This window comes from Cupressus sempervirens, chromosome 11, assembly GCF_028749045.1.
Source record: "Cupressus sempervirens isolate cs-2001-9-10 chromosome 11, ASM2874904v1, whole genome shotgun sequence".
Classification (NCBI taxonomy): domain Eukaryota; kingdom Viridiplantae; phylum Streptophyta; class Pinopsida; order Cupressales; family Cupressaceae; genus Cupressus; species Cupressus sempervirens.
The window spans coordinates 603,564,318-603,636,406 of NC_143128.1; the positions used below are offsets into that span (position 1 = coordinate 603,564,318).

The 72,089-nt window shown below is 34.9% G+C and overlaps 1 protein-coding gene across 1 annotated transcript; it reads left to right on the top strand.

The window, feature by feature from the left end:
• Positions 1 to 14,150: 14,150 nt before the first annotated feature.
• RPN10 (regulatory particle non-ATPase 10) lies at positions 14,151 to 35,774 on the top strand. The gene is made up of 10 exons (XM_089810298.1): positions 14,151 to 14,296; positions 14,403 to 14,516; positions 14,626 to 14,731; positions 23,408 to 23,522; positions 23,608 to 23,817; positions 23,927 to 24,263; positions 24,780 to 24,915; positions 27,335 to 27,438; positions 27,558 to 27,623; positions 35,434 to 35,774. Exons 1-10 carry the CDS (start codon positions 14,285 to 14,287, stop codon positions 35,473 to 35,475), a joined length of 1,242 nt encoding a protein of 413 aa, XP_089666424.1. The 5' UTR covers positions 14,151 to 14,284; the 3' UTR covers positions 35,476 to 35,774.
• The last annotated feature ends 36,315 nt before the right edge of the window (positions 35,775 to 72,089 follow it).

Sequence of the window (72,089 nt, forward strand, 5' to 3'; positions counted from 1 at the left end):
GTATTTTGGCACCTAGATGAAGATGAGGCCAAAATTTTAGAACAAGAAGAATGATTTGCTTTGAGAGTATGTAAAGGAGCTAGTTAGTCCATTGGACCCTAACCATCCTTAGTTCACATTAGCGACTACCCTCGACAAATGAGCTCCAACTATGGCAAAAGGGGATTCATTTTTGGACATATGCCAAATGTGGCATCATATTTTTGAGGATAAAGGCATCAATATAATTGAAGGTAATTTGAACATTCTACATAGCATCCAAAAGAATACTGACAAGTTGGTCACAATAGTACACCAAGATTTTGGGCTAATTCATGAAGTACATACCTAGACAAATGATCTGGAAGCATTCAAGACCATCAAAGGTTAGAGGTATCAGTTGATAATGGATGTATATAATAAAAAAGAATTAGATAAAATAGATGATTGGATTGAGAAGGTATCAATCAACAATAAATTCAAGATAGGATTATATGGAGAGATCCATGATATGAAGAATAAGGCTCGAGAACATTTTTTGGAGGCAAATAAGTATTATAGTGCTTCCAGCTTAGAGATTTTTTGCAGACAACTCAAGAACACATCTATGTCCATTTGAAAAAGCTGTACATAAATTTAGATATTTGTTCAAGATAGTGTCCTACGAAGATGATGTTAGAAGAATATTCAAACCTAAGGAGGCACTGACTAAGTTGGACTCCAAGCTAGAAGATTTTTTGGAAACCAAAATAGAGATCAACAACTACCGACAAATGGTGCATGCTAAGTATGAATCCTTTGACATGTCAAGAATTAAAGAAATTACCACCATCATCCAAAATTTCAAAGTGGCACATCTAGACATCATTTTGGTACAAGAGTCATAGAACCCAAATGTTGGAAATTAAGATTTTGGCACTTAGAAAATTCTACCAATTTTGGTCCCATCATCTTGAGGCACACTAGTGTAAAGGTGTACAAAACCCTAAGGTGCACTTTTCATAAGGTGTGAAAAATAAAAAGGTGTGTTTTTCACCAAGGTGCACTAAACACAAGGTGCACCAACAATTTTGATTAGTAATGGTGGTGCTAATAGCCAACTGCAAGTTATTATTTTTGAGCATTCAATGCACCGAAAATGCATTTTGGTGATAGTTTAACTCCTAGAGTGCATAGAGAAGGTTGAGCTTGCATTTTTAGAAGTCTCAGTGACTCCTAGATCATCTCATGGCTTCTCTCTTCTTAGCTTCTTCATCTTTATTATTTTTGTTCGACAGTGAAGTGGAAGCACTTTAATAAGATGCAGGTCTTCACTTTACAAGGCACCAAACCATTCAAATATGCGTGTGTGAGGGAAAGAGGGGGATTTTAAAGTATGATTCCACTTATAATCTAAATTATATTAGCTAGGACCCAGCGAAAGAAGGGTTCTAATACTAAATCTGGGTTATAAAGAGGATTGCAATACAAAGAAATATGCTCTCTTAGGCCTTAAATAAGATAATATGAATGTGAACTTGAACTAATTTCTTAGGAAATGTGAATCTAGATGCTATGTGAGTAAAATTAGCCCAATTAAGATGCAAATCTAGGGTAAAGATATGAAATTAAATGAAACGTAAAAGGCTCATCCTAAAATGCATAGAGGAAGATGTATTTTTGCTCAATAAATTTTGAATATAAATCTTTTTTGAACTTCCATCCACAGATCTTGGAATGAAATGATGAAAGAACCAAAACCTAGAAATCTCCCCAGAATATGAGACTGAAGGACTAGGTTGACATGGAAGGACATCCTACAACTAGGTTCATGTGGTCTACGAATCCAAAACTAATGACTTTAGAAAGCTTGCAAACTATAGGTTCTAGATCTACAATTCTTTTTGCTCCCAACCTATAAATCACCATAGAAAAGAAAGGATTGGGGGTTGGGATTTGATGAGGGCTTTCCTTGGTTAAGACCTAGATTAAGGAATTAAACATAAATGAGAAATATAAATGTAAAGGACTGTAAAGAACAAGATAAATGTTAGGAACCACCTTGCTCATGTGTATGTAATGTAGATCTTGAATTAGGGATGTAGGATATTGCCACAATATTCAATGGATCTATCATAACTCTTTCATGGTGTCATGGATATGGATATGCATAAATGAAGAGGATGAATGCTTCAATCAAGATCTCCTCACTTGATAGCCAACAATAAGCTAGATCTTGAAGTGGAGATGCTCACAAAGGATTCTCCAATGCTAGATAAAATCTACTTGCTTGAATGCTTGAATACTTGAACTCCTTGAATACAAAAGGCTGAAAATATTCACTAGAGAGAAAAGCTTGAGTGCATGAACAATGATTGAGATGAGATATGAATGATATATGAAAAAAAATCCTCAAAGTCTCCTTGTATATGAGTTTTTGAGCAGGAAAACAATACAGGCTAACTGGATAATGATCATAAACTAATTAAACCCCTAAGGACTTTTGGGCCCCAAGATCAAAACCTATCGGGGACTAGGTTGACTTGGGTCAACCCATATTAGGACTATGTCAACCTAGGAGGACAAGGTCAACCTAGTCTAGGAGGACATGTCCTGGGTGCCACAGAAAGCCAAGGCAAATACTAAAGAGATAAGGTGGAAAGATGGAAAAGAGAAGAGGAAAAAAGAGTGAACATGAGCATATCCATGATCCAAAGAGAGAATCATGAAGAGGAGTGAGCTCAATGGTTTTAAAAGGAAAGTGTGTCTATTTGAAGATGGTACATTAAGCCCCAACTTTAGTGGGAGTATGAGTTTCCTCAAATTTGCAGTAAAGTAGTTTCCTCAAATTTGCAGTAAAGTAGATCAAGAGAAAATAATAAAATCATATTATGACTAAAGAGGAAATAAATTATCAAGCCCCAAATAGACTTGAGTCTTATCACATCCAGAGTCAAAATAAGAGATATAAGTTCTATAAAAAAAAGCTATGTAGTTACTTTCCCAATAAGGTTTGTGTGCCTTATTGTGAACCACACAAGAAAAAGGAACAAGGAAAGAACTAGGGGAAAAGGTCTCTACAAGAGGAGATGATGTTTAATAGTTTAGCAAGTGTGTGTGGCATGATAGTCAACCCATCAGAGATGAACCAAATGGTCTAGCAAGTGTGTCTAGCATGCTAGTTAGTCCATCAAGGGATTTAACTTCAAGGGAACTCCATGCCCCAAAAAGAAGAATCAAAAGACAATCCAAGCATAAGGATGTGTGTGTCCTTATGGGATCAAGACCAGGCTTACCAGACTATTAGTAGTCAAAAGAAGGGTTGAAAATATGGACCATGCCTCCCAAATTGTCAGAGTTTAGAGAGAGATCCAAAAAAAAAGACCAAGCCTCCAGTAACTATCCACAGTTCCTGGAAAATAAAAAAGCAAAAATAAAAAAGAGAGAGGATAAAAAGGCATGAAATAAAAATTCATAGATTTGGGTATACCTCAGAAATTAAACCAAGTACTAAGGCTGAAGTACTCCAAGATATAAATAGAATCTGTATTTGTATTCCATGGAAAAAGGATGAGCAGAGCATATGCCCCCACATTAAAGTGATTGTAGTATCTTTAACGAAAGCATACATGCATCCACAAAATAACATTTCCATTACAATATGCCCCAAAGATGAGAAACATATCAAGGGAAATGAGCTCAATCAAAAGATAAGGCACAAAAGGTATCTACTAACTAAGGCGTCAACAAAATCATATGATAATATGTAATATTATATCAAGTATGAAAATAGAATCATTCTCCAAGGGAAGTAGAACTATGACAAAAGAGTGACACAAAGAAGAGTGTTTTTGGGCCAATAACATGGAGACCAAAAAGAATCTGCGCTATCATATCATAAGAAACCAAGAAGACTAAACAAGACCAATGGTACAAACAAGAGCACATACACAACATAAAATAGAATGACATATACAAGAAGAGAGATACAAATAGAAGAATGTAGATGAAAGAGAAATCACCTCATCCCCTTGCACTTAACAATGCAATAAGAATCCTCTAAAGTAATAAAAAAAGAAACAAAAACACAACATGGGAGAAACACAACACAAGAACACTAAAAAGTACCATTATGGATGGAGTTCACATTCTCTGCCCCCCCCCCCCCACACAATCTCAGTCCAAAATTCTAGGGGAAGGACGGCGAATCATGAGAGGAAGTGAAATAATAGGAATCACAGTGATCTCTAAGAAATAACTTTGAGAGTCACTATGCTCTTTACTAGGAGTGATTGTAAGTTGCTTATAAAACATGTTAGGTAAATCACTATCTACAATAATTAAATCATCTTCACTACTATCATATAAAGTATCTTTCATATCTAGATTAATATAATCTAAAATATGAATAAAATCATCATGTTTATCCAAATGCATAGTGTTACCTTGTTGAACCTCCTCCAAAGACACATGTAGGGTGTGATCAAATAAAGGTAAAGGTTGAGATGAAGATGTAGGTTGAGAAATAAGAGAACAAGGTTGAGCCTTAGCTCTATCTTGACAGTTCTTGTGACATTGACAAGGATGTTGATTACAAACAACTTTATGAGGAATAGAAGAAGGATTAGGATCAACTACCATAGGGATCATAGAAGGAACATCAATGGGTTGAGATTAAATAGTAGAAGGAAAAGGTACATAAGGTGTAGATGAAGTGGGAAAGATAGGAAGAAGAAAACAAAAGACTAAGCTCTATAGTCTTAGCTACTTTATATTGTTAATAGTTTCTATAAAGATAAGCAAGACGAGTAGGTGGTTTTTCAAGATGAGATGGCCAATAAACATCAATCTTAGTACAATATCTAGGATGTGATGGTTTATAAAGAGAATGATTAACAATAATAATGACTCCATCACAAGGAATTTGAAGACATTTATTATTAGGAGAATCAATAGCTTGCATGGCATAAATCCATGGAATAACAGGCTTAACTTGAAATTTATCAAAAGTAGGAATAACTACAAAGGTAGTAAAAATTGTTTTCTTTAAAACAATAATAGATAAAGTGATAGAACCTTGAGGTCGGTAAAGAAAACCATTACAAATTTGAATCCATTTATGAGTTGAATCATAAGTATCTCTATGCAACCCTTTTATTAAAAAGATGTTCTTCAGTGATAACATTCATAGCAAAGGAAGGATCAACCAAAGTACCATGAGAAGGAATCTGATCCACTCTAGTAGTGATGTAAAGAGGACCATTAGGTGCCTTAAATATATCAGACTAACTAAAGGTAATAATAGGTGGTGTTTGTTGAGGATCGGGTGGAGAGAAAATTAGAAGTTGAGACTCTAACTCAACATGATTAACCACATGATTTTCTTCTTCTATCTTCTCATCATAAGAAATGTGGAAATGAAAATAAGAAGGTTGATTAATGACATTCACTAGGTGTGAAGGTAAGGGTTTAGTCTAAATATGCAAATTTTCATTAGGCAGCACAATCAACTTACTCATATGATTAACTTGAGTATCAATATAAGTAGTCTTAGAATCAATAAGGTCTTAAATATCATTGTTGAAACCATAAGACTTTTAAGTATCATGGCCTGGTTGATGGTGATATTGATAGAAAGCTTTAGAATCAAAAGACATAGGTAGAGGTTTACTAGGATCAATATGATGAATAGGAGGAAGATTAAGAACACGAGCGTGAATCAACTTAGTCATCACCTCAGACAAAGGCTTAAATAAGTTAGTATATTGATGACAAGGATGAAATATAGAGGAAAATGTAATCATACCTCAAGATTTAGTAGCCACTTGATCACCATATGTATGTGGAGATTTGATTTTGATGAAGTTGTTAAATTTAGAGGACTTGTTTGAATTTCTAGCGGCATCACTCTTATCACTAGAAATAGGAGCCATCGAAGTAGAGCTCTTAAGTTGACTCACTTGTAATTGGTAACAGTGAAGTACTACACATAAGTGTGAAAAGGAGGTATACTTAACAAAGAGAATCTTATCCCTAATGTCTTTTTGTAAATTAGAAAGAAAAATGCGTTGAATATCACAATCATGCACAAGATAAGAAATATGAGCATACAAATGTTTAAATCTACCAATAAAATCAGTAACTTTCTCTTTAACATTCCACTTTATATAATGCAATAAATTAGTTAAAGAAACTTATCGAACCAAATATTATTCTAAAACTATTAAATGAAAGCATTAGTAAGAGTTTGAAAAAAATCTATAGAATAAGGAGGTGGAGAGCAATACCATTGCTAGGCTCTATCCCTTAAGGTGCGTGGAAACAACTTAGCCATAAACCTATAGTCATGAAGAAAATCACTACATATAGTTTGGAAAGTTTTAACATGAATCACAAGATCTCCCTTACCATTATAAGTCTTAATATGAGGTATCTCAAAATGTTGTGTAATAAAAGCACAAAGAATATCTAAGGAAAGGGAATTCACCACATCACATGTAGGAATATTGTAGTTAGATTGGGTTAAATGAGCAAGTTGTTGTTGTAAAGAAGAGATGATTCGAATCAAGGTACTAACAGTAGAATTAGAAGACATGCTAGTAGCCATAGGTGTACTAGAGGGATTAGGAAAGGTATTAGAAGCGAAAGGAACAAGTAAGGATGTCGGCAAAGAATAGGAAGGAATAGGTAAAGGGTTCAAATAAATAAAAGGAACCACATTATATGAAGGCAATGAAGAAGGAATGGAAGTAGGAGGAACAGTCATGGGAAGTGAAAGACTAGTAAGACAAACTCTTAAAGGAGTGGAAACTTCTGTAGAAGTAGTCATAAGAGGTGGAGCATATGTAGGTAAGATGGATAGAGTGGTAGAAATTGGGATAGAATGTTGAACAGCGGTGGAAGAAGGAGTATATCCTAACTCTTCAACACATTTTATCAAAGACTTAGCATGAGTATTAATAAGGCGGGATATACCATGCAACATAGAAATGTTGTTGTCATCATTATTGACAAGCTTTTAAAGAGCTTCAATAGTAGCAACACTATTGGGATTCTGATTTTCTTGAGCAAGACAAGTTTCCAGTTTATCAAATTCACTAGAAAGCTTATCAACTTATGAAGGAAGAAATCTTAAAGCATCAACCTCATCATGAGATGAGTGAGAAGAGTGATGATTCATTAAAGGACTAAGATTGGGAAAAAAAATGTGAGAATTATCAAACAAACCCATGAGTCTAAGGCTTCACCTAATGGGAATGCTATACGTAGGGCTTCAAGTAATTAAGCTCATAAAAAGAGAATATCACAAAAGGAAAACCTATTGAGATCTAACCAAGTAAAGAATACCCAATATAAGAGGAAAATATATGCAAAATAATCCAACACCAAAAAGACAGGGGGTTCACATCTAGTTCACCAAAATGTTTAGTGGTGAAATGGAAGCACCTGAATAAGATGTAGGCCTCCACTTTACAAGGCACCGATCCATTCAAATATGTGTGTGTAAGGGAAAGAGGGGATTTCCAAGTATGATTCCACTTATGATCCAAATTAGATTAGCCAGGACCCAAAGCAAGAAGGGTGCTAATACTAAATCTGGGTTGTAAAGAGGAATGCAATACAAAGAAATATGCTCTCGTAGGCCTTTAATAAGATAATGTGAATGTGAAATTGAAATATCTAGATGCTATGTGAGTATAATTAGCCCAATTAAGATGCAAATATAGGGTAAATATATTAATTTAAATGTAAAAGACTCACCTTGAAATGCATAGAGGAAGATGTATTTTCACTTAATAACTTTCAAATTTGAATCTTTTTTGAATTTCTGCCTATGATTCTTGAAATGAAACAACGAAGGGAACAAAGCCTAGAAATCTCCTCAGAATTTGAAACCGAAGGACTAGGTTGATATGGAATGATGCCCTATAACCAAGTTGACATAATTCATAGCTCTAAAACTAACGACTTTAGAAAGATTAATTGATGACTTCAAAAACATTATGAACTATAGGTTCGAGATCTATAATTATTTTTGCTCCCAACTTGAAATTGCCATAGAAAAGAAATGTTTGGGGGTTGGGGTTTGATGAGGGCTTGCCTTGGTCAAGCCCTAGGTTAAGGAATTAATTGTAAATGTAAAAGACTGTAAAGAATAAGATAAATGTTAGCATTTTCCTTGCCTACGTGTATGTAATGTAGATCTTGAATTAGGGATGTAGGATATCTCCACACTTTGCAATGAATCTATTATAACTCTGACATGGTGTCATGGATGTGGATATGCATCGATGCAGAGGATAAATGCTTCAATGTGGATCTCCTTCCTTGATAACCAACAATATGCTAGATCTTGAAGAAGAAATGCTCACAAAGGATTCTCCAATGCTAGATAAAATCTCCTTGCTTGAATGCTTAAATACTTGAACTCCTTGAATGCAAAAGACCAAAAATATTCACTAGAGAGCAAAGATTGAGTGCATGAATAATGATTGAGATGAGATATGAATAAGATATGAAAATGAAGCCAAATCTCATTGTATATGAATTTTTAAGTGGGAAAACAATACAGACTGACTAGATATTGATCATAAACTGATTAAATCTCCAAGGACTTTTGGGCCCTGAGATCAAAAACTATCGAGGAGTAGGTTGACTTGGGTTGACCTAGTCGAGGTCTATGTCAACCTAGGAGGACAAGGTTAACCTAGGTCATCTTAGACCAAACTAGGTCAACCTAAGTTGACTTGGTCCAAGAGGATAGGTCTTGGGTACCACAAAAAGCTAGGGCAGATATTACAGAGAATAAGGTGTAAAGATGGAAGAGAGAAGAGGAAAAGAGAGTGAGCATGAGCATATCCATGGTCTGAAGAGGGAATCATGAAGAGGAGGGATCTCAATAGTCTTAAAAGGCAAGTGTATCCATTTTAAGACGATATTGTTTCAAGTCATGTAAAGGCTCATGCACCCATTAATTAATATAAACAAGGGTGGAGACCTACTTAGCACAATTTAGAGACTCAATTTGTATATAACTAGCTTTATTTTATTAGGTCTTAGCATATTGTTTGCATTAGATGAGCTCTCACTCCTAACACAAAAGAAGGAAAGAGTTTCTTATAAATACATGGATGTAATATGTACTCTAGGACGATATTTAAATGCAATAATAAATGTTATTGGTGTTCTCATTCTGAGAATACTAAATATTGTCAGAGTGTATTATTTTTGTGAATTCATGTTCACGAATAGTAATGGAGCCAATGCTTTTATTGTGTTGTGATAATTGTGCAATCTTTTAAATTTGATGTTTGCCTTATGTTAACAAAATACTTTATTGTGATGAATTGGAGAAAGGATCACTATTGTTCTTGCTTTGCTTTTTGTCTCATGTGTGTGCACTTTTTGTGGCTACATGATTTGATGAATTGTGAAACATCTATTGGTTTTCATTAAAGTTCCCATCGATAATTGCATCAGTGGAGTTAAGGAAGCATTGCTCCTAATTTCATTGGTTTCCTACCTGGTTTTTTTGATAATTTATTTCATAGACCTATTTTTCCTTTGACTTATGTCCATCAGGAATTTTCTTTTCAATAATTTTTTTTGATCTCTCATTACTCTATCTTCATTATTTTCTTTTCAAACACATGGTTAAAATAGGTATTCATATAGTTGCATTGATTAGAAATTTCATTCATCATTAAAAAAAATACAAAAATACATTGGTTTTGTGGTTACATTTCATTAAAATTGTGTAGAATCAATAAATATCACCAAAGGCCTCCTTGTGAACATTCATATTTACCTTCAATTGAGCTATGTAGTAGGTTGAAAAATAGCCATTTGGAACCTTGGAGTTCATCATTGATCATCTTTTCAATAGAGATATTTGAAAGAATTTATGTCATTAGTATCATGCCAAACAACTTCTCAACATAGGTTGGCGCTAGAAGGAGGGCCTTAAAACTGTTCTACCCATAAAACTAAATTGTTGTTTGATAGTTATGCAATTTTTATAGTTCTATTTTTTCTTAGTCTTTTCACAATCACAAGGTGCACTTTTCACAAAGGTGCACTTTTCATAAGGAGCACTTTTCATCAAGCTGCTCAAACTAGAAGATCTTGACCCACTATCTCCATTTCAGTGAGAATTGAAGTCTTCACCCAACATACAAGAGTTCTTACAACTTGGTCATTTTTTAAAGCCTTGCAACAACAAAGGGATACTCAGGATCTTGCCACTCACATTACAAATTCAATCATCTTCATCTATTCAACATTCTACTTTACCCACCTATCATTCCACTGAATCTTATGGAATTCTTTGCAAACACAATAGATTCACCAATCAACCTACGGGGTCTACTCCATGATCTTCCCAAGAACCTTGAGATTTTTTTCCCCAAGGTTCATCTATAGAGAGACATGGACAATGAAATATCAAATCAAGGTTTTCATAAAAATATGAAATCAAAAAAGAATTCAATAAGAAAACGTGGTCCTTCGTGTGTTCTCATACACCTTAGGAGAGGTTGCAATCAACCGGTACATAAATTTTCTACCAGAATCCATTCTAAACTAAGAAGATTTTGAGAACTTATTCTTGGATCAAATTCAAAACATTCATCAATTTAGTCATTTTACACCACCAGTTCATATCTAGCAAGAGGGATCCAACAAAAACTATCTCACGCTTTAATCATCATTTTCACATGGCATACCACAAGTTGGAAACCCCTTATACCATACCAATGGAGGGTGTGATTCAAATCTATTTGAACTCTATGGATCACCTCACTACTATCTTCTTAACGAGACTTCCTATTGCATACGTTGATACTCTAGAAAAGGTTTTCGAAGAAGCAATCAACTTTACCAAACATGCTAACCCTAATGGAGGAGACATGATGATGTTGGACACATCATTATAGGAAATCATGCCAAAAGAAACAACATGCCTCACAAGATGAAACAAGGACCAGAAAGAATGACACAAAACTAGAGGAATATGACACTTTAGCCTTTGTACTCTTGGGATAAGGATCTAAAATAGGTCCACAACATGATGTCAATGATGCACAATTGCAAACCAAAAGTAGCAATAATTACTTCATGAATTATTGGAAATATAAGAGGAGTAAATGAGAGGGGAGGGTGGATTAGTTACCATAAAAATAAATCCCAGATCCCTTAAATGTCAATACAAATCAAAACTCAGTGAAAACAAAACTCTGTTGTAACTCAAAAATTACATAGGCACTCGATTTATACTAACAAATGTTGAAGCTCAGTAAACACTGAAACAACAAAGCAAACACTTATCATAAAAAAACTTAAAATATTATCTGTGATTGATGTTACTTTAACTTAGTTGCAAACACATAAAGGAAATAACATGAACATGATTGACACCAAGATTTTAACGTGGAAACCCAATTTGGGAAAAACCACCAATTGCAACTAGTTACTAATTTTCACTCTCCTGAAGTGAGCCCTATTAGGAGCCAACCCTATTAAAGGTTACAAAACACACTGTTAGGTTTGACCCTATTAGAGGATTTAATCACCCTGTTAGGAGTGGCCTTGTTAGAGGTCTTTAGACAATTCAATGTAAATTTCACCTTGTTAGAGGATTTGCAAATAACTGTTAAGCCAACTCTGTTAAGAGATTTAGATCATTGCTACAATGGTTAGAGAGTAACAATGAGATGACTTGATTTCTAATGCAATTGAATTGCTGATTACAAATATCAATTCTAGCTTGTATACTTGATCCTTCTTGATCAAATGTATCTTTGCATCTCAACAAGGATATTCTACTTATCCGTCTAATTTGCTTCCTCTAAGCATCATCAAATCCTCTATTATGTTTCATACATTCAATCCTCAGCTTGACCTTATATTTATATCTTACACATTGTCAAGTCGGCTTGAATATAACTTAGAATAATTAATATTCATCTTCTTAGTTGGCTAGAACCAACAAACAAAACTATTTAACTCAATATGCCAAAACAAGAAAATCCTTGGTTAGCCGACCCTGCTCAGAAGATACTAACTCAAAGCAATTTTCTTGTGTTAACCAAGTGAACTCAGTTAACATTGCATATTCATAAAGTTCCTTTGGTAATTGAGCGAACTTGGTTAACACTAGTTCCATCCAACATTTCCTTCATTAACTGAGTGAGCTTAGTTAACACTCAATTTCTGCAAACTTTACTTTGTCACCCGAGTGAACTTAGTAGACACTGTCTTCTGAACTAGGAAAACTTTAGAATGTGTGATAGACAAAGGAAACTATGTTCAATACTCGAGTGAGCTCGACATACACTGACTGGCAATGATATGACATTTTGTGTAACATCAAAGACAATACACAATTAATCAATTGTTTCCAACAACATACTTGTACAAAAATAAAGCAATATTTTTGGTCGATGCAAGATTTCTCAAAGACCCAAGATGCTCCTACATCAAGTACATGAAATTTAATAACAAAATTGGGCATCTAAACAAAATCTCAAAATTTCAAAAATTGGATGACATGTGTTTGAATGATGTACTGTACTGGTGAATTACCACCCTTCCCTTTCCCTGTGGCAACCTTGATGTCCTCGTCCATGAACACCACATACCTTTAACAAAATTGGGCACCTAAACAAAAACTTAACATTTTAAAAATTAGATGAAACCTATTTAAATGATGTACTATAATGGTGAATTAGAACCCTTCCCTCCCCCTGTGGTGACCTCCATGTCCTTGTCCATGAACACAATATACCTTGCTAACAATCACCTATAAAATATTTATCTAATAATCAATAAACTATAATTTCAATTCAAAGTTTCCATCTTCTCCTTTGACACTCCCACCTCCTAGTCACATACATAATCCAAAATAGATGCATATGTTTTGTTTGCCTCACCCCTCCTCAAATTCTGCTCTTCCAATGCATGTCATAAAATAAAAGGATGAAAACATCCATGAACTAACTTTGTTAGACCCAAAATTGCCTCTAACGCTTGCCTCCATTGAAGTCTTACATCCTCATCCATAACACACTTTACATATTCCTTACTACTAGATTCTAAACTCCATGCGCAAAACATTGATGCAATGTTTGTGTTGGTCCTAAATTTGACATTTGTAAGCATGAAATCATCACCTAAATTTGATCAAACCAATAGGAAAAAGAATGGGTCGTCTTTCATGAAAATATTTTTAAAAAACTTCTAAAACCTTACCTTAGAAAGCCATATGTTTTTCAGATGCTTTTAAACTAAATTCACTTCCATCCTCTCAACTCTTCTTCACATTGTAGACACCCAAGAAAGACCACCAACCTCATAAAATATTCAAATCACTCACACGACTAAAAAATTACTAGTAATTGTGTCTGATAAATGCCCAACCCATCTTTGTACTTATACCTACCAAATCACCATTGCAATACACTTATCATCCCAATCATAATTTCAGACAAGTTGGAGCCAAATTTCTCCACAAATGACATAGCCAATTTGGAAAGAAAATCGACTAATGTAATTTCGTCCCTAAATACATGAGATATTTTAAATTATTAAAATTTTGTCAACTTTTTACCAATAAGGAAAATTATCTTATCGATTCGCCACACATGTGCACTACCATTGGCTATTGCATTGAAAACAAACTAGGAGTCCCCTTCCAAATGTAAATGTTCCAATTTATTTTGTTGGCCAAATCAACCACAAGAAGTGCTGCCCAAGCCCTTGTATTGTTGTTGGTACCATCTAGCCTTCTCGTTTCAACCTCTAAAAAATTACCTTCCAAATCTCTTGCTACACAACTCACTCAAGATGGATCTGCACTAGCTTTTGTAACACCATTAAAGTGGATTTTAACCCATCCCACATTCGACTTCATCCATTGCACTTTGACTCTACAACTAAAAATGATATCAACCATAAAAAATCCCATTAACAAACAATACTAGATTGATATTTACAAAAAATAAATTATATTTATAATAATTATTCCAAGTTAGTCATAACATGCGAAGAAACATCTTGAAAATATTTTTATAACAATTGTAACCAACATTTTAATTACCCACAAAACGATTTCAACCACTCCAATCGTTTTGATTTGCTTTTTAAAAAGGGGAAGAAATACAAGTATAAATAGGTTTACATTGCGTGCAAGGTGCATAGATCAAAAGCTATATTATCAGGGGTTATAGAAAAAGAGATGAAGCATTGAGAAATTCGTCGAGGCCAGGGCAGAATACTCGAGATTTTAAATTCAGTTCATCTTCATTGTTTCTCGAATTCAGCCTCCACCATGGTGCTCGAGGTATGCATTCTCAAAATTTCAATTCAATGAAAACTATCTATTCCGTGCCCTAGGTAGTTTAATTCAAATCTACCAAGGAATACTTATTTCACGTGTGTGCTGTTAGGCTACTATGATATGCATCGACAATTCGGAGTGGATGAGAAATGGGGATTACAGTCCCTCTAGATTTCAGGCTCAGGCAGATACAGTCAATCTCATTTGTGGGGCAAAAACCCAGGTTTGACTATCCTATCTGTTAATTTTTTCGGTCCATTATCCGGGCTCTATTACAAATTGATTTAGGAAAACAAAAGTTTGATCCGTCATGTGTTGGTTAATTTTTGCAGTCAAATCCTGAGAACACTGTGGGTGTAATGACGTTAGCTGGGAAGAATGCCCGTGTACTGGTCACACCCACAACTGATCTTGGAAAGATTCTTGCCTGTATGCACGGTGCGGGTTTTCTTCATTCTCTTTCTATGCTGTATTAAAAAGATATATTTTAGTTGCTTTTTAGCGTTTCATTTGGTTTTCCGTTTATTGAATAATAAATATATGTCTCGAGATGGCGCTTGTTTTTATGTATAGGGTAGGTTGTGAGATCAATACCATGATTGATTTCCAATTTATCAAAGGCTAGTTTTTGAACCTTATCTTAAGCTTACTAGGCAACGGTGCTCAAACCTAGGTTGTGGAGAAATTTGTTAACAGGGAGCACGAAAAAACAGTTGCCGTAAAAATCACTCCATTTCCTCCAATATTAGAATCAAAGTCTTACTCTTGTGTACTTGCGTCTATATAGAGGCTTGTCATTAGGTCTGGGAAAGGTGGATTATTGTTATGGGAATCAGCTACTTATACAGTCGTGAAATGATAGGGTTTTCGGTTGATTGGGGAATGGATTAAATATTAATTGGGCTGTAGGTCTATATTAATGCTTATTGAAGATGAAAGAAAACAATGCTTTCTGCATACTTTGCTATCAGGGTATAACAGTGGGAGTGCCAAAGGCATTTTTGATGAGAGTGTTGCACTTTCTCAAACATACAAGTTATATTGCAGGGAATAGAAAGTAAATGGTGATTTTGGAAAGAGAGGGAAAAACTATTAAGGGATAAATATGCAGCTATTTGGAAACAATTTTTGTGAACAGTAAATGTTTTCCTTGCCATGTGTTGTTCGCTTCTTTATGATGAGTGTCAGAGAAGTCTTTCAAAAGGTGCAGGTAAATTGTTAGAGGTACTGTCTTTGACACAAACTCTATTCGGACAATTTGATGTACTCTAGGCATATGTCTTGTGCCTGCCCTTGTGAAGAAATAGTTATTTAATAATAGTTATTGTAGGCTTAGAAAGTATATGTTGGTTTTCTTAGGTCATATCTGTACAGCATATTCCTTTGCTTCAACTATTTTCAGTTGCAGAATGTAGCTAGGAGTAGAGAAAAATGACGTCACTAACAAACAAAATAATCTCAATATATTTTTCTCTACATGGATGGTTCCTCAAATGTGATGATCCCTCTCTCTCTCTCTCACACATGCGCACAAACACATTCACCCACCCACCCACTCACACCCACTCACACCAAATCATCCAGAGATTAAAGGGATACTTGCACATTGTTTCTATTGAAACTCATTTCTTAAGGACTGGGTTAAAGGTCCCTCCTTCCATTCTATCTGTAATTGGAAATATATTTCAGTTCAAACATGGAGGCTTGTTTGTTGTATAAGCACTGGTGTTAGTTTTGCATGGTTGCAAGTATCCGAGTATTGATCAAAATATTGTGACTTTCCTTATGGAAGTCTTTCAGACTGGCACCTGAAAAACATTTTCAACATTTTGAATCCAAACCTTAGTTACCGATTCGGGATACGAATCCGATTCGGGCACGTGAATCGGATCCGTGGATTCGTGATTTTTTTTTTTTCCCGATTAGGATTCGTGGAGGATTCGTGAATATATATATATATATATATATATATATATATATATATATATATATATATATATATATATATATATTACTGATCTTGCCCAAGCCCCAACTAGTAACAGATATATATATATATATATATATATATATATATATATATTTATTTATTTCTCTCATTTATTAGTATATATAATGCATAAAAAGGTCATTTTAGCACTAGAAAGCAAAAAAATATATTTAAAAAAGTCATATTATATAACTTAGACTCACTTAAACTTGTCGATCCTTGAGGATTCACGCTGGATCCTTGAGGATTCGTGCTTGGATTCATGCAGATCTGGGCAGGATCCTTGTTTCACACAGTGGATTCGTCAGGATTCGTGGGCCATGAATCCGGACGAATCCACTGTGTAAAACAAGGATCCTGCCCGGATCTGCACGAATCCAGGCACGAAACCGGATCCGGATCGGACCCGAATCCGGATCCGGCCTCTAGGGCACGAATCCGGTAACTAAGATCCAAACACCTTGAGGATGGTGAGAAGTTGTATTTGAATGACTGGAAAATAGGAAATTCAGACGAACATGGTTATCTATTATAATGATTTTTTAAGAGAAGCTGTGTTTGGTAGTAAGCAACAAGGAAGTTTTTCTAATGGGGTGTTGGAAAGACTTCTAGTGGCTTATTCAATCTTTTCTTGGCAAAAAGTTGGGAATGAGCATTGAGAAGATGGAGGTGCTGTAGAGCTTGTATTGGAGGGCAATTTATAGAAACTGGAGGATGAAGTTTTTAATCTTTACTTGGGATTAAAATTGTCTATAAGCGGGAGGATGAATGTGGGTGCTACTGTATGTATTTGCTATATTTGCTACAGTATTTGGGAGTGCAATTTGGATGGAAAACCTTTATTAAGAATCCTAATGTGGCTTCAGGCAACACAATGGTTGGACCATATTTCTTTGGTTACTAAATAATTATATTTTTCAATATTGATTCAAGCTAGCAGGTTTGTACCCTGCTTCGGAGGTTGGAGGGTAGTGATGGTATCAAGTTTTTGAATTGATTTTTTTCTGCTTGATTGGGTGTTGGTGGTGTATTTAATGCCCCGTTTTGTATGTAGTTGATTGTAATAAGAGCTAGCCCTGTTTCATTCATGGAGTAGGAAGTTTGTTAGGGTGTCTTGTCGGCTATATTGCCCAGTTTTGGTTTGTACAGGGGATATTGTAGCAAAAATGTAACTATAGTTATTATAATAGGTAGATAGCAGTTTTTAGATTTCGGGCTTTCAGTTTTGTAATGGAGGAGTTGTTTGTTTTTTATCTTATGATTGGGAGACCAGTTCTGGGCTTTTCTTTTTATGGATGAGGGACACAACAACCTTCATTTAATGCATCATATACAATGTATATGTACTTGAATTTTTAAAATACAAATATTTTTTAAATAGCTAACCATAGCTTAAAGAAACTAAAAGAAGTTGAAGTGTTAAAGTGTAAGGAAATCAGTTGGTCTTGGAATCCATCTGATAAACTGACAGTCATAATTATAGACATATGCAAGAAAAGAAGTGTTGCATTATGCATGATACATAGCTAGTGGGAACATTGAGTCACTGGATTAGAAAGTACAGGCATGATCCAATGGATATGTTGGTAGCTACTCATTGCTAGAACTTTGGGATTCAAAGTCACACACTTTCTAGAATGGACTCCCGGTTGGCTGCACATCTTGGTTCTTATCAAGTTGTATTGGCTTCTTTGGCTCTACATTCCGTTATGTTGGTAGGCTATAACCCTACTGGGATGTCTTGTGAGGCATGATATTCAAGGCATTGTATATGAACACAAGCTTCTTTGCTTTTCAAGAGATAGGTTATGTAACTCTTAGCAAGGTGGCTGAAGTTATATGATAGTCTTCACTTCTTTGCAGGAAAGGATTTAAATACATGGTAGAGAAGGTGAATGCCACTTGGATGCAACAATCTTTAAGGTTCATATAGACACCACCACATATTTGGCCTTTTGTGTGCCTTGCTGGCCCTCTCTCTTTATGCTAATTTATTTGGAGGTCTTCACAAGGCTCTTCTTTGTTTCACTGTTATCAATGGGAACACCTCTATGGGCCTTTTTGCACATCATTTTGGATTCACTACATATGTTGTCATTGGTCAATGTGTGTTCAACTTCTCTCACTTCTGCTGAATATTGTTGTATTAGACTTCTAAGGTGGGGTCACTCTCATGAATTGCAGCTTTATTCTGGGTAAACATGTTAACAAGACACTTGTACATGCAGATTTAAGAATCCCCAAATCTGATTCCAATGGAAAGTTGCACACAAATCCTAATTAACTCAGACTTGATCCAAACACATTGCTGACCAAAACCTCCTTATCCCATATCCTTCCCTTGCCTTGAACTTTTCTCTCCCGGTCCGGTCTTTTGTCTTGATTATAACTTTCTAGGGCTTCTACAACTTAATCATTTTCTTCAAAAAATGAAGTAGGAAACATACCAGATCTCAACTGGATTGAGGAATTCTTTCATTGAAAAGGATTGAAGCAATGTCAAGGAGCTGTGATGGTTACACGCAAGCATGCACACCTCCTTTGTCTCTGCCACTACCTTCTTGAACCATTGAATTTCACCAATGTCATTGATCTAATGACATACACCTGATAAGGGGTACACTAGATGTGCCTGTAGTTGGACACACCCAATTTACTTGGTTTCTCAATGAATATATGTTGCATTTGTAACTGCTTGAACTTCATTAGAAGAGCATTCTCCTCAATGTGCTCTCTGAAAATCTGTTATTGGAGAGAAGACTGCAAAAGGAATATACAGGAGGAGAAGTTCTCATAGAGGATTGAAGTTTCGGATTGCAGGGCATAGTAAGCATCAGAGAAGACAACTAGATGTTGAAATCCCCATACTGTTTGAGGATACTATGTTTGAAGGTATGCGTAATGAAGCTTTGCTGTGGGGAAAGACCAAGAAGAGCCACCATCCATGAGCTTACCGGAGGAGACAGAGATGGAAGAATGGAGAAGAGAAGGTTTTATATGCATTGAGTAGAACCAAATGGAATATTAAATAGAGACTTTCTTGGTGCACAATGGACAGGAAATAGTGGGAGAGTGAAAGATAATCTCTCACCAGTAGGAACTTTAATGTGCAGAACTTTTCAAGCAGTTAGTTAAAAGCTGGTTGGGCTTTAGCATCAGCTCTGGACTTCCAAATAAGAGCGCTTAGCTTATTCCATGGAGATTAGCTGAACCTGGAATGCTTGAGGTTAAGAGGGAAGACATGGAAGCTTTGTTTGTTGGGCCATTTCCAATTTTTGAGCAAGTTAACATGGCAACAAGTAGAGAACATATCATAAAGTTCTAAGTTAGCTCACTGCTATTTTGGATTGGGATCCTCCTATGTGAATAGCAAAGCCTCAACATCTTGTATGGGTCTTAACTCTCCAAAGCCTTTGGACATACCACTTGGGGTTTGATGCATAAGCAACCGTGTGCAATGGAGCGTTGAGCTTAGCCTATCTTTTATAATGATTGGTTGAATTTGTTCATTGTATGATAGCAATAATAAAGTGGAGTTCTCTCACATGATAGCTTTCATTTAGTCAAACATAGAATCAAGGCACTCGTACACCTCTTCCATGCTAGGTGCCCTAGCATTCTCATGTGACATCTTATCATTTGGAATTTTGACAAAAATTGGTGGTTTTGCCAGTGAAACAAACCCTGAGGAAACCGTGTTTCATCTATATACTGTTAACAATTGCAGATGTATCCAAAAAGAGAAAACTGTGGGTTTAAATTGTGTGCATAGGAGAACATAATGGTACCAAAAAATTTGTAGATTGAGGCAGAAAAAACATCGAGCACACAGTAAAAAACAACACTATGAAAGAAAAAATTTAGACCAAGTAAAATGCTTGTAGAAATACAACTGGCTCTGAGAATACAGCTGTGAACTAGGAGGAAAATAACAGAAAGAACTTTTGGTGCAGGACCACATGCAATGAAATCAGGAAGAAATCTGATTTCTTGCTATTTTAAGAAATTAACTAAATTTAAATTAAAAAAATACCATTAATGTCAAGCATACAAGTGCGAGAAAAGATACAAAAGATAGATAGTGAAATTCGTTTCTTAATTTCTTTAAAAAATGAAAAAAAAACTGGAAAATTTTCTTCCATAACTTGAAACAATTCATTAAGAGACTCAAGAATTGGATCAAATGCTTACACTTAGATGCTTAGGTCTTCTTTGTAGAAGCTATCTAGCACCAAATGAGAAAAGAGCAAAATAGAAAAAATAATGATATGATAAAACATTGAAGCCTCTTCTAGGGCTGGTTTAGGGTTTACAGAAAAGAATAATATTTAAAAAGTGCTTACAGCACATGATTTAAGTGATAAATAAAAAAATTGTTTTATTGTCGTGTTTTGGCATCCTAGGCCCAAGGTGTGTCTGGATGCTTGGGAATGCCCAAGGATGTTCACACAGAGTGCTACATCTCCATGTGGATGCATTGGCACATTCACAGGGAAATGTAACACTCTTTATGGGAATCCAAATGCATCCAACTCTGCACCACCATTTGAACGCATCCAACTTTGCACCACCATCAAAACGCATCTAGATTTGGGGCTTATGGGAGACTATCTGGTAACTAAGGTGGAAAGGACAGTCATAGATGACATGGCCTTCCATATGACAATAAAAGAAAGCATTGGGTTTATCGAGGTAAGTAATAGATTGGTCAATTTCAAACCTTAGGCCAACTAGGTTAATAGAGTTTGAAAGAGATTGAGTAAGATCCATTCCAATAGAAGCCATAAGGTGTGAATGAAACGAGTCCATTTATTAGAGTGTTGTTTACAGTAACGCCATAGAGCTCTGCCTAATTGAGCTGCATTTTCTTATAAGAAAGTTCAAAAGGTTAGATTGAGGAAAGGATTTTTTTAATTAGCAAAAGAGCAAAAATAATGATATGATAAAACATTGAAGCCTCTTTTAGGGTTGGTTTATGGTTTAGAGAAAAACAAAATTTAAAAAGTGCTTTTAGCACATATTTTAAGTGAAAAATAGATAATAAATTGTTATTTTGTTGTGTCTTGGCATCTTAAGTCCAAGATGTGTCCAAATGCTCAGGGATGCCCATAGGGAGTGTTACAGCTCCTCGTGGATGCGTTGGCACATCTACAGGGAGCTGCAATGCTTCTTGTGGGAATCCTAATCGAACCAGCTCCGTACTAGCATCCAAATGCCTCCGGATCTGGGGCCTGTGGGAGAGTATCTTGTAACTGATGTGGCCTTCCATATGACAATAAAAGCAAGCATTGGGTTTATTGAGGTAAGTAATAGATTGGTCAAATTCAAACTGTAAGGTGTGAATGAAACTAGCCCATTTATCAGAATGATGTTTACAATTACACTGTAAAACTTTGCCCAATTGAGCTGCATTTTCTTATAAGAAAGGTTGAATGTTAGATTGAGGAAAGGAATTTTTTCCAAGTAAGTTTATAGTAAATTTCAAAATGTGACTGGTGACACTGATATGACACGTATTCTGGGTCCATGGGTAATGCTTTTGACTCGAAGGTATAAACTGGTGAGATCACAAATGGGTAACCTCATCCCCAATTATCAAAGGTGAGCCTTGAACTTGCAAGCTTTGGATCAGAGAAGGCACAACCTTGTAATTGCAATGGCCTAGTAACCTTGGTGGCTACAACAATACCACCACCAATTCATCAACACACTATGGGAATCCCAATTCAACCAGCTCGGCACTAGCATCCAAATGCATCCAGATCTGGGGCTTGTGGGAGAGTATCTGGTTACTGAGCTAGAAAGGACACTCATAGATGACACGGCCTTCCATATGACAATAAAAGCAAGCATTGGGTTTATTGAGGTAAGTAATAGATTGGTCAAATCCAAACTTTAGACCAACTAGGTTAATAGAGTTTGAAAGAGATTGTGTAAGATCCATCCCAATACAAGTCGTAAGGTGCAAATGAAACTAGCCCATTTATCAGAATGATGTTCACAATTACACTGTAGAACTTTGCCTAATTGAGCTGCATTTTCTTATTAGAAAGGTTGAATTTTAGATTGAGGAAAGGAATATTTTCCCAGCAAGTTAATAGTAAATTTCAAAATGTGACTGGTGACACTGACATGAGATGCATTTTGGCTCCATGGGTAATGCTTTTGACTCGGAGATATAAACTAGTGAGATCACAAATGGGCAACCTCGTCCCCAATTATCAAAGCTGAGCCACGAACGTGCAAGCTTTGGATATAAGTGAAGGCACAACCATTGTGATTACAATGGCCCGGTGGGTTTTAAACCTTGGTGACTACAACAATATCAACACCAATTCATCAACACACTATCGGAAAAATCCCCAAGGAAAGTAAATTTAACCCACAAGGGGATTTATTTTTAGTTAGACCTTTTGGATGAAAATCCAAGTCCCAAGCTTGCGAATGTTATTGATGGGCCAAAGTATAGCACCATAGAAGCATGATCAGTTTCTGAAACGTTACAAGCTACGCATCCCTTGCCAAGGCCCCTAAAGGATTCAATAGCCCAGCCTTTGAGCTGCCATTATGAAGGTCCCTTTTGAAAAATTCTTGTTATTATGGGATGCGTCTCAGGCAAAACAAAATAACGATTTTTCCAATGCCTTGGGAAACGACATCCACAATTTCATCAGGTAAAGCGAATGAATTCACTTTATCTGTATTACTGTTCTGTGTTTTAGTTGTATTGTTCTGAGTTAGTGGTTGAAGAAGTGGTATCAATTGCAATAGGGATCTTACTTGTTTGTTGAACAACAGTCTGAGAAAAATTTGGTAGCATTACAGTAGACGAGACATGTAGGGTGTCTTCACTAATCAAAGGGTCAGATGTAGGGTCGGATACAATACCTCCTTTGACTTTGTTTTCTTTAAAGTTATATATCAGATCCGTCATCTATTTAGCTTTTGTAAAACCATGGGTAATACATATGAATAGTGGTTAATGTCTTTAGAGATGTCTGTTAAATTGGTGCCAAAATTATATCAAAGGTGAAATTAACTCGAAAGTTTAATACACCATCTGTTATCAAATTGACCTTGTATAAGCTTGGGTAATAATAGGTTTCTAAAGTTGTTACCTGCAGGCTTGCAAGTTGCAGGGGAGATGAATATGACATCTGGTATCCAAGTTGCTCAGCTGGCACTTAAACACCGTCAGAACAAAAAACAACAGCAAAGAATTATAGTGTTTGCTGGAAGGTATTTTGGGGGCATTATTGTTATGTGGTTTTTCAGAAGAAATTTGATTTTTTTTCAGTCCATCTAACTGTGTTTACCATGTCAGTCCTATTAAAGCTGATAAGAAGACATTGGAAGCAATTGGAAAGAAACTGAAAAAAAATAATGTGGCACTGGATATTGTGGATTTTGGAGAGGAAGATGATGGAAAGCCAGAAAAACTGGAGGCTCTTCTTGCAGCAGTAAACAATAATGACAATAGTCATATTGTTCATGTTCCTGCAGGCCAAAATGCCCTTTCGGATGTCCTACTCAGGTAATGAGTGAGTAGTGACTGTAAGTCTAAACTAGGTGAAGAGTTTTGGTAAGTTATAACATTAACAGAGTGATCATTTATATAGTCTCATTAATTTTTGTACATGCAGCTCACCTATCTTTACTGGAGATGGTGAAGGTGGAAGTGGGTTTGCTGCTGCCGCAGCTGCTGGTGCTGCCGCCGCCGCCGCCGCAGTTGCGGGTGGTTCAGGCTTTGAATTTGGGGTTGATCCAAATTTGGATCCAGAATTGGCTCTGGCACTTCGAGTGTCAATGGAAGAAGAGAGGGCAAGACAAGAGGCTCAAGCAAAAAGAGCTGCAGAGGAAGCTGCTTCAAAGGCTACACAGGAGGGACAAGAGCAAGCATCAAGCTCTCGTGATGTTTCAATGGCAGAACCGAGTGCTACTGTTGCAACAGGAACAACTGGAAAAGGGCCCGATCTAATGGTATGTATTTTAATGGAAAAAAATGCTTGCAACTGAATTTGATTGTATTTACCTATTGTTATAATGAGATTTCCAGAAGCTATGGCCTTTATATCTTGGCCCTGTCTTTATTGGGACAGCTTTGGTTTTCAACACTTTTTAAGGTTTGGTTAAATTCGATCAATTATTAATTTATGCATAATTTTGAGGTCTTATTTGTAATCTAGCTGATTTCTTTTTCGTAATCATGATGTTCATTCAGTTTTGTTAAACTTGTTTGAGGAATTTGTGATAAAAACCACTCTTAAATTGAGTTTGTATGATATTTTATTACAACGTGGGAAGAATTACATGACTGGGTCATTTCTCTGACAGCGATTTGATTTGGTATTGGCATTTCTTCATCTGTGAAAAGTCATATTCTTTTGGTGTTTTGTAAACACCAATAATATTCATAATTGAACTTTGTATATGTTGTTGTATTGTTGGTAGTTTGATAGAATTTGAACTAATTTTGGAGTTTATCTTTTTTGATAGGATGATGAGACTGCCCTACTAGAGCAAGCTTTGGCGATGTCAATGGATAATCCTGGAACTAGTCAATCTGGGGCTGTCTCAATGGGTGATACTCATATGGCAGAAGCTGGCCCAGAGGATCAAGATTTGGCTTTTGGTTTGTGTTTCTCTTTATACATTTTGTTTTCTAATGCTTTTGTATTCTTTATGTCATTTACTGACTTCTGGTTTGATAAGTAAAATCCCCAACACCTGCAATTTTTCCCAAGCGTCTATAAATTTTTCTTAATCAGTTTGGCTAAAGCATTTGTGTGCATATCTCTTTTTCTTCACCTAATTCAAACCGTATTAATGAAGTTTATGATGCTATTATTCAGGTAGTTATCATTCGATATATTTCTATATTGCGTAGTGTGGACATTGAATTTCAAATCAGATGGTCTTTTGTTGGTTTCCAAATGTCTACTGTTTTTGTCTTGTACATGTAGTCTAGTGTAAGTTGTGAACCTCTTGGAGAATATAAGTGCAAAAGCATACAGCGTTTTCTTTCCTTTGTGTTTTTACACCTTCACACTAAGATATTCTTTTTGTGTATTTTTGTTCTTCATTTATGGTCCCTGGATGTTTTAAAATTGGAAGTTAGGAAGGAAGACTCCTGAAACTAGAACAAGAGTAATATAAGAACAAACAACCACTCATCTCTGTGGATCAATTTTCCTATTAAATAGAATTGTTCGTCTAATACATAGTGAGAACATTAAGTAAAGATCTCAGCATGTTTTTGATGTGAAAACATTGTTTAATTTGGTTTCTAAATGGATATGAATGAAAAGGCCATGCATAAATATTAAGGATGGTGAAAAATAGTGTATGATAGTCTATTTATTTAGGAGGCTAGGTTACAAGAGAGTTTTCAATATTCAAGTCCATGGAATCTTGGTTAAATTTAGCTCACCTCTGTTTCAAATATATGATTTTTCCTTCTGGACGATATAAAAAATATGGATTAAAAATAGTAAATTATGTCAATTTGCTTGAATGCCTGAAGCCTCTGAATGGGTCTAGACAAACACTTACCTGGAAAACAAAATTGTTAGTTTTAAAAACAAACTAAACAGAGATTACCAGAAACAGTAAACCTAAGAATATTGCAAATAAGATGGCTGTGGTTATATAAATAACATCTCCCATGGATCTGAGTATCACCTATTTTCAAGCTACCAACATGGGAAGTTAAGATTTGAGCGATACCATGTTATGATGTGTCTTGTGCTGTGCAGTCAAGTAATACTTTCAGGAAACGTGTCACAGCAGTGTTTGTTTTTGCTAAATATTAAAAAGGAAAAACAAGATTTTGATAAGGTTTACTCCTGTACATAAAGTTAAGGTGACTACATCTGTGCTCTGCAAAATTTGTCATCAAAGTAAAGTAGTTTCATTCTTTCTCCAAAATTCACAATTCATTCAGATTATCATTAGTTTAGTAATATTTATGACATGTTACAGCTTTTAAAGAGATTGTCAACCGAGGGCGAAGTCCAATTCACCATGCGAACCCTCTTAATGAGGCTGCCAGTTTCTGAGTACTAATTGGGCGGGTTACCAATTTAACTTGGCTTGTTTCCAAAATCATTTAAAATTTGCTTATTTCCTCTTGGCCATGCAGAAGAATCAAATGAAGAGTATAGGATTTGAATTGGGGATCTCAGTTATCAAGGATGGGCTCCCTTGAAGGATCAATACAGGTTTTATATAAATCAAAGGATTCAACAGGAGTTTCACACATTGAATTGCGGATGTTGATGATAAATTTTTAAATTACTTGAAGCTTTTATCTGAGCACAAGAATCCTCATTTTAATTCTCTTCTGTGTATGCCCAGAGGAATAAAAGCTTAAAGCGAAAGATTCTTCTTGGTGAAGTTTTCATCACCATCATTTACTACTCATATATTTTATGAGACACCATATATTTTATAACTTCCAAATTTTTTTGAGCATATATGAATAAAATTCTGATGTCCAAGATGTATAAATTTTTCTCCAACCTAGATTACAATAAGATCCTCTTTCTGTTCAAGGTTGACAGCCCAGATTGCTTGTAATTTTTTTTTGCCAAGCTCCACCTGACCAAGGACAGAAGATTCTAGGTATTGAAGAGAGGATTTTTGGCATTAATCTGGCTTTTAAAAGTTCAATCCGTTGTAACCTGGAACATTTTGTGAAAGCCCTTGATTAATAATTGCAGTTTTTAGAGAAGCAGATGACATTAAATATAAATGTAGAAAATCATTTGTCATCCACGGAAGGGGAAAAATCTGAAATATAACATATTCTAGCATTTTTGTAATTGCATTTATTTTGTTTTGCTTTCAGTTGCATCACGTCTTCAAATGATATAACATATTGTTTTTACTTTGACCTATACTCATGCTAAAGAAACCTATTTTAAAGTTTTTTATGAACATTATAATTTCTGTTAATTTTGTGTCTTGTGTTTTAATGGTAGAGATTATCTTAGATCTTGATAGCGTCATTCCATTCTAGTTGACTAATGTATCTATAATTGTGGTTGCAGCCCTTCAAATGTCTGTACAAGACAGTGCAAAAGCTTCTGCCGGAGATACAGAGATGAACAAAGTTCTGGGTGATCAAAGTTTTGTTTCATCTATTCTTGCTTCGGTATGAACTTTATCTTGTGCCCATTGATGTAAATATTGAAATTTATTTGAATCTTCTGAACTGTAGCATTGTAAAAGTTTCCATTAAGCTAAAGCTTGATGATCCTGTTACCAATACAGCTTCCTGGGGTAGATCCAAATGATCCTTCGGTGAAGGACTTGCTAGCAAATTTACAAGCTGATGAGGTTTGCTCTCTCCACCTTAAATGTGTAGCTTTTGCTACTTAATTTTGGTAAATGGTAAAATGATTTTGTTGAAGTTTTAGGAGCTCATTGTTCTTATGCACATTAAATACTTACGTATATATACATATGTACCTATATACTCTCTAGTGTTCTATCTTATCAACTCATTATAATGCAACATAAATCTATAGGTAGTTTTAAAATTAAAAAACATGAGGTTGTTACTCTCTAGTATTGTCAAATATGGTTATTTGTTTTAAAATTTTACATGCTTTATTCAGTTTCATTTAATGCATTGCATTAAATTTCTTTGTAGCTAAATGTCAAAGATACATTCTTAAATATAATCAGGTGAGCCTTGAGTTGCACAGCTTAGAATGCTGAACTACACTCATAAGTGTTTAACATATGCAAACGACTTAAGGATGTTTATCATGTGGTTCCAATAATAATAAGATATGACATGCATAATTATTAAGATAATATCTTATACTTTCTATAATAGTCAACTACTTGTCTGTGGTCCGTCTTTCAGTCTAGATAGGAATGTTTCCTATCCCGTCTCTTTTTTCTTCAGTCCAGATAGGAATGTTTCCTATCATGTCTCTAGTTTTGTTTCTAATTCCGTCTTTAGTCTACAACGTCCTTGTAATTTTTTATAAAGAACACATTTGTTCCTTTGTTAATCAATGAATCATCCGGAAATCCGTTAATCTGCCAACTCTTCTTGAATCTTGTAATATGGTATCAGAGCTATTGCTTAAATTTTTTCGAAAAAATTTATAATTTCTTCATGAAATTATTTGTTTAAATTTTTTCAAAATTATTTTTGTTGAATTTCTCTAAAACCCGCTTAGGGTTTTCGGCCTAGAGAAATTTCCGAACTCGGGTCTGCTTGTGTTTGTTCAGCACACTCTAGCCCCATTCGTCCATGCACATCGATCCTTGAAGAAAAATCTGCCATTTTTTATCAAGAAATCTGAAGTTTTTTCAAGCTTTTTTCAGCTAGGGCCTTTTTTTTTCGAAACCCTAATTTTTGGGGTCGAAAAAATATTTTGTTTGCAAATTCTTGGTGGGTTTTTTGAGAACTCAACTGGGTTGTCCGTTTTTCCGAGTGCCTCAATTTTCGTGCCTCGATTTTCGAGCCAGCAGATCCAAAAAATGACAGCAGATTCCTTTTGGGTTTTTTGAGCTCTCTTCTGGGTCATTCTATGATTCTTTTGGGTCTTTTGTATTTTTGTCTCGAAGGACGTGCCTTTACAGATTTTCACAATTTTCATTGAAAAACGTGCCATGGCATCTCTGACAAATATTTTGCTCGAGCATAATTCTAAATTCAATGGTCGCAATTATGGAACCTGGAAGCAGCGCATCATTGCAATCTTTGAATATCGAAACACCGATCAACTTGTTCTGGGTGTTACGCAGCGTTCGACTTCTCCGGGTCCTGATCAAGATACATGGGATCTGAATAATCGAGAGGCAGTAATGCTTCTCAAACTATCCGTAGCTGATGACCAGCTTTCTCAAATTCCATCTGGCAAGACAGTTGCCGAAATCTGGACACATCTAAAAGGTCTTCATGAGACTTCCAACAAGAGTAGAGCCTTCTGAATTTGTTTCTGTTTTTTCTGGGTTTGTTGATTTTCTCCTCAAAAATAATTTCATGTTGTCTGTCATATGCAAGGTTGTGTTAGATTTTGGGTTTTACCATTTTTTCCACAAAAACGAAGTTTTGTAATATATTTTGAGTCATAGCACTCTTCTGGCAAAGCTTCTTGGTTTTAGCATTCTGTAGATCCAAGGAGGGTTTCAATTATCACAGAATGTTCCGACATCTGTACGTTGACCATTAAGGGAGGGTATTAAGATAATATCTTATACTTTCTATAATAGTCAACTACTTGTCTGTGGTCCGTCCTTTAGTCTAGATAGGAATGTTTCCTATCTCGTCTCTTTTTTCTTTAGTCCAGATAGGAATGTTTCCTATCCTGTCTCTAGTTTTGTTTCTAATTTCATCTTCAGTCTACGTTAAAGAAACAACGTCCTTGTAATTCTTTATAAGGAACACATTTGTTCCTTTGTTAATCAATGAATCATCCGGAAATCCGTTAATCTACCAACTCTTCTTAAATCCGTTAATCTGCCAACTCTTCTTGAATCTTGTAATAATAATCACAGCTGTATACATATGGTTGTAGTAATTGAAGAACAATTCCCTGATGTGCTGCTAATCATTTTGCTATCTGATCCAGTCTTGTTATTACTAATCAGCTTCATTCATGTTTTATTATGGAATTTTGTGACTAACACATCTGGCTAGAAAATTACAGTCATTTTAAGGTTTCAATAGAGTCAATGTCTATTTGGTATAAAAATTATAGTTCATGGTACATAGGTCCTGTACTCAGGGTTCAAAACAATTGTCTAACTTATGATCAAACCTGCAGCTTTAAGGGCACTGAATAAAACTGGAATCAGAATTCCGCAGATGCTGCTAATATAAGTTTTATTTTGATGGAAAAACTGAATACAAAGGATGGTCGGTCGACACAAATTTTACTTTTAATTAACCCATCAAAATGCTGGTTGAAAATGTTGGATTTAATCCAGAAACAGAGATAAACAGCAATAAGGAAGACCCAAAAGATACAAAAACACACAGGATTATCCTGGGAAAACCCTTTGAGAACAAAGGGGATAACCCAGCCACACACAACAACTGATCTCCTTTATTGATAATAAAATTCAAGAGTACAATGCTATTCGCTAGATGCAATATATATAACACAAGAGCTACTCTTTGCTTTACAATGGAAGGTCTGTCGAAATTCCCAACAGTATAACTTCTTATTAACAAATACAACTCTTTGTATTTCAATGCCTTAATGCATGATGAATGGCATGTCTTTATAATTAATATTACAATTATCATAAATGTCCTTTTCAGCTGAAGGTGACTATAACGGAATTAACACCCAGAGATAAAGATTTCTATTGTAGCTACAAACCCCAACAGAAAATAGAGGAAAGTAACATTAATTTTAGCTTGCATTTTATCACAAATGTAGCATCAAAATAAGACATCCTTTCACAAAATAATTTTGCAGCTTGTAAACAGTAGATCAGAAAAGAAATAACTCTAGTCTGCCTAGATTGCTCTAGAAAACATAACACTGCAATGCATTTTCAATGTATCTGCCTGTTTAACTAAAGATAGTACCTGAGGCTAGATGTTTTCACTCCTAAAATAGTGCATAGCATTAAGCTAAAACTTCTGCCTAAGAAATTCTTTAACTTGGTACTTAAATTATAGTTAGGATTTCTAATAGCGGTTAGATTATCTTGTGCCAAGAAAAGAAGAAACAAACATTGAAAATGTATATTGATTTTTCTAATGTGCTTCACCAACCAACACCAATCAAGTGAAAAAGAATCTAAAAACAATTTCTCTACCAAGGTTTTCTCTATCAACCCCAACTTCTTTCTCCCAGCATTTCAAACTTTTAATAGTGGCTTTGCCAAAATAGCTTGCAACTTGCAATTAGCTCATTTGATTGAAAATATTGAAGACTATAGCAGGCTTCAACATATAGTAAGTTATCAGCTTGCAAACCCATATAATCTCATAATTGACAAAACAAATTTCGATGAAAACAGAACACTGCAATGCATTTTCAATGTATCTGCCTGTTTAACTAAAGATAGTACCTGAGGCTAGATGTTTTCACTCCTAAAATAGTGCATAGCATTAAGCTAAAATTTCTGCCTAAGAAATTCTTTAACTTGGTACTTAAATTATAGTTAGGATTTCTAATAGTGGTTAGATTATCTTGTGCCAGTAAAGAAGAAACAAACATTAAAAATGTATATTGATTTTTCTAATGTGCTTTACCAACCAACATCAATCAAGTGAAAAAGAATCTAAAAACAACTTCTCTACCAAGGTTTTCTCTATCAACCCCGACTTCTTTCTCTCAGCATTTCAAACTTTCAATAGTGGCTTTACCAAAATAGCTTGCAACTTGCAATTAGGTCATTTGATTGAAAATATTGAAGACTATAGCAGGCTTCAACATATAGTAAGTTATCAACTTGCAAACCCATATAATCTCATAATTGACAAAACAAATTTCGAGGAACACTGCTTGAGTTGAACTTAATACTTCAATAATATAATTACCTATTTTATGCTGAAGTAGGATATCATTTTTGACCCGAAGCTGAAACACAATCTTGAAGTGCTCTTCCTAGAACTAGTATCACCTTCGTAGTCGACAAAGCTGTGCAACACTGTCTCTGACGTACTTTAATCCACAATGAATTGTGCTCTTTCAAGGATTGGAGTGCATTTTCTGTAGTACAACGAGTTTTCCTTTGCTGAACCCTAAATTGATGTAGTGTGTTCATAGCAAAATAAATATTCTATTATTTTATATTTACTAAGTACATTGGATATCTTGTAGGCAGCTAGAATGTAAATGGCTACATGACATCTGATTGTTAAATCTATAGTGGACTTGAGATTTGGAACCACTGGAGTAAAAAACAGCTTACAATCCAACCTTTGAAAGAATTTTAATATTTCGGTGTGTTTACTATTTATAATGAATAATGCAGTCAAAGGCATGGGAAAGATTGACTGAATTAAAGCAATGGTGAATGATGCCAGAGGTTTGTAAATGTTTATTTGCAATCACCATTCTTCACATACACTGTTTTGGGCATTAGGGACTAGATATGTGCCTTATTTCATTAGATTATGTTCGAGTTTTAAGGGGTATTGCAACTATTGGTTATAGCAAATTGGAATTAGTGGCTTGAGTCCAAGATAGAGTAGAGTAAGCAGGCTAAGTATGCAGTGAAGAGATTTTTTTGGGTGATGCAAATACATTGCTTACTAAGTTACCAGATTCTCTCCAGTAACTCTCAAAGTCTGGTTCAATTCTGTACAAAGTCTGGTCCTTGTCAAATTCTCTCCAAATTCTCTTGCAGATCTGCGAATTTGTTGCAAATTCTGTCAGAGGAACCCAGGCAGAATTTGCAGCAAATTTTGAAGAATTTATTGTCTAGACCTGGGCTGAATTTGGTCTCGGTAAATTTTAGACTTTTTAAAGTGTTTTTTTGACCTCTCAACCCTATTGTGACCACTAAAAAGACCAAAAAAAATGTTTATATGTCATTTATGCATTTGTGTTTGAAAATGAAAACTTGCTTATAAAGGAAATCCAAATCGACAACAGGTGACATCTAAATTGTTGATTATAGAAAAATGTCTTTAAAAAGATGTGATATGTTTGAATCCGAGACTTCAAATTTGTTTCACCTTTTGATATAGCCTGGTTAGAAATGCTCTAACCAATACAAAATAAAAATTCAGATAACTGCACTTATCTTTTAACAATTCCTTTCATTCTCAAACTGTCCCCATGATATGGAAATATGTTCCATGCATGTGAGCAAGCAAGGGTATCAAGTTGTATGTAGTGCTAAATGATGCAATTAATGTCCTATTGAACTGAAACTTAGATTTGATGGTATGTTTTGCTATCTTCCTTTACTATTAGCAGATTCAAGTATGGATTTATTTTTTGTTGCATATATATACACACATATACATATTTAAAATAAACATATGTTTTGTATGGATGAACCCAAAATGAATCTGAACCCAAGCCCAAAAAAATTTAGACGAATTTTGAACCTGAATCTTGAACCCGTATCCGTACTGGAATCTGAACCGGTAACTTAGCATTGCTTCCATCTATATTCAGTTTTCCAAGTGATAAAGATATGTCAGATGGGAATGCTAGGGCACCTAGCATGGGAGAGGTGTATGCGTTCCTTGATTCTATGTTGGACTAAATGAAGGCTATTGTTTTAGTGGACCCCACTTTATTATTACTAGTATACAATGAACAATTTCAACCAATGATTATTAAAGATAGGAGAAGCTCAACACTCCCTTGCACACGGTTGCTTATGCATCAAACCCCGAGTGATATGTCCAAAGGCTTTGGAGAGTTAGACCCATACAAGATATTGAGGTGAAGGTAGGGTTCAGGAATGCCATTCAGTTTGATGTATAGAGGCCAAAATTTTTCATACCAAGTGGACGTAATTTGCTACTTTTAGGGGTTCTTTTGAGATGGCCAAGATGGATTGGGAAACTCTTGCACAGAGGATCCAATTTTGTGGTGGACTATGCATGGGCTGAATTCTTTGATTGCTTTTGTAGCCATTCATTTTCTATCTCAAGTTTCTAGTTCTTCTATAGCAGATATTAATTGGTCTACTTATAGCTTTATCCAATCTCTTAAGAGAAGCAAGCTTTTCTCTCCTAAGTCTTTAGCTGTACATAGTGCCTTTTGTCCAGCGTTAGGGTTGGATGTAGAGACAAAGGAGCCAATATAAGTTAATGAGGGAGCTACATAGGTAAGGTTGTTTGCAGCTTGACCTTGTGGAGTCGAACAATTCTGGTTATGAGGAGTTTGGGATTGATTAGACACTTCCGCTGCATTCTGTTATTTTGAATATTTGCCATTGTAATCATCATTATGAAATTTTTGATATTTGGATTTTGACATTTTCATTATAAGTTGAAAACTCAAATGTTCAATGTAATTTTACTAGTTTGCTAAGGTTTCATTTGTTATTATTTAATATTTTACATCTTTTTATATCTTCTTTTTCATTACCCTATTCTTTTCAGCATTTCCCACTCTTATTGTCACCAAATTAAGGCCATTGGTACTCTTGTGAGGAAATAAACATGAAAAGGGGACATGGTATAACACCTCTTTCTTACATTCAAATGTGTTAATTTTACATCCATTTGATATAAAGGCTGACCAAAGTGACAAGCAAGAGACATAATTAGTGACTACCCTTACAAAAGTGTACTTCAAAACTTAAAGGTCTCATCATATAATTGACTTTCACATTTAAAGAGAATCTGCATGCAATAATTATGCACTTGAATTTTACTATGCTCCCGTTTGCTGCATGCTTCACTTTATACAACCAATTTTAATTAATCACTAAAGTTCATTAGGTCTTGGCACTATCTCCTAAAAACCATTCTGAAAAAGTTATATTCTTCTGCCATTGCATCTTGCCAGATCCACTTTGAGTTTGCCTGTACAAAAGGACTGAAATTATCCCAAAGTACCTTAAATTTTTTCTTTACTTGAATAAAATCATCCCAAGACTTCTCAGAGGTGGGAAGTTTCTTACAAGCACAAACACCTTAAAGAAATGGATATCTAGATGGAGAGAATCTATTCTTAGGACACCAAGAAGCATAGATGCCAAATTTCTTCCACTTGAAACTATGGTTTAAATCTTCTTTCTTTTGATGAGAAGAATTACCAGAGCTTTTTAATCAAAAATGTTCAGAAGGATTATATGTAGTAGTCAAATATAGAAAATGTTTGGTTATCACTTAACATATACATAAGTCTGGATGGTTGCAATTTTAAAATTTGGGTATGCACACATTAAGGTTGTAGTCTGATTTTTATAATCCCCTGCTGTGAGACTAAATGGATAATTCTTCTGATCATTACAATTTAAAATTTGGGTACACATACTAAGATTCCAGTCTGATTTTTATAATTCCATGCCGTGAGACTCTCTGGATAATTCCTGTGATCATTATGAGATTCTGAATAATATATAGATATTTGTTGGTATCATAATTTTCAAATTTTGAGATTAGAGATCAGAATATATGTGCATTAATTTCATATAATAATGAATTACTATCTGTATCCCTGAATGCTATGCTTTTGATCTGAATTTAATACAGGAAAAGAAGGGGGAGGAAAAGCCAAAGGATGGAGACAAATGATACTCATAATGGTTAATGGTACCATTGACATAAAAATTGTTTGCACAAAATTGTTAGTAAGCTTTCATCAAATTTTCTTTGGTTAGTCTGCAATGGACTTGATTACTTCTGCAATCAAAGATGAACTTTGAGATGAGTATTCATCTGGTTTTATGATTGAGACACGGGATGTCCATTTATCTTTTTTTGTCCAGATTCAGATCTACCTTTTTATTTATCTTAAATTTGACATTGCAGATTCATGGACTGCCTGGCAATGTTCTTCAATATTACAATAATTAAAATTTTATACCCATCAATTCATGTTTAGCACCTTAAAATATTTAAGGGCAAGTCCTAATTTTCTAGTTTGTTTGAAACGTGTTAAAACTAATATAAGATGGTAATAACACATCTTGTTTATGAACAAATTATCTTCTAAGAGACGAACTATTGTCAATGTATATTGTTGACCATTTAAGGGGCATAAATGACAAACAGATCAAGTTTGTGGCATGCATGTTAATAGTTCATCAAATCTTGTGATTTTAATTGTATTAGTTTGATTCGCTTATAATGTGGATAATTATGAATATTTTAATTCTCAGAAATATGTTAATTGGTCATATTGGCCAGTGACTTTCTAGTGAATCACGGGAAAAATTACTGTTCACCATTCAAGCTCAATTGCAGATATGTAAATGAAGTGAGTTTTTCATTGGCATTTTGAATTTGCTTCATATTCCAGTTTTGATTAACTCAGGGGACACTATGTCAAACCCATGCCTCGGCACATGTCCGCTCATACATGCAAATACATACAAAATACCAAAAATGAAGACTAACCATTTTTTGTTCTTCCCAAACTTTCATGATGTATTTTCCTCGGTGCACAAGTTTTAAACTTAGTATTTCGAAATCATGTATCTGTAAGTTTTAACATTTCAACATATATGATTCGATGCATGATAAGTGAATAACCTATACGACTAATGCTGTATTTTGTGAGCTTAAAGGCTTCCAGTCATTACCATGAATCGATTTTGAATGCGAATACTTTCAAAACATCCAAGTTTGGCTCATTTTCATTAGCCATGGTAAGATAGTGGCAATGTGAAGTGCTACTATTGCGCATATTTGTGAACGAGCTTGAAGATCTAATCATTAATAAGTCTTGAGCTTTAACACTGTAAATAGTTCCTGAACACAAACATTCGAGGTGTGTAAAGTGCGACTCCTTTTTATGGCATATCGAGGACCCATTTAAATAACTTTCCCTGAAATTCCTACAATTATTTTTGCCCAAAACATACTCGATGGCCCCAAATCCAAGCATCTTAAAATGAAATTAAGTTTTTCTCTGAAAACCGCGTAAAATATTGCCATAATGTTTTGACCGAAACGATCCTGACTTCCTTTTCCTGATCTTAGTTTTAAAAAATAGAAATAAAAAATGCTTCGATTTGACCACTTCCAATAAGATTAATATTGCGAGAGTTACATTATGTAGACTTGTCTTGAGCATTCAACATGATAATGTCGATGCTAATTTTCACGGGATATAATAGTTGATCTTAGCTCTTGTACTTTTCCATTGAAAATCTATGTGGTTGGTTCGTAGTGAAAGCTTCCGAATGATATACCTAAGCGATGCTCCAAAAATCTCTAAGAATCGTCATCGTACGAGAGCAGTACCGAGATTCCATTTGATCTTATGATGAGTAAATGGATTTCGATTTGTTTAGCTGCGAGAAGGTGAAGTAGATGTCGGTTGACCTTATTCCTCATATACAAGGGTAGTGGGTGTCTTTTAGGACTTTCGAAGCATATCCTTTTGAAATGCTCTAAATGGAGAAATTTATCAGGTAAGAAAGATGTCATGAAAGGCTTTGGCTTTGGGCCAGCTTTGAATATCTTAATATCTTCTAGATAAAAGTGGGTTTATAGGGTATTGAGATTTTTTTTCATTGATTATCACTAAACAAAAAAACATAGTATCCATGAGTGATAAGGAGTAGAAATCTGCTCAAATCACTGAGAGTTGTTACAGTGAACTTCGACCTCATTAGCAAAACATGCAATTATAATAGGAGATATCGATTTTAGAGTACAAATCAAATTTGGATCATCCACCACATAATTTGGGAGATAAGATAGATAAGATAAATTTATTAATGTCCAACAAAAGACCACAACATGGGTCTATGGGACTGGAAGCTTACAACAAGGAAAAAGTAGACAAATGGAGCATCAAATGGTGTCCAAAAAAGAAAGAACAAGCACAACAAAAGAAGAGGAAAGCAGGAAACATCACGGAAAAGATTAGGTATCCGTCTTCACAAGGAAAAAGTCCAACAATGACTGATCTGTGTGGCTATTAGAAGCCCTGTGATGAATTTGAGTGCCACGAGAGGAGTGTCGTTGGCAAAAAGGTCCCCTGTGGGGTCTCATCGATCTGGAACAACCCATGTTAGGGAAATTGTACGGTCGCTTCACACCCCGAGCTGGAGTTAAGGGCGAGAAGAAGGTCGTAATAAGCTGTGCCTGGGTTTGACTCCTAGGAAATGAAAGCTGTAAAGTATGGTCACGAAGTTGTAAGGACTCGCGAAGATAGAGTGCAATGCAACGCTGATCGGTGTACTTGAAAAAATTCGAGAGGGATCTGCAATCTCTAAACAGACAGTAAAATCTCCCTCTAATCTCGTAGTATATGGGGCATTTGAAAAGAAAATGAATCTCAGATTTTGCCTCTGCTAAGGTATAAAGTGTACACACCCGATCCTCTCTAGCAATATGGTGATTGACCTAAATTCGGAGTTTGTGCGAGCCCACCCTAAAGGAGCCAAGTGAGATACGCAGGGCGTGAGTCCAGTATCTATGTAAGTACTCAGGGCGTACAATAATCCCATCTCGGAGAACTAAGAAGTGCTCAACGTAGAAAGCCATCCTTGGACGTAGTCCCCCTGGAGGATCCACCCAGGTTTGTGTGATATACTTTCTGTAAATGTTAAATCTGACATGCCCGTTCAACTCCTGCCGAGAAGGGAGTAGATGAGCTGGGGCATCCAATGAGAATTGGTAGGGAGGAAGATGACCAATGTCGATCCCCACTGAACTCAATAGGATAGTAGCCTGAGCATACCAATCGCGGGCTCTACTGGCAAGATCGACGTCAGCAATAGCAATTGAGGAGCAATAGACTAAATAAGGGTATCTGTGTTGGCCTTCCTTTGAGTCAGCAAAGCCACGAAGACAGTGAAGAAACCAGATCAAGTAAAAAATGGCTGCAAATTTGAATGGGTGAGCACCGAACTCGGCCAAAATAATACTGTGGGGGGTAGAACCGTGACATCTGATAATCCGAAGGAGGAGCATAATCTGGGTACGCTCGATCATGGCCCAATCCAAGTCTAAAAGAGGACCCCAAACCACCGAACCATAGAGCACTATGGGTCTTACTAAGGAATCCAGGAGGGATAGCTTAGATGATGTATCTTGAAAGTGGTCTCTGAACCATTGTCTCTCGAGCATGGCAAAGGAACCCAACCCTTTACTGATCCGAGGCTGAAGAGCTGATCTCAAGCTGAAACGAGATCTAGAAAACTTTACCCCAAGGTATGTGTAAGATGATGTAATCTCAACTTCCCGACCCTGGAAGTGAAAATGGAGAAGATGCAAGTCTATCTAAAAGCCTCTGAAGACCCTCAGGAGAGGAAGCAAGAAGAACCACATCATCAACAAAGAGAAGGATGGAGATCAATACCTGGTGTAGATGACAACCATCACTTGGAAGCGAGGAGTCACTAAGAAAAGCTTCGAGTTCATCAATGTAGATCTCGAACAAGGTGGGCGAGAGAGGGCAGCCCTGCTTCACCCCAATGGTGCTCTGGATAGGATCAGAGAGGCCCTCTATGGTCTTGAGTGTTAGAATTTGAAAAGATTAATAACCCAGAAAACTAGTGCAAAGAGTAAATATCTAAACTATGAATGCAAATGATACAAAATCAAAATAACAACACAGAGTTAGTCTCCAAGAGAGTAATGCAAATGCTAGAAGCAAAATAGCATTAAGAGGATGCAAAAACAAGAGATGCAAATACAAGCCAAGTAGCATGCTTATATAGGCTAGGAAGAGGGAGGAGGTGGCAACACCAACCAATGAGGAGCAACCATCTATCAGACTAAAGATAGCAAAGTATCTTCCCAAGATAGCTAATGGATGCTCACATGTAGGAAGGTGACACCTCACAACCATTCACCTAATAAGACATGCTTTATTAACCTAAGCGAGATTATTAAAAGTGTAGGAAAAACCTAGCAAAATAGGAAAAATAAAAAACTACATTAACACTGAGTCTACCAATCACAGTCTCATATAACCTCATAATAGCCGTCAATAAGATCTCAGAAATACCAATATCTCTCAGTCTCTGAAAAAGGGCTGCTCTAGGGATGGAATCAAAAGCCTTATGAAAATTCACAAAACAATAGTAGACTTTCTTCAAGTGATGTCGAGCCTCCTCGATAATAGCTCATAGTGTAAAGATATGATCTATGGTTTGGTAGTCTGTCCTGAATCCTACTTGACCCTTAGCCCTGCAATTCCTCCTATCAAGCTCACTGGATAAAATAGTATTCAAAGCTGTAGCATTAAGTTTGGCAAATGTATGCCCAATCATGATGGTCCTATAGTTTTCGGGATCAGAGGTTAGCCCAGACTTATGGATCGGCGAATAATGTGTCTCGACCAAGTGTTCGAAAAATCAAAACAAACCACTCTATTAAAGAGCATAGAGAGATAAGGGCCCAAGATCGTGGTACTGAGTTTGAAGAGCTCCGCCTGAAAACCCTCCTCATTAGCTGCCTTGCTGCATTTCATAAGTCTGATGGCCTCGTAAATGCTGGAGGTGGAGAATAAGTGACAATGGGGGAGTGGGCTGGGAAGGGGGATGAGTTGACCCAGGATGCCATACAACGTGGAGATATGGGAAGCAAGGAGATGAAGGTCGGGGGTGGATTGGGGTTGGCTACGCCTAGGGAACATGATGCGCCAAAACAACTTGGGATATTGAATAAGCGTGTCTCAGAGGGATCTGCCCTATGAAGCAATAAATAATCACTTCTTATGGTGAAAAAAGCGTTTGTAAGAGAGCCGTAAATTGGTGAAAGCGGGGGAATGAGTATCAAAAGCCAAGCACAAGGAGCAGTGGAAAGTTTTACAGTCATCATCAAACCACTGATTTATGGGACAAGTATTACGTCGAGCCGATCTGTGAGTGCTGGAAATGGAGCAGTGAGGGATAGAGAGGAGAGCCGACTCCCAAATCGCAGTAGCTAGTGAGTGAAACATGGTGGAAACTTGACTGTGATCCATGAAGCTAGCTGGGCAGAGGAACCTTCTCAAATGAGAAATGAAGAGGTCTTGATCACTATCCTCGAAACAAAAACGAGTGTGGGGGTCGAACCGGGCAGGGTGAGTAGAGATGGGTGATAAAGGGTGGGAAGAAACACGGACCGAAAGGCTAAGAAGGGCATGATCAGCCAAGGGAAGACAGGAGATCACTACTGGAATCAGAGGTAGCAACATTAATAGGTGATGCAGGTGGGTTTATGAAAACATCATATTCCTTTATGAATTGTTCATGTTAGTGGGCAACTCCAATATCTTCTTTGGTCCTCCATTTATCTCTGTTCTTCAGTTGCTAAATGAACTCTGCTAGATTGATGTCAAACACATCCGTCTCTGATTGTGGTGTAGCCATGTGCTATCTCCTTTTCCATCGTTGCTTTTTCTTCCTTCATAATTTGAAGGAATTTGCTCTTCTTCATTTTGATGATGGCTGTAACTTGTACTGCAACATCATGAATGATTCTTTGTAGAGACTTAGTAAGGTGTCTGGTCGTCCCCTTAAAAACATCATTATTCCTAATTTTCTATATGTTTTGAGGTCTATGGTCTTTCAATCCCACACCTCCTAATTCTTTGCTTCTAGTACACCAGTATGAGTAGATCATTGCCCTCTGACCGAAGGAAGTCTTTGATTGTTTTTGAAGAAGGCTTCTGATTAAAAAGCCACAAGCATGCACTCTAACAACCATGGTGAGTTAATTAGTATTCCATTTACTCAATTTTTTGGCGTGGAGAATGATTCAAAAGCTGCATTTAAGCAATCTCTTTGAATTCCAGTTTGGATTTAAATATAACAATGCTTCACAAGGCCTTGTTAGAGGAATGTTCTAAAAAAGCTCTTGATCTTGATGATAATTCTTTTAAGGCAACCAAGATTGATAGCCAATAAATTGGATCAACTAGTGTTCTAATTTTGTTCCTTCGTATGAAATTGGTGACATCAATATAATTTTTAATAATTATTGTACTATTATGGTCAATCCTCTTGTTAAAATCTTTAGGATGAACATTTTACCATTGATCATTGCATATTCATTAGACATTGTAATTGAAAAAGTTTGGGAAAGTTTGGGATTTCAAAGATGGAAAAGCCTTTTGTTGCTTTCTGGCTTTTGACATTGTCCTAGGGAGAAACTATGGGGGAGAGTAGGTGTTGCATTCTAAAAGAGTACAGAACATAATTCATAAGCTTTACAACTAGAATAGGGCTAAATTCAAAACAAATAAGTATAGACCATCAATTCATAAGCTTTACAATTAGGGTAGAGCTAAAATCAAAACAAAAAGAGGATATATTCGAGGGCTTTGGTAGTGACATTGGCCTTAAACAAGGGTATGCTTCATGTAATGACATTTGCCTATGTAGGAAATTAGCTTATGATGTTTTAATATTTAACAAATGAGTGTGTAGATTTATTTGACTGAATTTTGGCTCCATGATTTTCGAATTGCCAAGTTAGTCTAAGTTTATCAAACGAGTGACAGAAAAACAAAAACTATCATTCATAAACTATTGATATATGATTGACATAGGCATATAATTATGATGCATCCTAAAGGTAATACCTGGATAATGAAGAGGTAAATAAATATGAGATTTTCTTATTTGATTCCTCAATGTGTATCAAAGAAATTATCTTCCAAACAATTAACCAAAACTTACAAGCTAGAAAATGAGTTGTATCAGTATCATTATTGATTAATTTTTAATATTTTTGTAAAACATATTCCTTCTCTAAAATTAACAAGCGTAGATGATGTTTGAGTATATTAGAAATTAAGTTAGAGATACTTTGTAAATTGTGTTAGAAAGAGAAACATGAAAAAATATTGTATGGTATTGAAATATTTTTGTGTAAGAATTATGTGATTCAAGCATCATCTTTTATGGCCTGCATCATTTGTTAAGGTCCATCACCTAAATATCCCATAATTAGAGAAAACAAATAATTATGTATATGTTAGGAAACCATTGCCCTATCATATAAAATTGATCACATTGGTAACTATTTTCTTGACTAATTACCATTAGGGTCAATTAACAAGAATATGCGTGATGACTTAGAAGAGCTTTTATTCCTATATTTAAGTAATATAATTTTTAGTAAGCATGGAATAGTAGATGAAAACAAGATAGGATTTGATTTTTAAACAATCTTCTAAAATTATTTTATTTGGTATATTTGGTTTATGCTACTTATAAATCTACTCACTTTACAAGACATGAACATATATATATTATGGTCTTCCTTTTGCAATTTGACTCTAGAATCTATCTCCATGACACATCTTAATATGGGAGGAAGCTAAGGTGGAACTCTTTTGGGAAATTGATCCTTTTATACAATTGAGGATATTGGTGAACAAACTAACCTAACCTCCATTAAAGCTACAAAAGATAGGTATAGTTTATGGTTGACCTTGTGAGTGAAAGATATGAACTTATCAAAGCAATAATGCGAGATTGAACTTTCTTAGTATTGGACTATGTGAACTATCTATATAATAACCATCCCAAGATCACTCCACTCAATGAAGAATATTATCATGCTTATATAATTTTATTTTCTTAAGTTTTGTTCATCCCTTAGATAGGTCAAAGGTTGATCAAATGTGATCAAAGCATCATTGAGTGTATTAGAGGAGGAATTGATTTTGGAAGCAAGGTCATACGTAGGAGGTGACACTAAAGCCTATATAGGAGGAATGGAAGTTGTAGGACGGAGTCCAAATCTAGGATGAGGAGGTGGAATATTCTTAGGTTTTCTTAATTTTGATATCAGTTTACTTATAAAATTTTGATAGGATAGGAACATAATATCTTCTCTAGGTTGCAATGGTTGAGGTATTCAACGCCAAAATAAGTCTAAGGTTAAGTTTCCATTACTTGCTAATGGCTTATAGGGACTATATTTTTGATTAAGTAAAACAAGTTTTGTTATAGGGTTCCTGAAACCCATCAGGTAATAACATACAAACTACTAAAAATTTAGGTCTAATAGCCAAGCAACAAAAAAAATAGCCCGCCTAACCTGACCAACAGATGAAAACAAAAAAAAAGGCTAAAAACGAGGGAATATGTTAGATTAGGTGAAAAACTAATCTCCCTAGAACACTTGCATGCATAACCCTGTCACATGGATGAAGCAAAGAACAAAAGCAAGAAAAAATTATGGAGGCCAAAAAGCCAGATCCATCTTATGGACATGCAAAGAGCAATATCTCATATAATCCAATAAGTGAATGAATAAAATACAAAGAGGTGAATCCTTATAAAAGGAATCACAAAACCCTAACTAGGTTTGTGCATTATAATTAATATAAAATATTAATTATATGCACCTAAAAGCAAGCTTAAGAACTAGAGTAATAAACCACTTAATTAAATAAATCAAGATGATCTAATTAATAAGTGAAACAAAATAATTACTCTAACACCCCCCTTAAGTGAAGCTTGGGAGGAAGCTAACCTAGCAAAGCTATGAAAGCAGGAAAATGGGTCTCGGCAACAAGGCTTGATCAGGTACCCAATACAAGAAAAAGAACTAGATGAAGGAAACAAAGCCTCCAATCTAGGAAATGTCCCAAAGAAAGGAACAAGAAAGAGCATGAAGCATCTCTGAAGCATGAAGCTGCAAACATTGTTAGAAGAAACTGCTGGAACCCCCACTGAAATAGTGCATGACTAGGTAGAGAAGACAAAGTCTGAAGAGCTGATCAATCGAAGAGGTGACCTCCAAAAGTACGAATGAATGAGTGTCTGTATAGTAGATGAACCATCTCACTGAAATGCATAGGTGCCTAGCCACTGCATCCGCCAAGTACATAGGAACAAAAACTGAATACGTAGATCACTAAACCGAACCAAAGAAGCAATAGAGCCAACAGGTGAACCCCCCCATAATGCTGAACAGGGAGAGGGGTGACAGGAACACTGAAATTCAATGCCAAAAACATCTGCAAGAAGAAGAATCAGGAACACTAACAGTGCAATAGAAGTACAAGCACAGGATAAAGGGCGGTGTCACCGACACACTGCATGGGCTAATGTCGTGGAAGAAAAATTCACTTGACAAAGGTGGATGAGCACAAAATGGCAAAACATCATGACCCCCCATGGCACTTTATAACTGAGTGTGAGTACAAACAAACACAAGATGTACAAGATCCCAGATATGCAAAAGCAGGCACTTTATCTCAGTGCGTTTACAAAAAAAAGAATGCAACAGAATAGAAGCATACAATGCTCAAAAGTCAGAAAGAAGAGTGAGCCAAAAGAACAGAAGAAGAGATTCCAGGACCTGTAGAATCCAAGTAATCCGCTAGAGTGCAAAAGTGAAAAACTCGGAGGAGAAAGAACCTGGAGCAGAATCTGGATAAAAGACCTCTGCAATTGAATAACTCATAGAACCAACTTTCCAACGATATCTGGCGAGCCCAGAAAAGAGTTCGAATGAGCGAGATATGGCTCCCGGAAGGCAAAATAGAACATCTAGCTTTGACTGCCAAAATAGGCAACCAAACTGCAACAAAAATCAAAAACTCTTGTACCATCATCTCCATCTCGGAACCAACTTTTCGACGCATTTTTCGGATCGAAAAAATATGTCTGTATGCTCAAGTTACGGAAGAAAAACTGACAGGGCCTCTGAATGCAAGAAAAAATTATTTAAAAACAAAAATCCACCCCCCCCCCCCCCCCCAACCGCCGGCAGAGCGGCGGGAGAGAGGCGGGCCGCTGTGGGGCGGGGCAGCGGCAGAGACGCTGGGTGGTAACTGCCAGCGGTGACCACAACGGTTCCGCTGCGGTTAACTAACCACGGCGGTAAAAAAAACTGTACTTTTTTTTTTTTTTAACAATTTTTTTGATTTTTGACGCCTCGTACTACGTGCAGGGGGCCGTACGGCCTTGTCGAACAATTTTTTTTGCCTCCCAAACCAACGGTGTCCAAAATGGACAAATTTTATATGGATTCTAGGGTTTTTGGGCGCTCTGAGTGCAACAGTGATGTCCGTTTGAGCCCAAAGTGACCAGAAAAAGGTCCCCCTAAATCCACATAAAAAGCTTTTGAAACCCTTGAAAAATGCAGCTTCTGAAATGCTTCAACAAACCACGAACAACAAGCAGCAAGCTTGCTTTGATACCATGTTAGATTAGGTGAAAAACTAATCTCCCAAGAACACTTGCATGCATAACCCTGTCACATGGATGAAGCAAAGAACAGAAGCAAGAAAAAATTATGGAGGCCAAAAAGCCAGATCCATCTTATGGACATGCAAAGAGCAATATCTCATATAATCCAATAAGTGAATGAATAAAATACAAAGAGGTGAATCCTTATAAAAGGAATCACAAAACCCTAACTAGGTTTGTGCATTATAATTAATATAAAATATTAATTATATGCACCTAAAAGCAAGCTTAAGAACTAGAGTAATAAACCACTTAATTAACTAAATCAAGATGATCTAATTAATAACTGAAACAAAATAATTACTCTAACAGAATAGACAAAAACCAAGAAAAATGATCAAGGCGCTAATTCTTTAGCCAACTCTGCTTTCTTGAGCTCCAACTCTTCCATGGCCTTAGCCTTGTCTGTCTTTGATTGGCTATCATCCGGGGATACCTCCACTACCCTCTTCCTCTTTTCTTCTCTCTTTTTGCCTGGGCTCTTACCCTGCAAAGAAGTATCCTCATCAGTCTCCTTGGTTTCCTCTTTGTACTTTTTCTCCTTCCTCTTTTTGCTTTCCTCCATCATCGCGTGTAGATCTTGACAATTTATACATTATGAGGGAAATTTAAACACTCATAGATAAAGAACAAATTGCTTTCATGGGAGTAAGCCAATGATGTTCTAGCCTCACTTGAAATTGATTGGAGGTAATAATGACAAAAACAACATCTAAGCACTTCATACCAACTTCAATGGGAAGGGTAGTAGAAGCTATATTTAGAAAAGTAAAACCATCATGTACTTTAATCATCACATTAGTTTTATTATAGTTTCTTGATGAAATTGTCTTCTAAATAGATGTTCCCTAATAGTAACATTCAACATACACATATGATTGATCATTAAGAGAACTTTCCTTTAATCTTCATAGTAATGTAAAGAGGTCCACCGAATGCCTTTGTAACATTCTTAGGATCAAAGTTAGTGCAAGGTTGGCTTAAGGTTACATTTAGGTTTCTCAATGAGGTTAAAAAACATTGTTGGTTACCTCACACATTAACAACATCCATGGTTGTAGGGTTAGTAGTCCCAACAATATTGGTGGAATAAGAAGGTAAATGATTTGTATAGATTTGCACGTTTTGATCAGTTGATGTTATGATTTTTCCCCTTTATCATTAACACCCTAAATGACATTATTTTAACCAATAACATTATTTATTTTTGTGGCTTGATAGTGATATTGGAAAGAGTCTTTGGGATCATAAGAAGCAAACAATAGTTTGCAAGGGTTAGCTAGTTTAATGGGAGGAAGTTTTAAAACATTAGCATTAATCAACTTTGGGATAACATTATGCAAAGAATTAGAAAGTGGATTTAAATTACGAGTTGGCTTGAAATTGGATGACTAAGGAGCTACATCTAAAGTTGCAATTGCCACTTGTGTATCAACATAGTTTGAAGAATCCTTTATTCGGCTCTTGGAACATTTGGATTGCTGATTGAGTGACATCGTTCTTATCAATTAGAGCCATTGATGTGGATGATTCAAATTGGCTCACTTGAAGCCGATATTAATATAATTGCACATGATTGGATATAGTAAAATAAGAAAATAATAGGTCATATCTAATATCATTTCACAATGTAGAAATGGAAATTATTTGGACATCCTTATTAGGCTAATTATAAGGATATTTGAGCATATAAATGTTCATGTCTACCAATAAAACTAATAACTTTCTCTATCTCTTTATTTGCAATAAACAGAATCAATCAAAGAAATTTGAGGATTGGTACTGTAATAATTATTTGAATATGCCCATTAGCTAATTTTATAATAGAGTCAATAGGATATTCAGGCAAATAACAAAATTCTTAACTTCAATTCACCATTTAATCTTTTATAAACTAACATGATCTAATTCCATGCATGAAAGACTGAAAGCAAGAAAATATTCATAACACTTGACGCAATATTTGGTATCCCATAAACCTTCCAAATAGAAAGTGAAATTGGGGTGGGGATGATACCTACAAGCTTAAAACTGCAGTACAAAATTGGCCTGTTAAGGCTTAGAATTGATCACTTTTGGTGATTTTCCCTATTAGGAGCAATGATGACCATTAGGTCCACTTTGTGAAAGGATTTATACAATACAATGAAGTATGTACTTTGTTAGGAGATTCTGCATAAGACTGTTAAGTCCACCATTTTAGAGGATTTGACTAATGCAACTGTTAGGATGAACCAGTAGTTGATCTCTGCTATGCAACTTAGTTTGTTGAATGAGATTCCTTTAATGTAGAATGATCACCTAAATGTGATGGATGAGAGTCTGATTTTCCTCTTATATTGCTTGTAACCTTTAGTCAATCTTCATATTCGCTAGTTTGCTTCTCACTATGTTTTCCACATATTTCTCTTCATATTTGGATTTAACAAAATATCTCACATTTATACCAATCCAAATAATTACCTTCTGAAGTCGGCTACAATACCATATTAAACAATCTTTACCTAGTCCGCTCAGTGCTGATACTCAGGTTCATAAGACCACTCAAGTGATATACTAATACTCGAAAACATAGTGAACTTGATAATCTTTGGCACTTGGTTGACATTGGTGCTTGGTCCATATTGATCACTTAGGAGTTGGTGTGGAACTTGGTTAACACTGATGACCTGACAAGCATTGTTTAGAATGAAGAGCTCAATTGATATTGCAACAACTCGGTTACTATTGCAGCTCGATCAACACTAGTTTCTACTCTTTCTAGTTTACATTCCATGACTTACTCGGTTTTCATTGTTTGTAAGGTTTTTCCTATTGGTGCTCGACAATAATGTAACCAACCAAATGACTAAGTGTTTTGGCACTAACTGACAAATAGTCTGGCCATAAGGTCAACGATCTCCCATTTGTGCATTAGTGACAAAAACACTTATCATACTCAAAAAGATGAGTCAAAACTCCTCCTATCAATGTGCTTGGGTTTGCAACTTGGTTTTGACTACTGTGTTGATACTCGACCGACACTAACTCTATTTTTCTTTATTTATCAAGATTGTTTTTGTAGATTTTGTAGCTTTTCTATATACATAGATTCCTTCTTCCTGTACATAAATCTCCTCCTATGCTATATTTTCCCTTTTTGTATTATATAACTATATTTCCCCCTCGTTTTTGATGCAAATGCCAAAAATTGCATATTTACAAGGTAATACCAAAATGTGAGAAGAAATCACTATGTACCTTAAAAATTAGAGACATGGTTTTGTCCCAATTTTCTTGCAAAATTTTAGAAGTATGCAAAGCTATCTAAACTTGAGCTAATAATTCCATCATGTGCTCGACAATAGAAAAGCTGTTATCATGGATTAATGTCTTTGCATGAACAATGTGTTTCTTCATTACATCTATGTTTGAAATTACCATACTTTGAATATTTAAAAGTGTAGCTCTAATTCTTGTTTCTTCTCTCAATAACTCTATGTGTAAGTCGGTCATATTCTTGATCTTGACAAAATGTGTTGAACTAGTACTAGGGTCAAGTGACAACTGGTTTGTAGTTGGCTTTAGATAAATATCAATCTTTGATAGCCTTTCTTTGATTTCCTTGGTAAAATTTGTGGTATTACTTAATTTTACAAACAAGGAAACAACATTATTAATAGTGCTTTCAAAAGAAATAAGAATAGTGGAAGGTTCCACTTCATCTATGGAAATCTTCTGTGCCACATTTTCCAAACCTTAAATATTTCAAATTTTCTCTCTGCCCTCTGCAGTAGATTCTCTTGTCCATTTAAATCTTGATTAAACTTGTGAACTATGTCAACAAGTTGGTCCAATATAGAGTTCTTTAAGACAATTTTGATACTCAGTGCATCAACAAATATACCTTTGATGTCTTCCAACACTTGATTTCTTTTCTTCTTCTATGATCTAAGCTTCTGTTGTTTGGCTCTTTTCTTTCAAAGTTCTTTGAGTGTGTCCATTTAGCCATAAGTAAGATTTGAGAGATTCCAATTTGGAATCACTATATCTTCATTGAGATCAATTTCATCATTGGATATTTCTATCTATTTTCCTTTAGCCTTTGGAATAGGTGAAGGAATGATTTCCTCACCTTTACTCATATCTTTAGTGCTTGGTTGAGGCTTGACTTCAACTGTCATTACACTTTCTGTGGAATCACTTGCAACAGTAACATCATGACTGATTGGAGAAACAACATTTGTAGAAGTATTTACAGTGCCTTGCTATAATTCAGTTTGATTTGATCCTGAGATGAGTGAAGTCTATAGCTTGGCAGATGAAGAAGTGAAAATAGTACTCATCTTTGTACTCGGTAAGACAAATCTGACAACCAATTGAGTGCTTGGTTGAATTAGGTTTAACCGAATGGTCTGAGACTCAGATGTAGTCTTCGTTGAGCTTGATGTTACTAAGGCTTTGCTCAGATAGTTAGGGAGGGAGATCATTACCTCTATTGCAATCTTTTTCAAATCTAAATCCTTAATGTTTTGAATTTCAGGTAGATCCTCACTAACTATTTGATCTCCCTTATCCTCTTCATCATTATTGCTGCAATCTTTTTCAGATTTGAATCCTTAATGTTCTGAATTTCAAGTAGATCCTCACTAACTATTTGATCTCCCTTATCCTCTTCATCATCATTCATATAATCTATTTGTACTAATTCCTCAATGGACTTCAAAATATTCAATTTATAAATGCTCTTCCATGCATTTGTATTGGATTGCACAATAGATTTGTTAATGTTTTGTAGCTTCTATCACGTAAAACTTATTGAATATATATATAAAATAGTTATTATCACATTCTTAATCAAAGTAAACATATGTTATCAATAACTAATGAAAGTTGAAGAGACATGCCTCTTAAATATTATATACATATGCCTTGAGAATGTAATTTGGAACACATAGAAATTACAAACAATGTTAGTACATTTACATCCTCTAGGAAAATCAACAAGATTCAATATTATTTGAGAAAATTAAGAATGCACTGAACTTAGGAGTTAAGTTTTGTTCATGCTTTTTCAATGCCTCCTTCACTTCTTTGTCTGATAGGCTTGGCAATAGCTTCTTCATGATTTGATCAGGAATATCCTTGGTGGTCATTAGTGCACTATCCCAATGATGTGATATTGCCTTAAGTAGAATATTAGGGTCTTGTCCTCTTAATTCATTTGGAGAGTATTTCCCCTTTTCCATCTTTTCTACAAAGTTTTCTTCTATCTACATCTGCTCTTCTTTATTTTTTGACTCGTATTTAAGAAATTTGAAATCTGTCATACCTCCACCTTCTTTGAGTAGATTTAGTCTTTCTTCAAAGGTTGGAGTTGGCTTCTTGAATGATATATGTTGCTCATCTTATTCATTTTCTTCTTCATCCTCAAGCCTAAACTTCCTTCTTGATTTAGTGGGTTTGCTGGTGGTAAAAGCAGGGGTTGACTTTGTAACTCTCTTTGATATAGTTTTGCCCTTTTTCTTTGGTGGTTCTTCTATTTCTTATCCTTCTTCATGTTCGTCTACTTCTCCTTCCTCTACAATGTCATCACCCTTACCATATTTCACATTCTCCTTCTTAATCTTTTGTACCTTCTTCCTTCCTCTCTTTAGAATTTGAGGAATCTTGAGTTCAAGTGAAATCCTAGTTTTGGTTCATCATAGGTTTCAAAATAAGGTGCTTTTGGGTCTACATTCTTATTGGAAAGAGCCTCAACGATGTCCCTAGTATCATCGATATTCACCTCATAGGGAAGAGATCTTACCCATGAAACTCTAGGTTTGACTTCCTAAATATGTACCTTATCACAGTCTACAAGGAAACTTATGTCTTGTTCATAGTCTTCTACTAGTTGCTTAGGGATTTTGAATCTGCTTTGTGTCCTTTCCTTGAAAGTTTCAAAGTATGCATCCATGGTGCCTTCAAAGTTGTCTCCCATTTCAGTTATGTACTGATTAATTTGATGCACAATGGGTCTATCCCTTTTCCATACTACATTACCCTTGGGAGGGAAGAATTTCTGAACATAAAAGAATAAGCAGACTAAAAATGAACCAAACTTACATGGATTTGACTTTGATGCCCAAATTCTTTCCATGGTTTTTTCTCATCTGGTTTACCTCCAACTCAGCGAGGTCAAAGGAAAGATTATTCTTGACTACCTTGTAAGCCAAGTACACAACTTCACGTGGAACATTGTTTGGTTGGTTTGAACTGTATATCTTATGTGCAAATTACATGGATACCAAACTTGATTTCCATGTTAGTGGCACCATTTAGTTTCATTCCTCTGCCATACCACTCGAAAAGAGTCTTCTTTGCTAGCTCAACTTGACCTAAGGTTTTTATTTCCTTGGTTTTATCAAGCACGAGAAACCTGATAACCCTGTGAATCATTTTCTTTGTGATCTTGATGGGTTGGTCAAGCCAGAATTGCATATCATGAACAAGACTCAAGATGAACCTAATCCATTTGATTTGAAATTTTTTTGGCATATGTAAAATATGAGTTAATCCCTTCACTTCTAGGTGTTTGCGCTCGGGTTTGAGGTTCCCATCCACACATAATGCTTCACATGTTTGATTGACCTCTAGGGTTCCCAATTCTTGAATTGAACAATGATAAAAAGATCTGATGTCATGAATTAACAGTACCTTCGGTGGAATTTGTGAGTGCATGCTGATTGGGTCCAATTCCTTTGTAATTGCAAGACAAAGCTTGAACTTTGGGGCTTCACACACAACATTCTTTACTAACATATCAGATCCCTTCTTAACCTTGCTGCTAGATGAGGATGCTATAATACTTGGCGATGGAAGAATAATCTTTGACAAATTCACTCTGTATTTCTCAGGGGCTCAAGGTTGCTTAGCTCTTTTCACTCTTGAATTCACGTTGAAAAATGAAAAAGTTCAATTCTTCCTTATATTTGAAATTTGTCTTTAAGGTGCCATAAATGCATCATACGAAAACAACTTGGTTACAACCTGTTTAACTCAACAAGAATGAGATGCTCGGCTACTACCTTTGGTCACTATTTAGTCTTCAAATTGGTAAGCATAAGATTGGTAAGGTCTCTGAACTTGGTACACGCCATCTACATCCAAGCTATGTTAGAACTAACTGTTGGCTGTACTCAACTTTGTTCGATTAGGTTATTCAACCCAAATTTTGCTCGGTTAGGTCTAAGACACCTGGTTCAAACTGACATTCAACTTAGTGATCCCAACACATCTAAAATGTTGATTTGGATCTTCTTGCTTGCTTTACTGGAACTAATATAAGATGTTCTTTTGAATCACAATTCCAGTGATCTCCATGGATAATTAGGTTGAAGTGGTTCAATTACCCAACTCATTGACTTGGGTGTCAATGCCTTCATGAATTTTACTTGTATTCTTTGGAGATTTCTTTACCCATTGTTGCTTCATTTGATTTTTGATATAGTCATCCTTTTATTTCTTTTAATCTTCAATTGTAGCTTGGTTCATACAGTTCTTTGCTTGATGACCAAGTTCTTTGTATACAAAACATCTCTTTGTAGGGTTTCTCTTCTTTGTGAGTTCTCATGCAATTTGCTCCAATATGTCCATGCTCACCACACAAGTGACATATGTACCATGTGTTATAATCTGAACCAAAGATAGCTTTCATAATTTATTATGTAGGATTCCATTTATTAGTTTTGCATTCTGAAGATTTGTGCCCTTGATTGTTGCATTTGAAACATTTTCCTTCAAACTTGGTTTTCTTTGTGCATTCACTTGCTATATGTCCTTGTTTGTTACAATTGTAACATTTTTCACTAAATTTTGATTTATCATTTCTCCAACACTTGTTTGATGTATGCCTTGTCTTTCTACAATGATTACATGTAGGCTTTTTGTTCTTCTGAGCTCCTTGCTGTGATGATTCACCTTCATCTATATAACCTAGTCCGTTTTTTCCTTTGTGTCTAATTTGAGGTTGCTTGGTCAATTGATTGATTCTTTCTTGAGATTTCATCATCCTTTCATTGTTTTGCCTTTCTATGCTGAGATCATTTTGCAATGTTACATAATTCTTCCTCAAGTTGATAAGCTCTTGATTTGCACAAATTGAGTTGATTTATCAAATTTTCTTGCTGAAGAAATAGGTGGTGAATTTCATTTTTTTTTCTTCTATCTTTTTAATTATCAATCTTTTATCTTCTTCTACCATGTCCTTTTGTTCTATGATTTCACACATTTTGACTAATTGAATTTCTTGTTCTCTTTTCAGTTTTCTGACTTCTTCATGTTGAGTGAGATTCTTTTCAAGTAGATTTGTAATTGTTACATCAACTTCATCTGAACTTTTGTCTTGGCAAATGTCTCCAATTCTTTCTTCTATGTAGATATTGTCACTCATTTTTGTTGCTAGTTCTTTCCCTCTTTGTAAGGATTGAGAGAGTTGCTTCTTTAGTTTCTTGAATTGTTCCATGACCATATGTAGATCCAACTTTTCATTTTCAATAGATTTCTCTAGTCTATACACTTCCATTGCCTCTAATCTATTCTCAAGCTGCTAAATTTCTTATATGAGAACCAAATGCTTTGATACCAATTGTTGGAAATGTAGAGTAGGCTAGGTGACTGAGGCGGGGGGGATTGAATCAGGAACCAATAATTTTTTTAACTTTAATTAACCATTTATAAACTAATCTGATCTAATTCTATGCATAAAGACTAAAAGCAATAAAAAATTCATAACACTTGACACAATATTTGGTAATCCACAAACCTTCCAAATAGAAAATAAAATTGGGGTGGGATGATACTCACAAGCTTTAGTATTGCAGTATAAAGTTTTCCTATTAAGGCTTACAATTGATCACTTCTAGTGATCTCCCCTATTAGGAGACCCACCTTGTGAAAGGAAGTGTGTACTCAGTTAAGAGATTCTGCACAAGAAAGTTAAGTCCACCTTGCTAGAGGATTTGACTGATGTACATGTTAGGATGAACTGACAGTTGATCTCTGCTATTGAAATTAGTTTGTTGAATTGGATTCCTTTAATTTAGAATGATCACCTAAATGTGATGGATGAGATTAATTTTCCTCTTATGCAGCTTGTAGCCTTTAGTCAATCTTCATATTCGCTAGTTTTCTTCTCACTATGTTTTCTACATATTTCTCTTCATATTTGGATTTAACAAAATATCTTACATTTATACCAATCCAAATAATTACCTTCTGAATTTGGCTACAATACCATATTAAATAATCTTCACCTAGTCAACTCAATGTTGACACTCAAGTTCAAAAGACCACTTGGGTGATATACTGATACTTGACAATCTTTGGCACTCAGTTGACACTAGTGCTTGGTCCGCATTGATCACTCAAGAGTTGCAATGGAACTCAGTTAACACTAATGACTCAACAAACATTGTTTAGAATGAAGAGCTCAGTTGATATTGCAACAACTCAATTACTATTGCAGCTTGGTCAATACTACTCTCTGTTGTGCTCAGTTTACATTCCATGACTATCTTGGTTTACATTGTTTGCAAGGTTTACTCTGTGGTGCTCGATAACAATGTAACCAACCAAATGACTAAGTGTTTTGGTAGTAATTGACAATGAATCCAGCCATAAGGTCAACAAGGTGGAGTGAGGGTAGGGAGAGTGGCAAGGGAGGAAAATAAAATAATAGAAACTAATAGAATAAAAATATAATTAGTTAAAATGAGAGAATAACAAAGAGTGGAAGAGGGTAATAATTATAGTGGTAATGAGGGGAAGAAGACAAATGAGAGATGAAGAAAGCTACAAAAAGGCCCAAAGAAAGAGAGAGACACCTTAGAATCCATATGTATATCCTCAACCCTAAGCCCTATGTCTTGCACCCTATTTGAAAAAATTTTTTTTATTCTAAATCATTTATAATACCATGATTGTTGTATGTTATAGAGGGGGAGATAATTTCCTAGCAATGGGATGGAGGGAGTTTATGAGAGATAAAAGAATAATGAGAGAGAGAGAGAGAGAGAGAGAGAGAGAGAGAGAGAGAGAGAGAGAGAGAGAGAGAGAGAGAGAGAGAGAGAGATGAATGGATAGAGGAGGTAAAGAGGTGGAGGGAGAAACCTAGAGAGGGGAGAGAGAAGGTGGCAGGAGAAAGATATGCGAGTAAAGAGGGAGGCACGATAGTGTGGGAGAGAGGTAGAAAGGGAGGGAGGGACATAAGGTGAGAGAGATTTGGGAGAGTTAAGAGATGAGGAGATATATATGATGTATCATTACAAGTTATTCACCCTCAAAAGGGAAGACATAATATAAAGGGTGAGAGGCTGGTAGAGACCTAGAGATTGGAGAGATAGGTGAGAGAGGGAAGAGGGGGAGAGAGAAAGGTTTAGAGTTTGATGGGGATAAAGAGAGTAAGATATCAAGAATGAGAGAATACTAATATGAGCACGTTGATTGTTAACATTTAACTAAGTCTAAAAATTTATATGATCATCAAAAACCTAGAATAGAGAGAGAGAGAGAGAGAGAGAGAGAGAGAGAGAGAGAGAGAGAGAGAGAGAGAGAGAGAGAGAGAGATGAATGGATAGAGAGGTAAAGAGGTGGAGGGAGAAACCTAGAGAGGGGAGAGAGAAGGTGGCAGGAGAAAGATATGTGAGTAAAGAGAGAGGCACGATAGTGTGGGAGAGAGGTAGAAAGGGAGGGAAGGACATAAGGAGAGAGAGATTTGGGAGAGTTAAGAGAGGAGGAGAGATATATGATGTATCATTACAAGTAATTCACCCTCAAAAGGGAAGACACAATATAAAGGGTGAGAGGCTGGTAGAGACCTAGAGATTGGAGAGATAGGTGAGAGAGGGAAGAGAGGGAGAGAGAAAGGTTTAGAGTTTGATGGAGATAAAGAGAGTGAGATATAAGAATGAGAGAATACTAATATAAGCATGTTGATTTTTAACATTTAACTAAGTCTAAAAATTTATATGATCGTCAAAAACCTAGAATATATGTTATAACTCTTACAGATCTTAAACAATACTCAAACATCTTGACAACATATAAATGAAATATAACTTAAAGATGTGCATTTCCTTTCTTATAATTAATGTTATATATCATGAATATATTGATGTTAAGGGATTGATTTTTAACATTTGGCACATGTCATATGGAGAGTAGTTTTTACATTTGTACATGTTGTATATAGTATGTGCCATATTAACTGCATTAGGAAACTCTAACCAAAATGCTCTAATTTTACTTGGGCATTCAAGCCTAATATTTGGATGACTATAATAGGTTTGAGACATGTTTATAAAAAATATAGGAACATTTCTCACATTTTATATTTTTAAATTTTTTCGTAAAAACTTTGTGTCATATTTTGAGCATAGATTTTGTCTTGTTTGTCAAAATTTGGAACAAATTATATTTTTAGAAACTAGACTCAATTCTACCCACTTAGAATTGTTTTTTTAATCAATTTTTAAGGGGAGCATGGACAAGATCCATGCTTTCAAAATGTGTCCACTTTAAACATTTATTAAAAAACTTCTTTTCATAAAAATATTTAGCCGAAATTTTAAGGATAAATTACATTGTGTTAGCTAAATTCTTTCAATACTTTCTAAATTTTTTTATAAAAAAGACATTTTAAAGGAAGCTTAGCATAAACTATGCTATAGTTTTTTGCAAAAAAATATGACCATCAATTTAAACATTAATATTTAGTTTAAAATCAAGATTGAAAGTATGATTTTATAAAAAAAAAAATCACATCTTAAAATTTTGAATCTAATTACCTTAATTTTCTCGTCAAAGTTTAGAGTTTATTGATTTCATACAAATAGTGGCCACTTACACTTTTGGAATAACTAGAAAGAGAGTAAGAATAAATGATTGATAGAGCTTATTGAATATTGATTATAGTAGCATTGTCATTCATGTCAAAGAAGAATTAAAGTGTCATTTGGTATGGGAAAGGAAACCAAAAAATAGGCAATGACACTAATGGATACCAATTAAGAAGAGGATAAGAGTAAGGTGATAGTAGGGCAGGCAAAGATAAGTGATCTTTAGAATAAAACTTAGACAAAGTGCGCTAAGTGTAAGTCGACATTGAGAAGAAGTCAGGATAGGCAATCAAGAAATTGGTTATCAACTAAACATAATGAAAATGAGATAATCAAAGTCAAAGGACAAAAGAAATGAACGTGTAATTGGACACGTACATCATAGAGGTAGGTGTGATTCATCCAACACTTCATAAATTGGAGAAGGAGCTATCACTTCAAACTTCAACAAAATGATAGGAATGAGAATTCAACTTCGAATTCTTCCCAGTAAGAAGACATGAGTCACAAGAAACTTGTGTCTTTTAATAAGGGGAAATTATACTTGACACACACTACTTGTAAACATGATACATGATAGAAGAAGGAGAACACACAAATTTGAATTCTTAGATTAGGGTTCGAAGGTGAGTTAACATGGATCATATATAGTCATTCATGTTTGTATTAATACAATGCATTGCACACTTGAGAAGTTGGAATTCCATATTGCTAGGCTGATTGCAATCATAAGAGAAAAGGTGAAGGTATTGAAAATTAAAGTTATGTGAGTTGAGTGAAGCTAGGGAGCCAAACCCACAAGTGATGAGGAGTGCTACAACTAAGGAGAGCCAAAGATGGAAGTGGTCAAGCACGAGTTGTGAAGTTAAGGAGAGCCGAGCAAGTTGCAAACTAGTACATGAGCATCAAGGTGATTTGTATCATGCTAAGCTAAGTAGGTATCTTTCAAGGGTCAATTAATATATTGTTATCTTATCATTATAACAAAATATGCCATTTTGGGTGGACTCTAGTAACTCCTTTGTATAAATTCCATTAACTGGGTAAAACATTCACTTGTGTTCTAAGTCCTTTAACTAGGCTAACTTTAACTGGGCAAGACTCTTATAGGTCTCTTTCAAATCCCTTAACCAGGTGACACTTGATAGGTTCATGATAATCTTCTAACAAGGATAATCTCTTGATTGACCACACGCTAGAAGGGTGCAAGCTTTGAGAGCATTTCCTCACAACCGTTGATTTCACCCTAATAAATTTTCCATGAGATAAATTAGTGTTATGTGTTATCACCTTTTTGTCTTGAATGTTATGTTAATCTTCTAGTAAGTGGTTAGGCTGTAAGCAAGAATGTCAACAAATTGGTATAAGGTAAAAGTTCAAATTTACTAGTAATATATTGATTCACTCCCTTCTTAGTATATTTAGTATTGTGTGGACCAACATATACCCCCTTTTTGATCATCCATCTTTGCAAACTTACTAGTCACTAGTTTATACATCTAAGAAGGACTCCACCACTTCTTGTTTTTCACTTTCAAACATCATAACACACCATACACTATCGTATTTACTTCATATTTTAATATTTAAAATATATCCACCTTTACATATTAATTGTAACCTAAAATAATGTCAATTAGCTCAACCCAATAAGATGTAACATGCAATACTTAGAATGTCGTCCAAAAATTCATTTCCCATAGCATTTAGAATAAAACTAAGACTTTTAAGGGATCTCATCATGTTTCCACACATTCCTTTCAATAATAAATCATGAACAATATATTTGCACACTACCATATGGATTGAAATAATTTATCAACCCCAAAAATAATACTTTCAATGCAACAACAAAACATATCATATACCAATGCCAAGAAGCCATTGCAAGAACTTAACTCTAAATGTTCTCAAAAATCATTTATCAATAATCTTATGATCATTTGACAAGTCACTATATAAGGTTTGAAATGTTTTCACATACCAAGGGATCACCTTTCCCATTATAGATATTGTGTGATAATGACACGAATTATATTTTGGAAAGTGGACTATCAATATCACAAACTGGATAATTGTATTTGGATTGGGTTATAAAAGCTCATTTTTGTTGTAAGGACGAAACACTTTCAGCTAGGTTATTGATGGTTTCTTTAGCAAATAGTTGGTATTGGATATATTTGATAATGAAGGATGAAAAACATTTTAGGAAATGGAAGAATTATTGGAATATGAAAGTAGGACATTATGACAAGTTGGTATAGGATATGGTTAATAAATACATGGAGCACTCATAACAGGTATAATAGGAATTCATCCAAGACTAACCTATGTAGGATTGATGTTCTCTATAGATGTTGTTGGAATTATTTAGAATAATTGAGAGGGGAGTGAATCAGTTATCCAAGGTCTAGATGTACAAATAAAACTTTTCACAATTTAGTGAACCCATAAAACATTTATCATTATACATGCATCCATAAGATTATGTAATCACTTAAAAATTATAGGTTACTATCAAATAAATTTGCATAAATGTAAACATGAAATATAATAGATTCAATAACACACTTGACACAATGATTTACGTGGAAACCCAATTTGAGAAAAACCACTAGTAACATGCTACTCTTTCTCACTCTTCTGAAGTGATGCCTTGTAAAAGGCCAACCCTGTTAAAGGTTACAATACAAACTTTTGAATGTGATCCAATTAAAATATTTTAATAACCCTATTAGGAGTGAGCCTTGTTAGAGGATTTTAGACCATTCACTTGGAATGTCACCATTTAAAGGGTTTACGAATGACTGTTAGGTCAACATTAATCCAAAGGATTTACCCTAGACTAATACAATTATTAGAGAGTAACAGTAAAGCTTGATATGCTAATAACTTACAATTGCATTTGTAGATTACCTATCTCTATTTCAGTCCTCCATTCATCTTGGCTTTCACATACTTCAGCTCTGATAGCTTGTTCACCCTTCAAGCATCCATACCCTTAAGCCTTCTTGCTTAACTTATCAATGCAGCCTCTTCACTTAGGTCACTAAATGAAGCAATACCCTATACTTATTGTCTTCCTTAGGTTCTCACACATGATAGCCTTTTCTTTTGACCAACCATCCCTATAAATAGAGAATTAAGATATTTTGTTGTTCATTCTCCATTGTCCAATTTAGGATTAGGATAGATTAGTTAGAATTCAATGCATCTACCTCTTATTTCATTTCATCCCTTTCTAGAAAATTCTCCTTCAATCCTCTTTGAATTCACCTCAAAATGGTTTACTATGGATTCTATACCACCAACTCATCAATCTTATCTTTCACATGGTTCACATAATCCAAGAAAACAAACTTGTTAGTTTAGATCCATCAAATTCACAATCTTTGAAATAATGCTAACACTCGACATTGACTAGCTTCTCATGATCGACACATACTACTTTACTCGACATCCTTTGTAAAATCACTCAGCACGAACTAAAGTTTACTAGTACTTGACATCAACTAAACTTTACTCGACATCAACTATTTTACTTGACATATACTAAAATAGACTTTTACTTGGCTCTAATTGATTTTTTGCTTGACTTGTACTAACTTTTCTCGGAACCTACTGTCCACTTGGTCAAGCTTGGCAAACAAACTTTGTTTAAATTTTTCTTCTAAACTTGCTTAGTGTAACCAACCTTTGCAACTTTAAGTAGATTATCAATGCACTATAATATCACTATCTTAATTGATTCTCATCCTCCTTTTCATATCATAACTCAACCTTTCCTCTAGATGCTATTGTTACATCATTTGATCAAATCCTCTTCATCAATCAAATAAATGATAGTACTTAAATCACATAAGTAATTGTCTTACCAACCAAAAATAGGTTTGACACCAGTGACAAAACAATGATTAAAACACATTTATCATACTTGTATCAATCCATTTTCAATAGATGTAACCATGATAAATGGATTATAAGTAGGAACTTTGGTCAATGCCGTTGGTATAGAAATGAAATTGTCAACATGGTTAACTAGATTAGAGAAATTAAGAGATTTGATACAATTTTGAGAGAGAGAGAGAGAGAGAGAGAGAGAGAGAGAGAGAGAGAGAGAGAGAGAGAGAGAGAGAGAGATTATAAAAAAATATGTTAAGTGGAGGGGAGGGAGAGTGGCGAGTGAGAAAAATAAAGTAATAAAAACTAATAGAATAAATGAGAGAATAATAAAGATTAGAAGAGGGTAATAAATATAGTGATAAGGAGGGGAAGAAGAAAATGAGAGAGGAAGAAAGTTACAAAAATACCTCGAGAGAGAGAGAGAGAGACCTTAGACTCTATACCAATATGCTCAACCCTAAGCCCTATATCTTACACCCTATTTGGAAAAATATTGATATCATACTTGATTGCAATGTGTTTTGTCTTTGTGTGCATCACAAGGTTTTTGGATATATTGATTGCACTTGTGTTATCTATTGATATAGGATTGTTTTGAAGAGAAGAATTTGTAATGAAACAATCATTATTTTTTCAATGATATCAAACCTAATACCTACTGGTGAGACAATTTCTTTTTGGTCTAAAAGCTAGCATTAGTTGATTGATGAAGAGGATTTGAAAAGAAGAAATAATAATAGCACCTAGAGAGAGGTTGAGTTATTTGGTACGTAAAAGAAGCACCACTACAACATTTGGGGTCAAATTGTAACAACCGTGTAATTTGTGGTCATTTTCATATTTTTTTGAGCAATTAACCTTGACGCCATCACAATATTGATGCTTGTGTTGTAATTTGAATTCTTGCAAGCATAAAAGAAATGAAACACAGAAATTATTTTTTATTTGTTTTGATTTTGGAGAGCTGTACGTGAAAGAGGTGGAGAGCTGTGAATTTTGTTGTGGTCCTTGTGACCGGTGCATTTGGTTGCTATGCCCTTGTGATATTTGCATTTCATTGTCGTTCCCTTGCTCTGTAATTTCATTATCATGTCAGGCCCTTACTCTTTGATTTCATTATCATGATGTGCCCTTGCTCTACGATTTTCTTCAAGGGCGAGAAGAGGTACATAAGTAGATGTTTTTTTCTTTTCCTTGTAAACACGTATATCTTTATATTTCCTTCTAAACATGTATCTCTTTATATATTCAAAGAGATATTTTTCAAAGTTCTTATTACATATATGATCTAGCTGCATAGATATTCTAGAATTAAAATAATAAAATAATGAAACTCACTCAACTTGTGCTAAGTGACTTACCTCAAGATCCTACACAAAAATATTGTAGACCATGAAAAATGAGCTGAGTTTAGAAAGAAATTTTACAAAAACATATCATAGTAGATATTTTTAGAAAGAACAAGCCATAAACAATTAAATGGGTCTAGTTTCTGATTAGCTGGATTGATATATATGTATATTTAACTGGGTTATGGCTTCTTCAAGGGAATGAACCTTGTGATTATGTATATGTGCTTGGTGCATTTTATTGCCATTCCCTTGCTCTACAAATTTTCTCTATGATTTGGTTGCCATGCCCTTGTGATCTCTACATTTCATTGTCGTACCCTTACTCTGTGATTTCAGTGCCATGCCCTTGCTCTGCAATTTTGTTGCCATGCCATTACCTTTCTCTGTGATTTCATTACCATGTTGTGCCCTTGCTCTGTGATTTTGTTGCCATGCCCTAGTTCTGTGATTTTCTTCAAGGGTATGTAAATGTTGGTTTCTTTTCCTTCTAAATAGGTATCTCTTTATATCTCATTTTGAACATGTATATTTAGAGATCTTTTTCAAGGTGCTTATTACATCTTAGCTACACAATAGAAAAATTGATCCAACTGCATACATATTCTAGAATCCAAAAAAAAAAAAAAACTTACTCAACCCGTAATAAGTGACTTACCTCAAGATACTCCACAAAAATAATGTAGACCAAGAAAAATGGATAGAGTTCACAAGAAATTTTACAAAAACCTATCATAGCAAATATTTTTAGAAAGAAAATAGCCATAACCAATTAAATGGATCTAGTTGCTGATTAGCTGGATTGATTAAAAATTCCTAAAGAAATTTCATCAAATTAGGTACAATAAAATGAACAATCAACTATTCCTTGGTAGTAGGATCAAATACAATTTTTCAAGTTGATAAAATTGCATATGCAAGAAATTGAAGAATAACTTTAGTGAAGAGTTTAGTGTAAGGAGTTGACGGAGCAAGTTCTGCTTTTGTGTAAATGCCATAATCATGAGTCAAATTCCCTTGCATAAGCCTCTTCCACAATGATATTACCTCTAAAAATTGCAAAGGATGTTGAAGTGGTTCCCAACCTTGAAACACTCTTATAAGCATTTGATACTTGGGATCATTGCAGGAAGATTGTGCCAATACGTGAAAAACTCTTATAAGCATTTGATATTTGGACTATAAATTCTCTAAGACACTTGCAAGTGACTCCACTATCATATACCTATCATAACACTTTCATGGATTCTATCTAGTGGCTTCCATAATATCCTCTATGTTTGATAGTTGTTGTTTCTACCGTGTAGTCTCCTTCTAAAGCCACTCCTTCTCATTCTCTTTCTAAAGCCACTTCTCCTTTGCTCTTGTGCCTTAAATTTTGATTATCAAACTTATGAATATCTAACTTTACCTTATCTAAAATCAACTTCACAGTGTGTTTTAACTCTGGCATAGGTGTTTGATAATTAATAGCTTTCATTTCAACCTTCTAGATTTAAAGATTTGTCAACACCCTCACTTGCGGGCCTCTCGTGTCAAGCACTTTTTGTACGATTTCAACATCATGTTCTTGCTTTTGAGCTAATAGTTCTTCAGATGCATTTTCTTGTAAAACATTAATTTTGTTGAATAATTATAAACTCTTAGAAAGTGCATTATTGTTTTCATTTATGTATGCATATATGTATGTATGTATATTTACAAAGAGATCTAGTGGATTGTGGATTATGGATTATAAACTAAAAAGAAAAGAAAACACAATATTAATCATTCCCCATTTGTTTTGATTGATTGTGGAGAGCTACACGTGAAAGAGATTGGAAAGCTTTGAATGAGGGTGGAGAGCTCTAAATATTGGTGGGGATTAGTGGAGATCTAGGATTTTTTTGCCGTTCCCTTGTGATCTTTGTGCTGTTGCTTTGTGATTTTTGTCAAGGGGAGAAGAGGTTCCTATGTAAGTGTTCTTTTATTTTCCTTCTAAACATGTATCTCTTGTTCATATATAATAGCTTTGGTTAGATTCAAGGATAATTGATTATGATGATTGTATGCACATGTGCATGTATGTCTGTAAATCAGTTCACTATGTGAATTGCTTTACATGCATACATACACACTTACATAGTACTTGTTCTAAATTAAATTAATAATTCATGTCTTGAATTCACAAAAGAAATTATCATTGCACAATCAAATTTATTCATACCAAACTAAGTATGTAGAAATATATGCTTACATATTATATTATCTCTTCATGATTGAGTTAAGATCTCATGCATAATATTGTCTAGGTAATGATTGGATGAATTCACATTAAATCATAATAGGATTGAGTAGATGATCCATTTATGTTACTTCATACTTGTTTTATTGAATACATTTTGTTTAATATAATCAGTAATACTATAATTATATAGCTATGAACACTCTTGTTTATTTTATTTAATCATATATATTTAAGACTATTATTTTTCTTAAAATTAGACTGTATATTTGTTATCACTAAAACACAAATATAGATCTCTAATAGTTATCTTTTTTCATTTCAAGATTTACATATTTAATGTGAAGAGTTTCCACTACTGGATAGTGGAATAGCCACAATGTGGAGCCACATTGCTCATGGATTTTTCCACCAAATGATATTTTTATCCTTAAAAAATATTATAGGTGAATGTTCTTCTGATTTTCCATATATATAACAATTTGTTGCTTTTCGTTTGAGGTAATTTTCTATTATGAGATAGAGACATCTATCATAAGGATGGAAATGCCAATTTTGATCATCCCACTTTCAAAGCTGATTCCTTTATCAAATTAATCAAACTACTTGCAACTGACACCTGATTTTGTGCAACTTGCTTGATCAACCATTCACACAAATTAATAATCTCATACCCATAAACACCATCTAATCTTCTATAAGACTCTCTCCTCTAAAGACCCAATACATGGAACCATTATCATCATGTGTAGACTCACTCTTCTCAGATGAATTCAATTGAAAATATTCATACCAAACTAAGTATGTCAAAATCTGTACTTACAAACTATATTATCTCTTGGTGATTGAGTAAAGATCAAATAAAAATTTCCAAGGTGATAAACTTACATATGCAGATGCATGTATATATGTATTTATATATGTATCTATGTATACATGTATCTCTGCATCTCATTGTCATGCCCTTGTGATCTCCGTATATGTATGTTTGTATGTATGTACATACATATATATGCATATGGATATGTACATATATGTGTATATATACATACATATACACACATATGTGTATATATACATACATATACACACATATGTGTGTGTATGTATGCATATATACACATACATATACATAAAGAGAAGCTTATCTAATCACCTACTAAGGGAAATATAAAGAGATACATGTTTATAAGGAAAAGAAAATAACATCTACATAGGTACCTCTTCTCCCCTTCAAGAATATCGCAGAACAAGCCCCAAACACCACAAATTACACTGCCAAAAAAATTTGACCCCAAAATGTTGTAGTACTACAAAGGGCATAGATATCACAAGGGCATGGCATAACAACAAAATTGTAGAGAAAAGGCATGAAGATCACAAGGGCATGGCAATGAAATGTATAGATCACAAGGGCATGACAATGAAATCCTAGATCTTCACTGATCTCAACCAAGGGCATGTCAATGAAATGCAGAGATCATAAGGGTATGGAAATGAAATGTAGTGATCAAAAGGGTGTGGCAATGAATCTCCACCCTCATTCAGATCTCTTCACCCTCTATCACACATAGCTCTCCATAATCAAAACAAATGGGGAATGATTTATGTTGTTTTTTTTTTGTTTATTCAAGTTTTCAAATTTCCTTTTCATTATATAGTCCTTTCCACCCTAAAAACCACTTTGTTACTTCATTAAAATCAAGACTTGAACAAAGCCAATGATAAAACAAAGCCCATATTCCAGAATCCATATAATAAAACAATAAAACTCACTTAACCCGTGCTAATTGACTTAGCTCAAGATCCTATACAAAAATAATGCAGACTAGGAAAAATGGGCAAGAAATTTTAGGAAAACATGTCATAGTAGATCATTTTAGAAAGAAACAAGCCATAACATAGTTAAATTGGTCTAGTTGCTGATTAGTTGGGTTGATTACAAATTCCTATAGAATTGTCATCAAATTAGGTACAATAAAATGAACAATCAATTGTTTCCAGCTAGAAGGATCAAATATAATTTTCCAAGGTGATAAAATTGCATATGCAGATATATCTATGTATGTGTATATATATATGCATGTATGTATGTATGTATGTATGTATGTGTATATATAGAGATATCTTGTAGATTGTGGAGATCTAAGATTTTGTTGCAATGCCCTTGCGGTCATTGCATTTTGTTGCCGTGCCCTTGTGATCTCCACATCTCATTGTTATGCCCTTGTGATATATATATATATATATATATATATATATATATATACACACACACACACACACACACACACACACACACACACACACACACACGTGTGTGTGTGTGTGTGTGTGTGTGTGTGTAAACAAAGAGATCTTGGCATAACATAAAAACAATAAAACTCACTCAATAGGTAGCATGGCCACAAATGGTATGGAAACACCTATTGGTAAGTAGATTCCTTTTTTTCTCTCTCATTTTTCATGTGTTTATTTCACTTAAATTATTATTTCTTAGGGGGCATTTTCTAATATTGGATTCATTTTATGCAGGAGGTGATGAGGACATTCCTGGATGTACTTATGTGATGAATTGCTCGTGAGCAATGAATACGAGATTCCCTTGAGAGTAGCAGGAGGACATGAGGAAATTCTAGGTACTTTAAAGATTGATCCTTTCTTAAATATTTTAGATGTTAACGGGGTATTTAGATGTTGAGGGGTCGAGGGGGGGGGGGGGAATGAGCTTCCACCTTCATGTGGTTGGCCCTGATTAGTACAAAATATTAAACTATTCTCAAAATTAAGTGAAGCTTAACAATAACCTATGATTGTATGATAACTAATTGTGTGAATCTCTTGGTTCTAGGAAATGTGAAAGGATGTCATAGTTAAATATGTAATGTCAATTCATATGCACATGACCTTAGGTAGAGCTAAAAAACACAACAGGTTTGCATTTTTGTTAGAGGTCTTTAATTAGGTATTTTAAGTTATAGACCATCACAAATATTGTTCATGATGATGGTTTATAATTTTAAAAACTTAATAGACTTATTAAATAAATGTAATCATGTTTTGTTTTATCAACTTTTCCTACTATCCATGCATTCTTGATTCAAAGTGGCAGAATCTTATTTTGGATGTGATGGAAAAATGATATGCACTAGAAGATGGGAAAATGATGTCACTTTTGTAGGTTTGGAACCTTTTTGTACTTTAAAGATTGATCCTTTCTTATATTTTAGATGTTCATGGGGAATTTAGAGGTTGGGTGGGGCAAGGGGGGGGGAGGGTGGCAAATGAGCTTCCATCTTCACGTAGTTGGCCCTACTTACCAAGAAAAGTTCAACATTAACCTATGATTGTATGACAATTAACTATGTGAATCTATTAGTTTCATGCAATGCAAAAGGACACCATAGTTCAATAAGAAATATCAATTCATATGCATATGACATTAGATGGAGATTAAAAAACCCAACAAGTTTGCATTTTTGTTAGATGTTTGCATAGACCTATTAAATAAATGTAAACATGCTGGATTTTTTCAGTTCCTATTTTTCATGCATACAGAACATAGTTGCACATGCATTCTTGATTCAGAGTGGCATAATCTTATTTTGGATGCAATAGAAAAATCACATGCACCAAAAGATGAGAAAATGATGTCACTTTTGCACCTTTTTTTTTACTTTAAACATTGATAATTTTTAAAAGATTTTAGATGTTAACGAGAAATTTAGATGTTGGGGGAGGGGGTGGGGGCCAAATGAGATTCCACCTTCATGTGGTTGGCCCTGATTAGTAGAGAATATTAAACTATTCTCGAAACCAAGTGAAGCTCAATATTAACCTATGATTGCATCATAGCTACTCAATGTTTGCCACTATTATTATTATTATTAATACAACATGCTATTGCAATTGTGACAACTGGCTATTGATCCCACAATATTCCTGCCACATGCCCATCCCAATTGCAATGAATAGTTCTGATGGATTGTCATGGGGCCCATAGTATTTATGTCACACGGATGTCACAATTGTGATGGTGTTTTCAACATATTTCTATCGCAATTGTTACAGTACAAATGAATGGTTTGCCAAAATGGTAATCCAATTTATGATACCTATGGCCATCACAATATAATGGTAACCCTTGTCATTGCAACTTGCAACAAAAAAAGTCTGACACCCATCCAATGGGATCCAATTCTGACTAATGTTGGTTGGGCGATAGGTTACCACCATAATTGTGACAACCTATTATCACAGTTTAGGCCCAAATGTGGTATTGCACTAAGACCAAGTAAGACATTGATACTATAGTGTATTGTTTATCTACTTAAATTATGAAATGAGAGATTACTCAAGTTAATATTGGAAGAAGATCAAGTAAGAAATGTGTTTGCCAAGCCTTACCAAGTAGTCAGTACAAATTGAGTAGAAATCAGTATAAGTTGAGAGAAAAACATGAGGTGCTGAGCATAGATGAAAATCAGTTGAAGCCAAGTGATTGTTAGTATATGCCAAGTAAATTTTAGTTGGTGCCAAGATTAGTAAATTTTAGTGTTTTTTGAGTGAACTAGTGTTGGTTGAGTGACAACAAATAGTGTTAAATCAAAGATTTAATGAATCAAAGCCAACTATTTTGACTTCTTCAATTATGTGAAGCATGTGGAAGATAAATATAATGAGTTGGTGGCATGAAATTCAAGGTAAACCATTTTGAGGCAAACTCAAGGAAGATTGTAGAAGAAGTTTCTAGAGGAACCAAATGGAATAGTGGGTAGATTCATTACATCCTACCTAATACCTAACCCTAAAATGGATGATTGTGGTGAACAGGAAAAAGATCTAAATTTTCTATTTATAGAGATAATTGGAAAGAAGCAAAGGTTGTCATGTGAGAGAACCTAAGGAAGACAAGGAGTCTAGGGTATTGCTTAATTCAGTGGCCAAATAGAAGTGACTGTAGTTGGCATGGAAAGAAAGAAGGCTTAAGAGTATAAATTCTTGAAGGGTGAACAAGCTATCAAAGCTAAAGTGTGTCAAAGTCAAGAAGAATGGAGGACTAAAACAAAGATCTATAATCTACAAGTGAGTTGAAATTTGTTATCAGATCAAGCCTTATTGTTGCTTTCTAATCATTGTATCAGTCTAGGTAAATCCTTTGGATTAAGGTTGACCTAATAGCCATTTGTAAATCCTTTAACCAGGTAACATTTTAATAAAATTATGAGGTGTCATCTTGACCCATCATAGTATAGTTGATACATTGTTATTTTGGTACATTATGACTCAATATGTCGAGACATTATTAGATATACTGAACATTATTATGTTATTTTATGTCGTGTGATGTTTTAATTTGAGATGCTTAATTAGGTTATTTAAATATTTTATGAACATGCATATTAATGATGAAGTATTAAATGAATGCAGAATTAAGAATAAGATTACCAACTTGATTATGCAATTTTTAATGGTTAAATATATGAGTAGAAATGAGATAAATAGTTATTTATATGAAAGATTGATGTTTTGATTTATGTGATTATCCAGATAAGATTTGAATATATTCATATGATTTTTCTTGAGTTATTGATGTGTAAAATGAGTGTGTAGGATTATTAGTGGGAAAATCTAATAGAGATCGAAACTTGACCCTATGTATAGTTTGTGAAAACTAGGGTTGAGTCTAATGAAAGATGTAGACCCTTTTGTTTTGCATTTTATTTTGTATCATAAATTGAATGTGTATCATTTTGTAATCGTTAAAGTGTTAATGTTCTGTAACAGTGATCTTATAGTGTCACTTGACACTCATGATTCGTATATAGATTTTAGCATGATAATTAGGGTTAGCCAAGTAACCCAATAATCTGAGTTGGACTAGGTTAGTGACTTAATACTAATTAGTGAGTAATCAAGGTTAATTACCCTAATCAGAGTTTAGTGATAAATTTGCATTCTTAGAGTTTTTAGAAAGTCCAAATATTTCAAGCAATTTTATAGGCCCCTAAATAGTCCTAGAGGCCAAAAATTATGAAAATTAAATGCCTAAGGGGTTTATGTATGGGTTGGGGGCATTTTACACCCCTCTAGCCCCTTTCATTGACTTTTGTGACCACCCAAGTATCCCATTTTCGCTTTAGTGCGAAAATTAGAGTTACACCATGAGTTTGAAAAGTTATAATCCACCATGAAGTTTGCCTTAATGATGAGGTTAAGTTAGAAGACTCTAGAAGCCTTTAGTCAAGTGGGGAGTTATTGTAATTTATAGGTGGTTGTGTTAGGATCCTATTTAGTGGCAAATTTGAGGGTGGAAGACTATTCACCCAACCTATAGATTTAGAAAGAAAAGTCAAGATTGGAGGAGTAAGAAGGATAGATCTTCTCAAATTTTAGTTTGTCATAACCATTTGTGAAGGTAGGAATCCTTCAAGTTCATGTCCTCATGCTATGTTTCATTTTTAAACTAGGTTTTTGCTTGTGTGTGTTTGTATGTATAAAGAAACATGTAAGGGATGGGATTGTGATGGGTTTTCTTAAATATTTTTCATTCTTGTTTTACATTTTGATTTTTGAGAAAAATTGTAAGGGTTGTATTGGCATTAGTTACCCTTGGATAGGGAAGAAGTGGCCATGTACGGGAGGAGGGCTTCAGTTGGACTCTAACAGTGTAGAGTCTCTCTTCATAATGAGGAGA

Bases quoted from the DNA above. Each gene is read 5' to 3' on its own strand.
- RPN10 (XM_089810298.1), top strand. The intron at 24,264-24,779 runs GTATGTATTTTA...CTTTTTTGATAG, and splicing joins GAAAAGGGCCCGATCTAATG to GATGATGAGACTGCCCTACT. The intron at 24,916-27,334 runs GTTTGTGTTTCT...TTGTGGTTGCAG, and splicing joins GGATCAAGATTTGGCTTTTG to CCCTTCAAATGTCTGTACAA.